Source organism: Chelonia mydas, chromosome 6 (genome assembly GCF_015237465.2).
Source record: "Chelonia mydas isolate rCheMyd1 chromosome 6, rCheMyd1.pri.v2, whole genome shotgun sequence".
Classification (NCBI taxonomy): Eukaryota; Metazoa; Chordata; order Testudines; family Cheloniidae; genus Chelonia; species Chelonia mydas.
Window position 1 is genome coordinate 1,202,705 of NC_051246.2, and position 59,241 is coordinate 1,261,945.

A 59,241-nucleotide genomic window follows, 5' to 3' on the forward strand; every position below is an offset into this window, starting at 1 on the left:
CAGCCTGGCTGTGTCACCGTATGGAGCCTCGGGGTGTGTAACGCGGCTTCCAGCCAAAAAAAGCTAACCCTGCCCCAAAAGTGTGTGTGTGTTGGGGGAGGGAGATTAGGGGTGCAGGACGCCTGGGTCCCACCTCACCTTGGCTCTCTGGGGAGGGAGATTGGGGTGCAGGACACCTGGGTCCCACCTCATTTTGGCACCCGGGGGGTGTGACAAAGTGGGACTGTTCTTAATGTTTCCTCTGAATAGTGTGGGAGTGCCTCAGTTTCCCCTAGGCAGTTCTTAAGTCTCTAGGTGGTGGGATAAGGGTGTATGATCCTTGCAGAGCCCTAGAGGGCAGGTGTGTGCAGGGGTCTGGACACAGAGAATGGCCGACACCCTGTTTCCTGGCACTTGATGGCCTGGGCCCTTCCCCCCTGCAAGGTGAGAGCTAAAGGGTTGGAGAACAAAGGGATCAGGTGACCTGCTGGCCCGGGAAAGGGACAAAGCCCAGAGGAGGAAGTTTCAGTTTGGGGCTGGCTGGGACATGGAGTGAAGGGCAGACGTGGTTGTCTGGTTCACTGCCCCCCTAAAATGGACCCAGCTGAGGGGTCCTGTTCCCTGCACCTACAAGCTCTGTGTTAGACCATGTTCCTGTCGTCTAATAAAGCTTCTGTTTTACTGGCTGGCTGAGAGTCCCATCTGACTGCGGAGTTGGGGGGCAGGACCCTCTGGCTTCCCCAGGAGCCTGCCTGGGCGGACTCGCTGTGGGAAGTGCACGGAGGGGCAGAGGATGCTGAATGCTCCGAGGTCAGAGCCAGGAAGGTGGAGCCGGGGGAGCTGTGTGTCCTGCAGACAGGCTGCTCCCAGAGAGGAGACTTCACCAGAGTCCTGCCTGGCTTCGTAGGGAGCAGTTCCAGAGCATCGCCTGGGGACTCCATGACAACCGGTGGGAGCGGTGGGATCTATTGCACCCCGTGGACGGTGCTTCCTGCAGTAAGTGACTGGGGAGCAGTAAAACCAAGGGGGATTGACGGGGCCAGGGGTGCTGAAGATTCAGAGAGAGACGGTTTCGGGGGGTGCTAACCCCTGGGAGTGTGCGACCAGAGAGAAGGACTTTTGCAGTAACAGGGTTCCCCTGGGGATTGCAGTGAGCGGTCCCAGGGGCGGAGGAGTCTGCAGCTCGACCCTGGCAAAGAGGTGGTGACCTCGAGAAGGGCTGGCACACTAGGGGTTCTCCCTGGAGACCGTGGGGAGCTGAGAGCACACAGGCCTGTGAGTCCACAACAACTTGGGAAGAGCGGAGTGACGGCCTGTCACCGTCTCCTGAAGAAGGACATTGTAACCCTGTGCAGGAAGAGGGGGTTGAGCGTTGGAAAGTTCACCAAAGCACAGTTCATCGTGCAGCTGGAGGAGGATGGCTGCTCGAAGGAACAGATTCCTGACCCCAAATGGGGCTATAGCAGGATCTGGGAGCAGCTGGAGTAGTAGCCAGGCATCGCCAAGACTCCTGTCCCCGACCAGACGAGGGTCTTCACGATCGGGTTCCCCATCCGGGGATCGGAGACGGACGGGATTGGAGCTGAGTCCCAGAGAGCCAGAGGACTGTGAGAGACAGCGAGAGCCCGAGAAAGAGCTGCAGAAGCAGCAGCAGCATGAACTGTGGGTGGTGGAGCGGAGAGGCCTAGGGGACCCCCCAGGGGTGAGTGGGGATAGACCCCGGGGGGCCAGTTCCGCAGGGAACCTCGAGACTAAATTGCTGCCCCTGGTTAAGGAGGGGGGGGATGTGGATGCCCACCTCACTGCCTTTGAGCAGGCTGGAGATTTGAAGCAGGGGGACCCTGCGGAAAAGCCCCGGTGTCTAGCTCCCTTGCTGGGTCCCAAGGCCATAGACTCCTTCAGCCAGATGGGTGGGGAGGTGGACAGGCTCCCACTCCTGACCCCAACCTATATGTCTGTGTGGAGTTTCCTGGGGCCAGGCCCCTCGGACCCCCAGTGGGAGCGGGAGGTGATGGTCAATGGGGAGACATTCCCGGGGTGGCGAGATCCGGGGACAGAGAGAACTGGTGTCAGGCCCTGGGTGGTGCAGCCTCAGATGCTGAGGGGCTGGGTGAGGGTCCCAGGGACGAAGCCCCTCGCCCTGCCTATGGCCCAGATCCCTGTGCAGACCCAGGAGGGGTGGGGCTGGCTGGTCGTTGGGGTTCTCCAGGATACCAGCTGTGAGACCCTGTTGTGGGGGGACTGTGTCTCTTTGGGACAGGATCCAGGCCCTGCTCCGGTAACTGCCAAGGGTTTGAATTTGAATCCAGGGAACCAATCGGCAGAGAGGGAAATGGTCAGTGAAAATGCAAAAAGAAAAGGAGGACTTGTGGCTCCTTAGAGACTAACCAATTTATTTGAGCATGAGCTTTCGTGAGCTACAGCTCACTTCATCGGATGCATACTGTGGAAACTGCAGAAGACATTATATACACAGAGACCATGAAACAATACCTCCTCCCACCCCACTCTCCTGCTGGTAATAGCTTATCTAAAGTGATCATCAAGATGGGCCATTTCCAGCACAAATCCAGGTTTTCTCACCCTCCGCAGATGCAGATGACCTGGCTGGCAGCAGGGAGAGCGGCTAGGCTCAGGCTACCTGCCTGCCTGTAACCAGACCCCTGGGGCTGGGTGGGACAGAGAGATGCTCCCCGCCCCCTTGCACACCGGAGAGGGGGCTCAGGCTGGCTCTGATGCAGTGAGGAAAGCAGCGAGCTCGCTGCCTACCCCACTGGGACAGCAAGGGCAGCGCTGAGCACAGTGGGAGCTGAGACCCCAGCTGAGTGGGGGGAGACACAGGCAGGGCAGGGGATCTGTTGGGAGTGGCAAGGTGGTTGGTAAGGAAAGTTTGGATGAGCCTAGGCAGCGTTGTGAGCTGATGGCTTTGTCTAGTCAGCAGTGTGGGAAGGCGAGGAGAGTGGAAGATGAGTGTCCCTGGACCTTACCTGTTAGCTGGGTGGAGAATTGTGACAGGGAAGGAAATGTGCCTGTGTCTGTCAGGGGTATTGACTTGCCTATGGTGGGAGCTACCCTGATCTCCAAGCAGTTGTCTGTGACCAGCCTTGTGTGCTGGGACCAGGGGAATGAGATCCCAAGCTGGGTGTCTGGGAAAGGAGAAAGTGTGTCCGGCTCTTCTTTGTCTGTGGAGCAGACAGAAGGGGCCTTTCAGCCTGTGACGGTTGAGGGTCGTGCAGTTGTCTCAGAGTTGGTTCTGGATTCAGCTAAAGCCCAGGAGGGAAGGGTCCTAAGTTTGTGTCTGCTCGGGAGAATGGCCCTGTAACTCGGTCGCATCCAGTTAGTGTCTATGTAAAATCCCAGAGCCCAGACAATTCTGGTGCTTGTATTTTGCCCGTTGCTAGTGTCATAAATATAAAGGGAAGGGTAAACCCCTTTAAAATCCCTCCTGGCCAGAGGAAAAATCCTCTCACCTGTAAAGGGTTAAGAAGCTAAAGGTAACCTCGCTGGCACCTGACCAAAATGACCAATGAGGAGACAAGATACTTTCAAAAGCTGGGAGGAGGGAGAGAAACAAAAGTGTATGTGTGTCTGTCTATATTCTGTCTTTGCAGGTGATAGACCAGGAATGAAGCCTTAGAACTTTTAGTAAGTAATCTAGCTAGGTACGTGTTAGATTATGATTTCTTTAAATGGCTGAGAAAAGAATTGTGCTGAATAGAATAACTATTTCTGTCTGTGTATCTTTTTTGTAACTTAAGGTTTTTGCCTAGAGGGGTTCTCTATATTTTGAATCTAATTACCCTGTAAGGTATCTACCATCCTGATTTTACAGGGGGGATTTTTTTTTTTATTTCTATTTACTTCTATTTCTATTAAAAGTCTTTTTGTAAGAAAACTGAATGCTTTTTCATTGTTCTCAGATCCAAGGGTTTGGGTCTGTGGTCACCTATGCAAATTGGTGAGGCTTTTTATCCAACATTTCCCTGGAAAGGGGGGGTGCAAGTGTTGGGAGGATTGTTCATTGTTCTTAAGATCCAAGGGTCTGGGTCTGTAGTCACCTAGGCAAATTGGTGAGGCTTTTTACCAAACCTTGTGGTTTTGGGAAGTATTTTGGGGGGAAAGATGTGTCCAAACAGCTCTTCCCCAGTAACCAGTATTTGTTTGGTGGTGGTAGCGGCCAATCCAAGGACAAAGGGTGGAATATTTTGTACCTTGGGGAAGTTTTGACCTAAGCTGGTAAAGATAAGCTTAGGAGGTTTTTCATGCAGGTCCCCACATCTGTACCCTAGCGTTCAGAGTGGGGGAGGAACCTTGACAGCTAGTGTGTGGCTGGGAAAGGGTGCAGCAACTCTGTCTGATCAGGGTGAGATCCTAGCCAGGGCACAAGGAGAGCATGAAGATGATGGGATTCTGTTACCTACTGAGGGTGTGGAAACCTGTAGCAAGAAGGAAAAGATTCCTGAACTTGTGTGTGGCAAAGGGAAGGAGAATGCTTCTGACCTTTTCTCTAGGAAGTCTGTCAGTTTGCCTGAAAGGGGATTGTGTAGGAATCCACCGGACGGGCCAGAGGTAATTCTGGATGTAAGGGAGACCCAGAAAGAGTCTGTTGTTGCTCAGGAACGTGTTCCTCTAGAGCAAGCCCTAGGTGAAGAGGGTAAGAGCAGAATTTCTGTGAGGGGTGAATTGTTGCATAGAAGAGCCCCAGGGAAAGGAATCCTCATGGAGTCTTTGCAAGCAGTTTCCTGCAACTGAAGGGTGTGAAAGTGATTTAATCAAGAAAGTTTCAGTTCCTAACAGGCAGAAATTTTCGGTTGTGAATGGATCCACTGTCTTTCCTGTTGAAAGATCCAGTGTGGATAGCTTTGAGAAGGTCTCAGATGGAGTGAAAGCTGTTAAGAAAGTGAAACAGTCCTATAACCAAGTTGCTGTGTTTGGCCAGCTTGTTGGGGAGACAAGGTTGTTGAGAAAGGGATGTCTCCATGCTGGTTCTGTAAGTGAACAGTATATGACCCAGGTCAAGATGGGAGCTCTTAACCAAGAGAGTCCGAATTGCAGCCCTCTAGACTGGAGTGCTGGGAGAAGACCCGATCCCAGTTTGACCCTCTGGGGTTTTGGGGTGGCCAAAGGGCACTGGCCGCAGAAACCTTCCCACATGTGGCCTGCGAGTGCTATCGACCACCCCTGACCTAAGGGAGGGCGTAAAACTGGAAGGGCCTGGTGTAACCTCTACCAAGGAATGGGAGAGATGCTGGGGCATCCATGGGAACGTTGGTGGCTTTGAGGGGCCGCGGGCCAGCGCCGAGCGAGGGGTCCCTGGATAAACCATTGTTATCAGACTAACAAGAGGAATATTTGCAAGGGTCCTTAGGGGGAATTAGAGGGAGAGGTTCTGGGAATTGTAGCAAAGGATTGTGGGTAAGTAGGTCAAATCTGCTTTTTCATGACCAAGGATCGGGGACATCACAGCCTCACTTCTGACCTAGGCATTTGACTTCTCGTCCACCCAGCAGACAGGCAAGACCCTTCCTTTGGGTCAGCTGCCTCAGTTTCCCAGTCACGTTTCACACCTGATTCCACACACGCCCTCGTGGGGTGGCCCAAACACCCCTGGGTGCCGCTTGCACGCACAATACAAACGCCAGTGTAGACGTGCCCAGCTGTATCCTGTGTCCTAACAACAACACAGGTCTGAGGACCGGCTGGACGCTCTCACCAGGGCCCCGGCCCCGGAGGTGCCTCCCATAATGGCTGGACGGTAGACGGGGGGGGGAGGAAAAAGCTCCCACGAACAAACCTCTAAACCCCCTGTCTCTTGAGACGCGGTAACAGACGTCACTGCTAGTCACCGGCCCTTCGCGAAGGCTGGAGGGGCAGCTAGGCCTGGACCCTGGTTTCTTGCTCAGTTGGGACAAGATTCATGGTTGCGCCTTTTTCTCCCGGTCGATTTCTTATCCTGCTTTGCCGTGTTTCTTCCCAACGCCTGGACTCAGTGCCTCAGACCCAGACTTTACTGCCCCGGGGCCCGATTATCCAGATTGCCATCACCGCAACCCCACCCCCAAAGCAGGTGAACGCTGGCACTCCAAGCGTCGCTGCAAACGTCACCGAAATGACGCTGGGGGTGGGGGGGTGGGGTGGGGGTCACGCGGTCAGGCCCCATTGCTGGTGCACCTCGCCAGGTTCAGTTTAAACCCACGGTTCACTTTCCTTTAGGCCCGGCGCCGGCCGCTAGGCCCACAGCTCCTAAGTGCCTAACTCCAGTTAGAAAATAGTATTTAAACTTCGTAAATCCGGGCGTCTAGGCGGGGCTGGGAGCCAGGAGTCCTGGGTTCTCTCCCCAGCTCTGGGAGAGGAGTGGGGTCTGGTGGGTTAGAGCCGGGGAGGGGGCTGCGAGCCAGGACTCCTGGGTTCTCTCCCAGCTCTGAGAGGGGAGTGGGGGCTAGTGGATCAGAGTTAACTCTGTGACCCAAAGAAAATAGATTTCCTCAGCGCTCTTGGCAGCCCAAACACAAGGAGGTTTTCCCTGTGGGATTTTTGCCACCCACAGAAGCCATCTGGAGACCCCCCTCAATGTCCTTAACCTGCCTGTGGGTCGGAGATGGGAGTCTGGCAGCTGGGAGCAGTTACAGAGGAAAAGGAGGTGAGAAAGTTGGATTAAGAGACAGCCAAAGACAAATACAGTCTATGTATCTGCTGGCAGATCACCTGGGAACTGCCCATGATACACAAGGAACCATGAACCTGCCCCAGCCTGGGATCCTTAAATGTTGAGAAATCACTAGGCCGGGCCCCGAAAAGCCCTGAGAGTTGGCTGAAAAGCCTGAGATTTTCTTTACTAAGCAGGAGATTTTAAAAAATGTTTTTTATTTGCCTTCGGTGTTGTGTGAGGGCAGGAGTCACCTGTGAGCATACAGGGTTTACTCCGGGGAATCTGAGATCGAAATCCGGCCCCAGTGTAGATGGGTTCAGGGCTCAATTCTGATCTTAGGTCCCCTGGGGTCAATCCGGAGTCACCCCGGCCCTGACTGCTGTTGGGTGAGAGACGGATTCTGATCTCCGCTCCCCCTTTTCCATTCTTCGCGTTTGGCACAATCGGCCTTTGCACCCAGACAGAGCCAGAGTTGCCCTTTGTGTTGTCTGCGACTCAGGCGGACCAGACGTTGCTATGTTGTGGCTGCGAGATGGAGAAATCAGACGCCCCTGTGCAGGGCCAAAGACCCAGACACCACAACCGTCGCTTTGTTGTGTCTGCGACCCCGACAACATGGTGTTTCCCCTTGGGCTCTCTGAGACCCAAACAAAACCAGTCCTTCCTCGATCCTTGGCAAACCCAAAGCAACGTGGATTTCCCCATGGCAAGTGGCTTCGAACCTCTCGCCTGGCCACTGGCCTCTTTAAGCTCAGGTTCACCTGGGACGGGTTAGCTGCCGGATGGGGGCCTTTGGAAAAGACAGCAGACAGGTGCTGGAGGAAGCTGCGTGAGAGCGGAGAGAGATTTTATGGGAGCTGCTGGAGGAAACTGGCCGGAGCTGGGAAACCCAGCAGGGAGTAGAAAGACTTGGAGTGGGACAATTTCCCTTTCCCAGGCAGGTGAGGCGAGCGTGGGTCTGAGCCGGGGTGGAGGAGAGGGGCAATGCAGAGTCTGAATGGTAAACTGAGGCAGGACATGCCTGTTTCACTGTGGGAGGGCGCCCCCTGCAGGGGTCAGCCGGAAACAAAGCCACCTTTCCCCTGTGTTCTCTGTACCCCAAAGGAAGTGGGGGCACTGAGGGGGGCCAGGCCAACCCAGACAAGCTGAGTAACAGCTGGGAGCAGTTTCTCAAAAAAAGGAGGTGAAGAAGTTGGATTAATAGATAACAAAAAACAAACACAATCCCCCTCTGCTGGCAGATAACCTAGGAACTGCCCAGGGCACACACAGAACCAGGAACCGCCCCAGCCTGTGATTCCTAAGTGCCGAATAATCACTGGCCCGGGCCCCGAAAAGGCCGGAGATTTGGTTGACAATCCTGAGATTTCGGTTACGAACCAGGAGATTTTTTAAAAAACGGTCTTTTTATTTGTCTGCTGGGTTGTGTGAGGGCCAGGGTCACCTGAGAGAATTCAGGATTTACTCCCGGGGAGCTGAGATCAGAATCCGGCCCTAGTGTAGACGGGGTCAGGGCTGAATTCTGATCTCAGCTCCCCTGGGTTCAATCCGGAGTCACCCCCTGACTGCCGTGGGGTGAGAGACGGATTCTGAGCTCAGTTCCCCTTTCTCCGTTCGTTGCGTTCGGCTCAATCGCCTAGGATGAGTTCCAATAATATAATCCATAACAAGAACTTCCGCTGGCAGTCTGGCAGGGTGCGGGGTTGGGGTTTTTGGCTGGAGGATTTCCTGGGAAACCCTCCAGCTCCCGGGAAGATGCGTTAGGCCACGTGATGCGCGTATCACTACCTATAGACACAGGCCATGCAGATTAATTCTTCAGCCAGCTAGTCCCACTCACGTCTGTGCTGGTGTGTGTGAAAAACTAATTTATAATCCATTAATGACTGGGCTGGTGAGGCCCCACGCTCCTCTTCATGGTGTTTCACTCCTTGTCTCTGTGGGGCGATAACTGGTGAACGCCACTCTTACACCCCCCTTTGATTTTAATACGCCGTTAATATTAATTATCGCATTGCTAGTGTATTGTCATAATGCACTGGTCATTAATAGTTTTCGCAAAAAGAAAAGGAGGACTTGTGGCACCTTAGAGACTAACCAATTTATTTGAGCATGAGCTTTCGTGAGCTACAGCTCACTTCATCGGATGCATGCTGTGGAAATTGCACAAGACATTTTATACACAGACACCATGAAACAATGCCTCCTCCCACCCCACTCTCCTGCTGGTAATAGTCTCTAAGGTGCCACAAGTCCTCCTTTTCTTTTTGCGAATACAGACTAACACGGCTGTTACTCTGAAACCTGTCATTAATAGTTTTATTATTAAATTTCTCTCATTACTTGATCAAGCACTATTTTTATTACTTATTAATACTGTTCCTAAGCATTTGTGATCTAGTATTTTACTGCTGCATAATATATTTATTTCTTATTACATAGTTTTCGTTATTAAGATATTTTTATATATAAAAAGAACAGGAGGACTTGTGGCACCTTAGAGACTAACCCATTTATTTGAGCATAAGCTTTCGTGAGCTACAGCTCACTTCATCGATGAGACTCTTCCCCAGTCTCACCCGGGGGCGGGGGCCGGGGGCATTGCTGTGGCGGGACCAACAATCTTGACTGAAGCTGTCCCCCATGAGCCCTGAGATGGAGGCTGTAATGGGGTGGGCCTGACTTATAGGAACATAAACCAGACATGAGATGTGGCTGTTTCCGGAGTGAAGCAGCTGTTTCGACAGGTGCTAAGTCTCACCCTAAATTTCAATGGCAGGAGCTGAGACTGGAGCAAGGGAACCGCTTTATCTCCCAGAGCAAACAATGGGGGGATAGCTCAGTGGTTTGAGCATTGGCCTGCTAAACCCAAGGTTATGAATTCAATCCTTGAGGGGGCCATTTAGGGATCTGGGGCAAAATTTGGGGATTGGTCCTTCTTTGAGCAGGGGGTTGGATTAGATGACCTCCTGAGATCCCTTCCAACCCTGATATTCTATGATTCTATGAATGGGACTGAAGTGCTGAAGATACAGATGTCAAGTAAAATCCTCCTTATATCAGTTTCCACCTGTACATACCCACGCTGGAGGCAGGTGCCACGCATCCCTGATTTACCCTGGCATCTGCACACGCCAGCTCCCGTTGTTCCCAGTCCGGCCTCTGTGCCCCTAGGGAGGGAGCTCGGCCGACAAGGGGCGTTTGTGCCACTCCTGTTTGACTAGCCCGATAGCTCCTGGAGAGCGGTTGCCAAAAGGCTTGCAGGTGGGTGGGAAGCATTGGCTGCAGGTGCCTGGAGCCAAACAACCACATTTGCTGCCACAAACATCCCTGGCCTGTCTTTGAAACCCAGAACCTGGAGTTTTTACGGCTGCATCCCAAAGCAAATAGATTCTGCCCCACATTCGGTCCGATTCCCCTTCCGTTCTTACTCTGGCCCTCAGCCCCGGGGTGTCTGGTGGGGTCCACACGCGGTGGGGTCTCATGTCCTCTCCCCAGTGCGAGGCGCGTGTGCATTGCAGGGCCTTGTTTTGGTAGGGTTTATTTGATGTGAAGACATGTCAAAGGAAGGCGTCTGGTGCTGGAAGTGGACAGTCCTGAGTTCCAGGGGGAGTTTATTCAACAGTCGCAGACCAGATGCGGAGAACGTGTTTTGGGTATGACCTGGACACAACAGACAATGCCGTGTTGTGTCCACGGCCCAGATAAAACAAACTTTCCTGGGTGGTTTTTTTCAATCCCCAAACCCCCAAACAAAGACACTTTCCCCACACCCAAAACAAAACAGAATTTCTTTGGGGGTCTTTGCAACCCTTTGTGTTGTCTGGAACCCAGAAGAATCAGAGGTTGTGTTGTTGCGGGTGTGACACAAACAAAACAGTTGGGAGAGAGATCTGATGCAAGCTGTTGGGAGAAAACTGGCTGGAGCTGGGGAATCCAGCATTCAAATTAAAGGGCAATTACATTACCCTGAATAAAAGGATGGTAATTCATGGCAATCAACATGGGTTTGTGGGAAATAGATCCTGTCAAACGAACTCGATATCTTTTTGCGATGAGCTTACAAGTCTGGTTGATAAAGGTAATAGGGTGGATGTACTATACTTAGACGTCTGTAAGGTGTTTGGGACCACACAACATTTTGACTAAAAAACTTAGACAATATAAAATTAACACAGCACACACTAAATGGATTAAAAACTGGCTAACTGATAGATCTCGAAATGTAACTGTAAGTGGAGAATCGTCAGCAAGCGGTTGTGTCCCACAGGGATTGGTTCTTGGCCCTATGCTATTTAACATTTTTATCAGTGACCTGGGAGAAAACACGAAATCATCCCCGATAGAGTTTGCAGATGGCACAAAAATCAGGGGAGGGGTCAATAATGAAGAGGACACATCATTGATTCAGAGCGATCTAGATCACTGTGTAAACTGGGCGAGAGCAAACACTGTGTGTTTTAATGTCAATGTGTCCATCTAGGAACCAAGAATGTCGGCCAAACTTACAGGCTGGGGGACTCTAACCTGAGAAACGGGGACTCGGAAAACCATCTGGGGACCATGGTGGATAATCAGCTGAACAGGAGTTCCCAGTGCGACACTGTGGCCAAAAAGCTAATGCGATCCTAGGATGCAGAAACAGGGGAATCTCACGTAGGAGCAGAGAGGTTACTTTACCTCTGTATTTGGCCCTGGTGCGACCGCTGCTGGAATCCTGTGTCCAGTTCTGGTGCCCACCATTCAAGAAGGATGGTGATAAATTGTAGAGGGTTCAGAGAAGAGCCACGAGAACTATTAAAGGATTAGAAAACCTGCCTGATAGTGAGAGACTCAAGGAGCTTGATCTAGTTAGCTTCACAAAAGGAAGGTGAAGCGGTGACTTGCTCCCGCTCTGTACGTACCTACGTGGGGAACAGATATTTGACGCTGGGTGCTCCAGTATCTGGCAGAAAAAGGTCTACCATGCTCTGATGGCCAGAACTCGAACCTCGATCGATTTGGACTAGAAATAAAGGATACATTTCTCATGGGGAGAGTTATTAACCAGCGGAGCAATGCACAGGGTCACAGCGGGTTCTCCGTCGCTGGCAATTTGTGAATCAGGATGAGACATTTCGTGGGAAGCTCTGCTCCAGGAATTCTTCTGGGGACGTGGTGTGGCCCATGTCACACCGGAGGTCAGATGAGATGATCACGATGTTCTCTTCGGGCCTTGGAGCCCAGCTGGGGGGTAGAAAGCTCCTGCAGAGGCCCTTAGGTGAAGGGGAAGAAGCAGCCGAGCCCGGGCTGGCAGAGACCAGGAAAATGAGAGTTGTTTCTGCAGGGGTCTGACCACAGGCGAAGGGGTCTAGGGGCAATGCATTGGAAACAGCCCTCGGGCAGGAGCCCCGAGTTAAGGGCGGCAGACAAGGAGTTGCAAGAAGCCCGGAGTGTTGCTGACACTCAGGCCTGGAGATGTGCCACGTTTGAACCTGTCTTGCTTTGGGGTGTCTGAGACGCCTGGGCGGGACTCAGGGTCTCTGCATCGGGGCCAGGAACGGCTGCGTTCGAACCCATCGCTGGGTGTTTCCTGAGACTTAACTCACTCCGCAGGATTTGCAGAAGGTTGGCATGCGAACGAATCAGCGATGCTCGGCAGCCGGGCGGGAACGGGGCTCGGAGAGGGACACTCTCCCTTTGCCACCCAGTGAAGCGACTGCGCTGTGGCGGAGAAGAGGAGAAAGGGGGGGGGTGTCTGAATGGTAAACTGAGGCAGGTTCTGCCTACTGCACTGTGGGAGGGCACCCCTGTCACGGAGTCCCCAGGCGATGCTCTGGAACTGCTCCCTATGAAGCCAGGCAGGACTCTGGGGAAGTCTCCTCTCTGGGAGCAGCCTGTCTGCAGGACACACAGCTCACACAGCTTCCACCTTCCTGGATCTGACCTCGGAGCATTCAGCCTCCTCTGCCCCTCCGGGCGCTTCCCACAGCGAGTCCGCCCAGGTGGGGTCCTGGGGAAGCCAGAGGGTCCTGCCCCCCGACTCCACAGTCAGACGTGACTCTCAGCCAGCCAGGAAAACAGAAGGTTTATTAGATGACAGGAACATGGTCTAACACAGAGCTTGTAGGTGCAGAGAACAGGACCCCTCAGCCGGGTCCATTTTGGGGGGCAGTGAGCCAGACAACCACGTCTGCACTTCACTCTATGTCCCCAGGCAGCCCCAAACTGACTCCCCCTCCAGCCCCTCCTCCTCTGGGCTTTGTCCCTTTCCCGGGCCAGGAGGGCACCTGATTCCTTTGTTCTCCAACCCTTTAGCTCTCACCTTGCAGGGGGGAAGGGCCAGGCCATCAGGTGCCAGGAAACAGGGTGTCGGCCATTCTCTGTGTCCAGACCCCTGCACATACCTGTCCTCTAGGGCTCTGTAACGATCATACACCCTTATCCCACCCCCTAGATACTTAAGATCTGCATAGGGGAAACTGAGGCACTCCCACAATATTCAGAGGAAACATTAAGAACAGTCCTGCTTCGTCACAGCCCCCTGCTGAGATCAGCCCTGCGACATCACCAAACCAAACAAACTTTCCCCTGGGTTCTCTGCGACCCAAGGAAAACAGATTTTCCTCCGTGCCTCTGGGAAACCAAACCCTGGGAGATTTTCCCAATGGGGCATTTGCAAGCCAAAGAAGCCAGTCTGGACCAAACATCGCAGCTCTGGGCTAATGCAGGAGATCCCGTGATGAGAGATGCATCATGTGATGCAGGAGATCCCCTTAGCTGGCACGTGGAGGTTTGAGTCTATGCCCATGCCTGCTGGGGCCATGTCCCGCTCTGGCTGATTGCAGGTGGCAGCTGGGAGCAGTTTCTTAGAACAAGAAGGTGAGAAAGTTGGATTACGATATAGCCAAAGTCAAACACAATCCATGTATCTGCTGGCAAATCACCCAGGAACTGCCCGGGACACATGAGGAATATTAATCGCCTTGCCAGGAGATCCTTGAGAAATCACAAGTCTGGGCACTGAAGAAGCCTGCAATTTGCTTGATTGATCATGAGGTTTTTAAAAGTAAACATTTGTGTTGGTTTGCCTTCTGGGTGGCGTGAGGGCCCAGGTCACCGGGAAGAGTTCAGGCTTTGCCCTGGGGGAATTGGGAGCAGGATCTGGCCCTGCAGTAAACGGAGTCAGGGCTGCCTTGGGATCTCACTCCCCCAGGGTCAATCCGGAATCCCCCCTCCGCCCCCAATGGGGTCAGGCTGGGATTCGGGTCTCAGCTCCCCCCGTCTGCTCTCTGACGCGCTGTGGTGCTATTGCGTCGCATACCTGGGCTTGGCAGATGTGCAGGGTGTGGATTTGTTATCTTTGGCTGGGGATTTCCTATCTTTGGCTGGGGATTTCCTGGGCACGACTCCAGGCCGCCGGGAGATGCGCCCTATGACGTGACACCCAGAGCGCTCCAGGCAGCTATATAGACGATGCCGAAGGATTCACTGGCCACTCCAGTTCCACTCCCAGAGAGATCCAGAACCAGGTAGGGGCGGTTCTGCTTTGTTTGACACACTGGCTGGCTCAGGGGGGGTGGGAAATGGGACGTGGGGCCTGTCCCCTCTAGGGGACACCTGCTCTGATCTGGCCCCAGGGCAGGAGACTGGCTGGCTCAGGGGGTGGGGAGTCGGACGTGAGGTTCCCAGCCTGTCACTTGTGTCCCGTACAGAATGCTGCTGCAAATCCTCATCGGGACTTTTGTCCTTCTCACAAATTCGGTCTCAGAATCTGCAGGTGAGTAGAACAAACACACAGCCCTGCCGGTGCCCCTCACTCCTGACCCGCAGCCCCCTGCCAGCCCAGCCCTGGGCTCCCCGCAGCTCTGCCGGTGCCCCTCACTCCCGATCCGCAGCCCCCACACTCATCTGCTGTATGAGCCGATCTCTGATCCCAGCTGCACCAGTTCCACTCTCTCGTTCCCGCCTTCCAGCTCAGGTCCGATTCTCCTACTCCGGGGAGTACGGCTCAGGTGTGGGGACCTCGTTCTCTTACTCCGGAGACCACCTCTGGGGCCCCATCACGGCCTTCCGGGTCTGGGAATATCCCAGCAAATTCATCAAAGCGTAAGTCCCGGGGCTGGGGGATCAGAGGGCAGCGGAAGGCACAGTGGGGCATCGAGGAGTGGAGGGTAAGTTCAGCGTAGGAGGGGTTGGGAGGTCTGGGATTTGGGGAGCAGAGAGGGGGGACGGGGAGTCAGAGGCAGACACATGGGTTGGAGGAACAGAAGGGAGACTCAGTGGACAGGGAAAGGGATGGGGGTTTTGGGGTTCTACCCAGATCTTGGGGGGGCTGACTGTACCCTCTGATCTCCCCCCAGCCTCCAGTTCCAATTTGCTGGCACATGGAGCAAAACGTATCGCCCTGAGCAAGGCAAACATCACGAGGTGACCCTGTTCCGGGGAGAGGAAATCACGCAGATCTCCGGGAAACACTCCACCTATGTCTACCAGCTCATCTTCTCCACCAGCCACGGGCGCACCTTCTTCTTCAGGCAGTCAGCTGGGGAGAGCTTCAACGCTGTCCCCCGGAGCAGGGCAACGTCCTGGCCTTCATCACCGGCCACCACAATGGGGTGGGCATCACGGGCATCGGGATGCACTGGGACGTCTCCAGCTGGCAGGCGTTAAAACCCCACGCCTAGATCCCAGAGGTGGGGAATTCCTCAGGCTAATGGAGCCCATCGATTCCAGCAAAATCCTGTGGCAGGGTGTTCCCCTTGTTAACGTACCTCAGCATATGGCCTCTCCACGTGGCACTGTGGGGCTGTTTGCTTGCTGTGATTAGTGGCTGATTAATGAGAGCCAGATTGCTTGATTTATTGATGCGCTCATTAAAATGATAAACCATCAATCTCTGCTTTCTCTTTGCATCCAGAACACGAGGTCTCTGTTTACATTTGGGTTCGGCCTGGGGGATGTTTCTACCTGGATCCCTCCCCCAGCGCAGGGATGTGATCAGCTCTGGGGCGGAGTGCAGGGGATGTTTAGCCAGGGACGCCTTGCACGGTGCTCAGATGCGGCCACCTCTGGAATGGAGCCCAGGGGCTGTTTATACCCAGGGGCCGAGATCAAGTCGAGCTTAATCTTTGTAAACAACGCCAGACCTGCGAGTCTGAACATGCTTATTTAGTGCAATGAGAAGGTCATCAGGGAAATGTCTCTAGGGAGCCAGGTGCAAAATCTTCCCCTCAAGGGGTATTAAGGACAATCCCCACCCTGCATCACACGTAGCGATATAGAAATAGGAATATTTCGCTTTGGGCCTGGCTTCTCCCCAGCTTCCAAGCATGCACTGGCCCGCCCAGTCTCCTGTAAACAGGTGTATTGACCAAACGTAAGCAAAACAAACACAAGCAGTTCCCCAGCTCACTCTTCACAGCCAGCTCCGCTCTCTGCTGGCTCTGGCTCCGCAAGTCCAGGGCAACCTTCTGGGCACCCGGCCCCTTGCTCCAGGGCCCCACCACAGACGTCCTCAATCACTGCCCCCCCCATCTCCTCTTCTTCTTGTGTTTCACGGCGTCTCTGGCCACCGTGCACTGCACACCATAGATAATTCAACAATTCAAATCGTTCTCCATTCCTGGTATTGACAAAGAATGACAAGGTTCTTTTTTTTTTCAAGAGGGTCCCGTTTTCCTGACGCTCTTACTAGGTATTGTAGCGAAAAGTCGGACACTTTAAGACCTCTTTGTTTTTCATATAAATACCCCCTTTTGACCATAAGCTTTCTTGAGCTACAGCTCACTTCATTGAGCTGTAGCTCACGAAAGCTTATGCTGAAATAAATGTGTTAGTCTCTAAGGTGCCACAAGTCCTCCTTTTCTTTTTGTGAATACAGACTAACACGGCTGCTACTCTGAAACCCCTTTTGACCGTACTTGGGCATATTTTATGGAGTCTTTCCCCCTTCCTTTCTTTTCCTCTGTTTCCTGCCATTCCTCTCTTAGCTCCTCCTTAATTAGCTTTTTAAACTCCACTTCAAGGAATTTCTGAATCAACTGGCTCGTGTCTGACAGCAGTTTTTGTCTCTTCTGCCGGCTCCTTGTTCACTACCCCACAAGCCCTGGGATGCAGGCTATCCGTCTGACTACCCAGCAGTGTCAATTCAGCGGACAGGAATGTTTAATTATCTCATTCCTGCTTTCAGGAGTGCCTTTGCGCACGCTTTCCTCAACTTACATGAGGCATTTTGAGTTTTTGCCTTACGCGTCAACAACTTAATTCCCCGCATTCGTCATATATTAGTTCAGTGTTTTCATCTTCGCTGTGTCCAATGACTTTAGCCCAAAAGGTTACGTGTAAACGCTTCATTTTGAAAGTAACAGGCCTTTCACCGGCAGCTATCTGCAGTACACACAGTGGTCAAGCTTTCTCAAATTCGTTTTTGATGCGGCTCTGAATGCCTGGCGCCATACTCAGTAGCTGGTTCTGTACAGCATTGCCACTGCTTTCTCATCTGCCCTCCAGCTAGCGCCGGAAAGCCTTGGGAGCAAGTTGATTCTGCCTTTACATGCCTCTCTCATATTTACAATATGATCCTTCAAAGTGAGCCTGCTAGCAAATATCGTACCTAAAAATCTGGGGCTTTTAACTTGACTGATCTGCTGTCCATAGAGATGTAGATAAATCTCTGCATTAAGCATTTTCACATAACTTTCATATGACTTTGTATTATGCCTCTATTTTCATACAACTTTGTATCAGATCCTTATATAGAAAACTTTGTATTGAGCCTTGGTATAATGTTAAAAATGTCTTTTTGCTAGGAGTAGAATAAGATCTCCCCCCCCACTAATCAATTGCCCTGTTGAATGAACAAGGTGTGAATGAGTAAGGCGTGGAAGGCAGCACCTCCTGACAGCTGCAACAATTGGAGAGGAGATGGAAGCCGGACCCAAGAACAATAAAACTTGTCAAGTGGGCTCACTAAAGAAGAGCAGACATACTGACGGCCTTGGGGGGTTAGGAGCGAGCACCTTCTTTTGGGAACACCCTCTTTGAAAATAAAAGTGGCAGCCTTGGGACAACACCCAGAAGGAAGCACCACAAAGGACCAATGGACACAGACACAGATTTTGTATCTGGGATAGATTTGCATGAGAGGGAAGCTGCTATAAATGTGACGTGTTTTGCAGAGGACCCCAGGTCTCATCTTGTCAACATGGGAGCATCGATCCGGATCGGCAGAAGCTCGGCTCCACCCCTCCCCCATCTAACTCACCTGGCCAGTGAAGTTAAGGGGAGCGGCTAGTTGGTAACAACAAGACGGAGTGTGCTTGTGTGTGTGTATGTGTGTGAGTGCATGAGTGTAATATATCTATCATATGCATAGGATACAGTGTTGATCGATACATGTATTACCAATAAATGTGGCGTTTTGCCTTATTCCCCCTGAAAAGATCCTGTGCAGACTTTAAGTACAATATAGATACCATTTGTCACCTTTTTAACTTTTCCTTTTTGTGACTATCACCAAGAATTTAAAGCCTCACATCAGCAAATAAGTGATACCTGTCCCTGCACTCAGGTTGGACTGATTACACTGCCCTGTGGAATGCCATTTGTAAGTGTATATGTCCTGGGGTATGCTTTCCTCACTCTGACACGCATAGTTCTTCTACTTAAGAAATCCCTTATCCACCTATAAATTCTTCCTTTTATACCCAGGGTAGCCCTTTATGAAGTAAACCCTCTCTCCAGATCATATCATAAGCTTTTTCACTATCCAGATAAGTTACTATCAAATTCTTTAGTTCTCATATTTTCTTGTGTTTGTTTCTATTCTTACAGCATGGTTGGTTGCTCTCCTTCCTCTCCTAAGCCCACCCTGCGTCCTGTCTATGAGTCTATTCCTCGCCAATCTCTCAATTACCATTTTTCCATCCTGTTTCCAAGCATTTCCAAGCATGCTGTAAGGGCAATTGGCTTGCACAAATCAGGTCTTGATCGCAGCTTGCTTGGTTTCCTTCCTGGAACAATAACTGCATGCTTCCAGTTCATTGGCAGCTCATCTCCCCATATGCAATTCTATGTTTGCTCCTTATTATAGCTTGGTAAAGTTCCCTCACACCAACGCTTTCATTGAAAGTGGTTTCCTCATCTTCTTCGCCCCCTCGTCCATATCTCATCGTTTTCTCCAGTGAATTTTCTTTTCCTCTCCTGAATCCCTGCACTCAGATTCTCACCATTACTAACTCTTTGGAACATTTCTGCCAGGGATTCTACACCGGAGCATCTTACTCCATGGCTTTCCACAGTGACGCCTGGTATTGTGTTGCTTTTACTTCAGACACTATTCATTTTCCTAATTTGCCGATACACCTCTGAGTTACTGGGATCTTTATTCGTTTTTCCACAGTATTTTCTCCAGCTTTCTCTTTTTGCCTACTTGGAATCATCGTTTTCAATATTACCCTTTCCTTGAGTGGCAGGAAGAGGTCGCTTCTCAATTCCTCCTCTTTAAAGCCACATTTGCTTGCTATGTTCCTTGTTGCAACTCCCAGGTCTAGACAGGAGAAACTTCCATCAATTGCATTAAACCTGGTAGCTGCTCCAGACTCCAGAATTACTAAATCATGTTAATCAATGAATTGCTCTAGACATCTGTTATCATTTTTCCTGCTTCCCTACAAGTGGTTATGGCTGTTTCGATCTCCCCTTATAATACACGGGCTTGTGGCACCTGCAGTTATGTCTTTCAGTTCCTTGGTCACTAGTTTTCTTCATGGGTTGTACACGTTCTATAGTCTTAGTGACAAGGGATGATTGTGCAGCCGCATCTCAGTAGCATCATACTCAATCTTAAGCCTTTCCAACTCTACTTCAAAATAATCCATATTCTCTTTAGTGAAGGTACAGGTGCCCACCCTTTCCTATTTCTCTATCCTGCCTATCCATGCCATATACAGGGATTCTATTATCTAGATTCCCCGTTAGCCAGGTTTCTTGAATACATATCACGTCAGGTTTAGTTTTCCTACTGACACTATTTTTCTTTCATTCCTGCCCATGCGCTATCAGGCTATGTGCATTCCAACCAAAAATTGTCCTCACCACCAACCAGGTTTAACCATTGACACTTAGGAAAGCATCAAATCCTTCTACTAGTAGGTTGCTAACATGTAAATACTTTCCAGCTGCTTTAACTAGAATTCTCCTTTTCCCTGTTTTCTGTCCTGTTTGAGATGTGCAGTGTATTCTTCAGTCATAAACACTATGAACCCTCTTTCTCCATAAACAGTACGTCATCTCACTTATCCCCAATATCAACTCATAACATCCTTCTCATTATTGTGTTGCCTTGTTATTTCTTTCCCCTTACTGGGCTTCCTTTCTTCTTCCCCTTTTTTCTTTGATGTCTCATAATGGCTTCCGCATATGATATGTTTCTAGCAGTCTTAGTTTTTTGTATTTCCCTGGCTTGCTTTGAGACAGGACATCCCCCGCATGGTGACCTCTGTTTTCCTCCATTGTTGCTACACTTTAATTCTGCCCCTTTCCCACAATTGTCATAGGAATGTTCTCCTTCACACTTACTGTGCTCATTTTCCCTTAACAATTATTGGCCATGTATCCATAGCTTTGGCATCCGTAGCATCTCAAAAGGGGAGGGACGTATGGCTTAATCCAGAAAATCTGGTCCCCTATGGTCACTCTTTCTGGCACAGACCCTCCTTTAAATGTGCCTAGGACAGCTATTGAGGGCTTGCTTTCACCTCTTGCTAATTAACTGCTAGGTACAAATCCCCTTTTCATCACCTGTACCTTGCTTTCTTTCATCTTCAGTCATTTCAACAGGAACACCAGAAACTAGCCCTCTTATTTCCATCAGAAATTTAGGCAGCCGACAGTTTACTCTCATTTGTCCTAGAACCTTAGCCGTAAGTAGCATTTTTTGACCCACTCTGCTGCACCCATGGGGTTGATATCCCGTAACATGTTCCCCGCTGCTCACTCCTGTCCCGCTACTTGCTGCTCCTTCTTCTGGATCAGGGCTGATCCACCTTTTCTAACCTGGAACCAGTCTTCCTCCCTGCTGGCCCCTTCTATGTTTTCTCAACTCGCTGCAGTATCGTTCATTAAATCTTCCAGCTCTATTTGTCCCTCCTTCTGGTCCTGATAGGACCCCATTCCCAGCTCCACCCCAGCCCCTCCTTCTACTCTGCACTCCTCTTTTTATACTAGCCATCCAGCCTTGTCCACTGACCCAACCTGCTCCTCTTCCTTTAATGTCGAAACAAACTTGTCTTCCTCCTTCTGACAGACCTTTATAGCGGCTCAGCCCTAGGTGTAAACCCTGCCCTCTTTAATTGCCTCAGTTGGGCCCACCCGAGCCCTACGTGTAGCCCTGCCCGCTTTAATTGGCTCAGTTGCACCCCCTGCTCTAGGCTGGCCGCTCAGGCATTCCCAGAGTACCGCAGAGGGTACTTCCCAGAACGGCGTGGGCCTGCCCCCTGCCGGTGTGACCGGGCATGCCCAGCGTGTGCAAGTTCATGCAAGCGGGAGCAGAGCGGCGCCCTCTTCCAAACGGTGTCCCCCCATCCGATACCCAACAAAGCCACCTCCGGGTTTGTCTCAGTACCAGGCGGGAGACAAACATTAGAAAAGCAGGACTGCCTGGTTTAAAACCAGACCAATGACAGGGGAGCTGGGGCTAGGCTGCTCACAGGCACCAGCTCCCTTGTGACACTGAGTAACCCTAATAATTGAGGCATTTTCCATCGAAAGGTCACAAAGGCCTTTACCAATGTGGGCAATATTCTCCCCAGGCTACAGATGGGGAAACTGAGGCACGGAGACTAGCAGGGGGCTAATGATAATGGCAGAGAACAAAATAGAACCCAGGAGTCCTGGCTCCCAGGTCCCCCTGCTCTAACCCACCAGACCCCACTCCTCACCCAGACCTGGGAGAGAACCCAGGAGTCCTGGCTCCCAGCCCCCCTGCTCTAACCCACCAGACCCCTCTCCCAGTAAAAATGAGGAATAAATACACCCCATTCAAACACTCTTTGTCGTCTCTCTCCTGCCCCCCCCCCCCCACGTTCCCTGCTTCTTTCTCTCGCTCTTGCTTGGGTTTTCGCCCCATTGCTCTTTAGGAAGAGTTAACTCCCACCCCCCCACCGACATTATTAAACCACAGTCACAGCCGCTGCCCTCCTCCCGGGCTCTTTACCTTCCCCCATCTGCACCCCGTTCGCTGGTGACCCCCTTTCCCTGTCCTCGATACTGGTCACCAACTCCACGAGCCCCCCAGAATCTCCCGCAGAGACCCTGTCTTCAAATATCTCCCCCAAATCCCCCCTCAGAGACCCCCAACGTCCCCCTCTGAGATCCCCCGACACCCCCCAATATCCCCCTCTGAGATCCTCTGACATGCCCCCAGAGATCCCCCAATACCCTCCCAGAGACCCCCCAACATTCCCCCTCAGAGACCCCAATATCCCCCTCAGAGATCCCCAACACCCCCCCAGAGATCCCCTGACACCCCCCAAGAGATCCCCAACATCCCCCCCGAGACCCCCCAACATTCCCCCTCAGAGACCCCCGACACCCCCCCAGAGATCCCCAACATTCCCCCTCAGAGACCCCAATATTCCCCTCAGAGACCCCCGACACCCCCCCAGAGATCCCCAACATTCCCCCAGAGACCCCACAACATTCCCCCTCAGAGACCCCAATATTCCCCTCAGAGATCCCCCGACACCCCCTAGAGATCCCCTGACACCTCCCAAGAGATCCCCAACATCCCCCCAGAGACCCCCCAACATTCCCCCTCAGAGACCCCAATATTCCCCTCAGAGATCCCCCGACACCCCCTAGAGATCCCCTGACACCTCCCAAGAGATCCCCAACATCCCCCCAGAGACCCCCCAACATTCCCCCTCAGAGACCCCAATATTCCCCTCAGAGATCCCCCGACACCCCCTAGAGATCCCCTGACACCTCCCAAGAGATCCCCAACATCCCCCCAGAGACCCCCCAACATTCCCCCTCAGAGACCCCTGACACCCCCCCGAGATCCCCAATATCCCCCCAGAGACCCCCCCAACATTCCCCCTCAGAGACCCCAATATTCCCCTCAGAGACCCCCGACACCCCCCCAGAGATCCCCAATATCCCCCCAGAGACCCCACAACATTCCCCCTCAGAGACCCCCGACACCCCCCCAGAGCCCCCCAACATTCCCCCTCAGAGACCCCCGACAGCCCCCCCCAGAGATCCCCAATATCCCCCCAGAGACCCCCCGACACCCCCCTCCCCCCAGTGACCGTTGGAACCGCGCTACTGACCCCAGCGCCTTCCCGCGCTTCCCAGGGGAAGTAACGGCCCCAGCGCTCACTGGGGGGAGGGAGATAGTGGGGGTCTCTGAGGGGGGATGTTGAGGAGATAGTGGGGGTCTCTGAAGGGGATGTTGGGGGTCTCTGAGGGGGATGTTGGGGAGATATTGGAGGGTCTCTGAGGGGGGAGGTTGGGGGTTTCTGAGGGGGGAGGTTGAGGGGTCTCTGAGAGGGATGTTGGGGAGATAGTGGGGGGTCTCTGAGGGGGATGGTGAGATATTGGGGGTCTCTGAAGGTGGAGGTTGGGGGTCTCTGAGGGGGATGTTGGGGAGATAGTGGGGGGTCTCTGAGGGGGATGGTGAGATATTGGGGGGTCTCTGAGGGTGGAGGTTGGGGGTCTCTGAGGGGGATATTGAGATATTGGGGGTCTCTGAAGGGGATGTTGGGGGTCTCTGAGGGGGATATTGGGGGATCTCTGAGGGGGCAGGTTGGGGGTCTCTGAGGGGGATGTTGGGGAGATATTGGGGGGTCTCTGAGGGGGGAGGTTGGGGTCTCTGAGGGGGATGTTGAGATATTGGGGGTCTCTGAGGGAGGAAGTTGGGGGGTCTCTGAGGGGGATGTTGAGATATTGGGGGTCTCTGAGGGAGGATGTTGGGGGGTCTCTGAGGGGGGAGGTTAGGAGATATTGGGGGGTCTCTGAGGGAGATATTGGGGGGGTCTCAGGGGGATGTTGAGATATTGGGGGTCTCTGAAGGGGATGTTGGGGGTCTCTGAGGGGGATGTTGGGGAGATATTGGGGATCTCTGAGGGGGCAGGTTGGGGGTCTCTGAGGGGGATGTTGGGGAGATAGTGGGGGGTCTCTGAGGGGGATGTTGGGGAGATATTGGGGGTCTCTGAGGGAGGATGTTGGGGGGACTCTGAGGGGGATGTTGGGATATTGGGGGTCTCTGAGGGAGGATGTTGGGGGGTCTCTGAGGGGGATGTTGGGGAGACATTGGGGGGGTGACTGGGTGAACCAGGCCCTTTGAGGCCCCCTTGCTGGAGGCCTTGCAGTCCTGCCACCCCAACCCCCCCCGCCCCGAAAAGGAGCAGTGAAGGTGGTTCCTCCAGGCCTGCCTAGAGAGGCTGCAGGGAAGCAGCCAATCAGAGCGCAGCTGGTTCGTTTAAAAGGCACTGGAGGGGCTGAGTGGGTCAGTTGCTGGTTGGGACCAGAGGGGCGAGGAAGACTCGGAGACTCCCCAGGCGAGGAGGCCTGGGAGAGGCCCCGCTTAAGCAGGGACAGACAGAACTTCAGCCCGGAGGTCGGGTTGAAGAGGAAGGGGCTACATGGGAAGTGGCCCAGGGAAAAGCAGTGGCAATGGAGTTAAAGGAAGCAGCTCAGGGCTGCTATTTGTAGACTCCCTGGCTTGGGAATCGGAGTAGTGGGTGGGCCTCGGTTCCCCCATGGGCAGGGTGGCCAAAGCCCTGAAAGGGGACAAGTTTCATTTAGAAGCCCAAGCACAGGGCTGGAGTTTAAAGGTCTTGGGGATTGTGCTGAAGATCTTTGAGAGGGCCAACCATTTGCTGGACTTCCTTACCCCAGGAAGGGGACTGACCTTGAAGAACATAAGAATGGCTATACTGAGTCAAACCAATGGTCCAGCTAGCCCAGTACCCTGTCTGCCAACAGTGGCCAGTGCCAGGTGCCCCAGAGGGAATGAACAGAACAGGGCAATCATCAAGTGATCCATCCCCTGTCACCCATTCCCAGCTCCTGGCAAACAGAGGCTAGGGACACCTGGAGCAAGAGGTTGTATCCCTGCCCATCCTGGCTAATAGCCATTGATGGACCTATCCTCCATGAATTTATCTAGTTCTTTTTTGAACCCTGTTATAGTCTTGGCCTTCACAACATCCTCTGGCAAGGAGTTCTGCGGATTGACTGTGTGTTGTGTGAAGAAATACTTCCTTTTGTTTGTTTTAAACCTGCTGCCTATTAATTTAATTCAATGACCCCTACCTCTTATGTTATGAGAAGTAGTAAACAACACTTCCTTATTTATTTTCTCCATACCAGTTATGATTTCATAGACCTCTATCATATGCCCCGTAGTAGTGTCTTTTCCAAGCTGAAAAGTCCCAGTCTCATTAATCTCTCCTCATACAGCAGCTGTTCCATATCCCTAATAAATTTTCTTGCCTTTTTCTGAATCTTTTCCAATTCCAATATATCTTTTTTGTGATGGGGCGACCACATCTGCACGCAGCATTCAAGGTGTGGGCGTACCATGGATTTATATAGAGGCAACATGATATTTTTTCATATTATCTATCCCTCCCCTAATGATTCCTGACATTCTGTTTGCTTTTTTGACTGCTGCTGCACGTTAAGTGGATGTTTTCAGAGAACTATCCGCAATGACTCCAAGATCTCTTTCTTGAGTGGTGGTAACTCATTTAGACCCCATCATTTTATGTGTAGAGTTGGGATTATGTTTTCCAATGTACATACTTTGCATTGATCAACACTGAATTTTATCTGCCAGTTTGTTGCCCAGTCACACAGTTTTGTGAGATCCTTTTGTAGCTCTTCACTGTCTACTTTGGACGTAACTATGTTGAGTCATTTTGTATCCTCTGCAAATTTTGCCACCTCACTGTTTGCCCCTTTTCCCAGATCATTTATGAATACGTTGAATAGGACTGGGCGCAGTACAGACCCCTGGGGACACCACTATTTACCTCTCCCCATTCTGAAAACTGACCATTTATTGCTACCTTTTGTTTCCTATCTTTTAACCAGTTACTGATTCATGAGATAATCTTCTCTTATCCCATGACAGCTCACTTTGCTTAAGAGCAAAGGAGTCTCCTGGCAATAAGAACTGATAAGGCTAAGTGTCTCCAGGGAGAAAGCACAGGGACAGGTCCTGTTGGACCTTTGTTACCCCGGAAGGTGTTCCTTCATTTGTTGAGACTATGTGTGACTTAGCTAGAGGGCTGAGCCACTGAAAACCTGCCTGCTCAGGCCAACAGGGGGCACTGCAAGCGGAGAGAGTGCAGGTTCCCACCCAGCTGACAGAAGGCGCTCACAAGAGGTGAGCGTGTCCTGTCACTGTGTCTCTGAGAGGGGATATTGGGGGATCTCTGAGTGGGGAGATGGTGGTGGTGGGGGGTGTCTGCAGAGATATTGATGATCTATGAGAAGGGAGGTTGGATGTGTCTTAGCAGGTGATATGGGGGGGGGGGGTGTCCCTGAGGCATAAATTAAAGTGGAGTAGCTTTCCCACGTAGACCGCAGGGAGTTTGCTTGCCCTCATCCACCAGAGTCACAGGTGAGCTGACAAAGAAACCAGTGAGATGGGAGGTGGCAGGATCAGAGACTGATCTGTCAAATCCATTTCACTGCATTGCCAAATCTCATGATTTTATTGCTAGTCTTGGATTTGTTTTTCCCCCAAGTTACATGATTACAGGGAATCTCAGACTGACTATTTTAAAAAGGTTAGTTTGGAGTAGACCTGGCTGAATCAGCAAAAAATGCAGATTTTGTGCCCCTGCAACACTTGGCAAATTCTGGCACCCAGCCCCCCCCTCTAGCCACGAGACCCCACTCCCCTCCCAGAGCTGGCGATAGAACCCAGACATCCTGGCTCCCACCCCCCCCCCCCCCGCCCCCCACCACTAGATCCCACTCCCCTCCCAGAGCTGGGGATAGAGCCCAGGACCCCGGGCTCCCATCCCCCGTGCTCTAACCACTAGATCCCATGTTTTACATTCTTGAGTGGTTTTCCACTGTTTCTCACAAACTGCTGAAGCCTGGAGACTAAATGGACCGAGGCCTAAAGTGGAAGACAGAGGAGATTTGGCAGGTGAAGAGCTCAATTTTCAGCTATCAGGAAAATAGGATTGCTTTATTGATTCCAGCGGAGCTATGGCCCATTGACCCCAGCTGGGGGTCTGGCCCCACTCACTCCAGTGGAGCGACTACCACAATGCCTGCAGCATCCCCACCTGCACGGCCAGCAGGGACCTGGCCTGTGGACTGACATGCCAGAGGGGGGCAACATAACAGCTAGGGCCAGGAAGACTTGGTGAGTTACGTGAAAGGAAAAGAAGATGAGCTTTGTGGCCTCCTCTGTGTATAGGGGCGAGTGAAAAATCTAGCTGCCCTCGTACGTATTAATTTGCTATGTACCTTGTTCTTTGCTTTCTGGTGTCTATAACTAATCTGCAGTTTGGGGGGATTTCCCGGGGGGTACCACTGCTGGCAGAGCTGGTTGAGTAATCCGGATCACCGGCGGGAGGAGTCCTGAGCGCGACAGGGAGCCCTGCCTTGGCAGAATGACCAAGGACCTCAGATGGTTGCTCCTGAGTTTGTACCCTCAGAGGTGCCACGGTTACATTTTTCGGTTTGCCAGCAGAGCAGTGTCGGGCGGGGCTGTGGCTAGTCCGAGACAGCTTTGTTGTCTCCACAGTAAAACTAAGGAGTTTTATTCTGGTAAAAAAGGGCCCCCCCCTTTTTTTTTGCTTTTTTTTTTAACACCACTTTGGTAAACAGAAAAAGGCCAGTTACCCCAGAATAAGCCTGTCCCTGCTGGGGATATAACTCTGCTGGTGTCATTATACCAATATAATTAGAGCAGTAATATTTTTCCATGTAGACAGGTCCTCGGGGAAACTCTGACACATTCCTAGGTCTTGCCTGCACAGGAAGTTTAATCCAGATTAACTAAAGTGTGCAATTAAAGAGGTTTACTGAATCTTGATTCCACCCGTGTGTGGCCACTTTTACTCGGTGTACAAGTGGCCTTTGCTTCCAAAGTGAATGAAATGAAACCGAATTAAGGCCACTTTTGTTCAGAAGGAGGCTGTTGGCAGGAGGAGTGAAACCAGTACAGCCACAGCGGTATGATTGTAACAGCAGAGTGATGCTGGGAATTTTCCCCATGTAGACAAGGCCCTAGTCCGTGCATCTCTCCTCCCTGCTCTGTGTTCTCTCCGGCCCTCTGTCTGCCTCATTCCTGTTGTTTGCTGGGAAGAATTAAAGCCCCCTACTCCAATTTTCTTTAAAAGGTACCCCTGCCTCCTTCCCACTTTCTCCTCCCACCCTGCCATGTCCCCAGCCGTGTTGGGACTGCCCCTCCTTCCCTCCGATGGGTTCTGCGAATGAGACACTCAGACCCCCAGTATCCACCTCAGAGACAACCCCCCCATCGGGACTCTGAGGGGGATATTGTGCTGGGTAGCGGCTCAGGGCTGCGGGGGGGCCAGGGCCAAATTAAGCTTTTGTGGGCTCGGTGACAAACATATTTGTGGGCCCCCATGGGGGGCAATGGAGCACAGTGCAGGGAGGTCGCCCCCTGGAGTGCCACAGAACCCCCCACCCCCTGATTCCCTATGCCCTGCATGCCCCAGGCCCACTATGCCCAGTGCCCCCCCACACTCCCTACCACAGCTGCCCAGCATGCCACAGAACCCCCACTGCCCAGCACCCCAAAACACACAGATCTCCCCCTGCCCACTACCCAGTGCCCTTCCCCACAGCCCCCCAAAACACATAAACCTCCCCCAATGCCCCCTCACAGCCCAGCACCCCCCACTGGCCCCCCAGAGACCCACTCCCGCATGCCTTGCCCCCCCTGGGGACCCTGTTGGCTGATAGCTCCAGCCCTGCTGCCTCAGGGCTGAAGTGAAAATGTCACAGAGGGAGTCATGGATTCTGTGATTTCCATGACCTCTGACAAAATCTTAGCGAGATTTACAACCTACATTGAAATTAATCTTCCTCTCCCTTTCCCTTCTACTGCTAGACATTTGACATGAGCTAGCGAGTTTGTGTGTGTGTGTGTGTGTGTGTAGCCAGGACTCCTGAGTTCTCTCCCCGGCTATGGGAGGGGAGTGGGGCCTGGTGGGTGAGAGCAGGGGGCCTGGGAGCCAGGACTCCTGGGTTCTCCCCATTTCTCCCGATTTGCTGTGTGACATTGCCAATCCTGGTGATTTCATCACAACCCTAATCCCCTCCCTGCTCGGTTTCCCCTGGTAAAGCAGCTCTCAATCTTTTTGGACTCACGTGATTTCCAGCTCTTCTACTTTCATTTTACATTCTGAGAAACCCTGTCTTTGGTCCCCACCCATGTTATAAGGGAGAGGGACTCTCTTTCACTGCTCCCAGCCGAGGTAACAGAGCCGGCGGTGGGCTCCGGGTAAAGCTTTTCTCTGTGTCCGTGTCTCACTACGACCTCCAGGAATTGAAACTAGAGGGTGTTCGAATTTCTGAGCGGGGAAGGGCAGAGGGGAGGTTTGGAAAATGATTAAATTGGCAACACTGCATGATGCAAGTAGTTGACCACTTGCCGGGGGGCAATCGGGGAATTCAGGGGGGATCTACTAGGGGGTGGGGGTAGAGAAATCCCTGTCTGTGTGTTTGGAAAACGAAGGCTGAAAATGGTCCGGGTTGCCTAGGATCAGTAGCTGGGGCCAAACAGTCTGAGCGCACTGACATGAGGGTGGTGCAGGTGCGTTTTCTGGCTGAGTCTGACACCACCCTTTCAACTGGGGAAGTGCAGGCAGCGATAGACCCAGGAGTCCTGGCTCCCAGTCCCTCCCCCACACTAACCCCTAGACCCCACTCCCCTCCCCGAGCATAGAACCTAGGAATCCTGGCACCCAGACCCCCTCCTTTAACCCACTAGACCCCACTCCCCTCCCAGAGCTGGGGATAGAACCCAGGAGTCCTGGCACCCAGCCCCCTTTCCTCTAGAGGTGCAGATTGAACACCAATGAAAATTAAATCCCAAACTGTTTGGTTTTATGATGTCTGGCAGGTCAGGATTTCAGGTTAGGATTATTTTGGAGGTTTCATGGCTCAGGTGCATTTAAATTCTCTTCCTTGGTTGCATTAAAGGGCTGCCATGTTGTTGTTTTTTTTAAAAATCCCCATATCTGAATTTACTTTCCCTGCTTTAATTACAAGCATCCCTTACAATTATCATAGCCAAGAGATCAGCAAGGAAAAAATCCCCCTGTATTCAGTTTTTGCATTTGATAGCACTTTGTACCCTGTCGGCTTGAAGCTGCCCCCCACAAAGCCAGCTTTCCAGTGTGAATGTGAGTTAATGCTGTTGTGCAAAAGGGAAGTGCCATTCTGGGCCGTGTTAGCAGGGGTGTCCTCTGTGAGATGGGAGGTAACTGGCCGGCTGGGGAGCCAGTCTGAGGACCGCCCTTGAATAAAGAAGTGGACAAACTGGAGAGAGTCCAGAGGAGAGCAACAAAACTGTCAGCACATTGGAAAACATCTCTGAGAAACGTAGGGCTGGGAGGGACATTGAGAGGTCATTGAGGAAGTCCAGCCCTCTCGCCCAGGACCATCCTGTGAGCTTAGATCTTCAAGGAGCTGTCCACAGAGCCCAGGACTGTTTTCCTGTGTTTCCTGTTAATCGAGAACGGGAATAGTTCAACGTTGTCCCTCCATGGTGCATGACTTAATATCTGAGGGAAGCCGGTTGAAGTGACAGGTCACCACTGGACAGTAGCAAGCTGTGAAAGAAGAAATAGGCAGCAGATAAAAGCCCGTAGTGGTAAGGAGCCTGGTGGGGCCCGTGAGTTACCATACAAAGGTCTGATCCTTTCTCACAGCCACTGCAGCTGAGCCCTTATGTTTTGGCTTGTTTTAGATGGGAAGCGTGCTTTGAGAGAGACACGCTAGAGGTAACAGACGTTGGTCCAATAGAAGAGATTCCTCACCCACCTTGTCTCTTTCACATCCTGGAACCAACACAGAGCAAAATGTGTTTTGTCAAGCCTTAGTGAAGAGCTTTTATGCTAAACAGAAACTGACGGTTTCTGTGAGATCTGGTGACTACAGGCAGCCGCAAAACCCAATTTACAAGGGAAATAAAGTTGTTTCTCTTTTCGCACAAAGCTTTAAAGCTTTGTATTTCCTTAAAAGATGGGGGAGCCTGGGGAGGGGAGTGTTATTGGTAAATATTGATTTCAACCCCCCGTCCCAAATTGACACATACTTCCATTGATGATGATCCAAATTCATAGCTAGGCAAAGTAAGACAAAGTTTTAACTTTTTGAATCTCAGCGTCTACTGTCATTAGCTAATTATTGTCTGACCTCCCACATTACTTCCCGTAATTGTGAAAATTTAAATAGATTAATGGGGAAAAACATGCTACAAACTAAATCAAGATAATCTGTCACAATTATGCACAAATGAATACTGAATTCTGCCACACCGATCTATAAATTACAGTGTGAGTGCAAGGGTGTATTTAAATTTGTATCCGTCCCTCGCTACACCCCCTCAGCTGGGAAGAACCTGGCATGGTTCTTCTAGAGAAGGGAAGGCTGAGGGAGGCCTTGAGAATAAACTTCAGACTTGTCAAGGGCTGTTATAAAGAGGACAGGGATTGACTGATCTCCATGTCCAGCGAGGGGAGGGAAAGAAGAATGGGCTTAGTTTGCAGTGAGGGAGATTTAGATTGGAAATTAAGGAAAACTTTCTAGCTTTAAGGCTATAGTAGCAACTGTCCAAGGCACAAGGCTGCAGGGCCCATCAGAGCTGAGCCATGGGGGCCGGGGTTCACTGGTTGCAAACGCAGAGGCTTGGAAATCGGCTGCAGGCTGTGCGTGTCAGAGGCTGAGAGACAGGAGAAGCAGTTGTGAGCGCAATCTTGGGAGGAAGCAGAGACAAGGCTTCTTGGGCACAGAGCCTGCTGGAAGGGCAGGCTTGGGGATTTCTGAGTGTGACAAAGTGGGATTGTTCTGTAATATTTGTATGATCCCTGTGTGGGCCTCAGTTTCCCCTATGCGTTGCATTGTTACAGGAATTGGAGGTGGGGGTGGAACAGCCCAAACTTCAGCAATAATCTCAGGCATGTGGAGCAACAAGATTATAAACTGACAAGGGTCTGTTTTAATAGATGTATTTGTTATATCTGCCTTGGATTTCCTTGTTAAAGGCTGGGAAAGTCCCCGTCGGGGTGGCTGTGTTTGGCTTTATTTGTACGCTGCTTGGTCTGGCAGAACTACAGTTTGATTTCTCTCTCCTCCCCCCCCAAGTTCCAAGATGTCGCAGCCCCTCTGGCTGGCCGCCCTAGTCACCATCTCCCAGGCTCTCCAGATGTCTATGGTGCAGCACGTCAGCCAAGCAGTGGTGAGTGCCCATCCCATCCTCCGGCACTAACATCAGGACACTCCGGCTGACTGGGAAGCACTTTTGCGCCTCAGTTACTAACCACCAATTCCTGCAAATTATAAAGTGACAGCAGGGAGCAATTGGGGTATTCAAGTGTTACCGTAGTATAAATGTTTCCTATCGTTGAGGACTCCTTGATTCTATCCCCAGCTCTGGAAGTGGAGAGGGGTCTAGGGGGTGAGAGCAGGGGGGCTGGGAGGAAGGACTCCTGGGTTCTCTCCTGGCTCTGGGAGGGGATGGGTCTGAATTATTAACAAAGACTTTATTTCTCCCAAGAGCTCAGTGGTCATTGGAGTTAAATCAGCGCTAACTGAAAAACCCCGCATTTTAAACAAAAACCAGGAGTCCGGTGGCACCTTAAAGACTAACAGATTTGTTTGGGCATAAGCTTTCGTGGGTAAAAAACCCATCTGAAGTGGTTTTTTTTACCCACAAAAGCTTATGCCCAAATAAATCTGTTAGTCTTTAAGGTGCCACCGGACTCCTTGTTGTTTTTGTGGATACAGACTAACACGGCTCCCCCCTGACACTTGACAGTGTTTTAAACAGTCTGACCACAATGCTTTCCCCACCCAGGCCTTGTCTACACAGGAGAGCGTTCTCAGCATAACTTAAGATGCGACGGGTCCAGTTATCCCAGTTGTGTGTGGGGGGGACACGAAGTTTGTTGTGGATCTGCGGCTGTTTTCAGTGGAGCGTACGTCGCTTGGCAACGGCTTTCGGCTAGATTGAGAAAAGGCCGCTCTTGTGCTGGTGGTTAGACCAGTGTCAGTGTACTGGTTCACTGCAGCTGGGTTATTAGAGCTGTACAATGCTTTTGGTTCCCACAGCGCCCCCTGCTGGGCAAGGCCGGGCTGGAGCAGCCAGGAGCTCCCCCCACAGCGCCCCCTGCTGGGTGAGGCCGGGCTGGAGCAGCCAGGAGCTCCCCCCCACAGCCAGCACCCTGCCCCCTCCTCACAGCTCCCCCTGCTGGGTGAGGCTGGGCTGGAGCAGCCGGGAGCTCCCCCCACAGCCAGCACTCCCTATGGGTAGTGAGGCACATAGATCTGCATTCCCTTGGGCATTAACCCTTTGTGTCTGCTAGGTACCGCTGATCCGGTATGGCGATCTCCTTCCCCTGGACCCAACACAGCCTGGGACACAAATCCAGAATGGATTCAACAGCACGTCGTCTGTGCTGGCGAGGTGTGTGGGGCTGGAAACGTTGGGGGTGTGACCCGGGGCACCGGGGGCAGCCCTCACTGAAAACGCCAAGGTCAGGGCAGGCTGCGAAAAGGAGAGCAGATGATTCTCCCCATACTGGAGGTTCACACTGAAGTTAGACTCACCAGCCAGTCACAAACTGCGCTCCTAACCCCCTCATGCCGGTTATCAAGAAGCAAAAAAGAAATCACACAGCCCCCTTTCATTGGTGGTGGGTATTGAAAGCCAGGGTAGGCTAAGCCTCCCCTAACCCAGGCTGTGGCCCTGTCCATGCTCTGCCCCAAGGCCCCACCCTCGCTCCCCCTCTCCCCTGAAGCAACTGGGGCCTTGGGCAGAAGGGGCAGGGCCAGGGGCTAGCCTCCCCAAAGCGGGGTTCACCTGCCACCCATGCTCCCTTTATTGCTGTCAGGGTTCCCTCCCCACTCTGAACTCTGGGGTACAGATGTGGGGACCCACATGGAAGACCCCCTAAGCTTATTTCTACCAGCTTAGGTTAAAACTTCCCCAAGGCACAAATTCTTTGCCCTTGGAGGGTACGCTGCCACCACCAAGTGATTTAACAAAGAATCAGGAAAAGGACCACTTGGAGTTCCTATTCCCCCAAAATATCCCCCCAAGCCCTTACACCCCCTTTCCTGGGGAGGCTTGAGAATAATATCCTCACCAATTGGTTATAAAGTGATCACAGACCCAAACCCCTGGGTCTTAGGATCATAGAGAAATCAGTCAGGTTCTTAAAAGAAGGATTTTATTTTTTTTTTTAAAAAAGGTAAAAATCACATCTGTAAAATCAGGATGGAAAATAGCTTTACAGGGTAAAAAAGATTCAAAAACACAGAACTTCCTCTAGACTTAGTTTCAAAGTTACAAAAAACAGGAATAAACCTCCCTCCAGCAAAGGAAAAATTCACAAGCAGAACAAAAGAGAATCTAACACGCCTTGCCTGGCTTTTACTTACAATTTTTGTAATATGAGAGACTTTTAGGATGGTTTATAGGAGAAGAAGTTTTCTGACCTGATGCTTCTCTGCTTCCCAAGAGAACACACAAAACAAAGCCTTCCCACCCACCCCCAGATTTGAAAGTATCTTCTTTCCCCATTGGTCCTTTTGGTCAGGTGCCAACCAGGTTATTTGAGCTTCTTAACCCCTTACAGGTAAGGAGGAATTCTAGGCTACTCTTAGCTGTATGGTTATGACAATTGCATTCCAGTTCTCTGGCCCCCAGTCAGCACCGGTAAGGTGAGAAGTTATCTAAAAACTCTGCTCAATATATACAAAATGTTTTTCTGACCCCAAAGGGCCAGCCACACTGCCAGGTCGATATTAGTTTGGATCTTACCCAAGATACCAACCCGCCGGCCAGTCCTTTAGTGTCTAAAACTAAAAGTTTATTATAAAAAGAACAGGAAGAGCAATGTGAAATGGTAAAGCCCCCAGATACATACAGAGATTTCCAAGTCCATAGATCAGATTCTTTGCAGCACTGGGGAGTTTGCTGGCTTGAAAGTCCCTCTGGAATCACCCACCGCTGGGAGAGGCCAGTCAGTCCTTGCTCAGAGCTTCAGTTTGTAGAGAAGTGAGCAGGGCCGGATTAACTTTTTATGGGCCTGGCTCCAAACATATCTGTGGGCCCCATGGGGCAAGGTGCAGGGGGGTGGGATGGCCAGTCTCCAGAGCGAAGGGCGGGCTGGGGCAGTGAGGCACAGCATGGCGGGAGCAGCCCCGCTCCACACAGCCCAGCAGGAGGGCCCTGTTTACAAACCTGCAGCTGCCGGACACACACTGGCCTGCCCTGCCCTGCCCTGTGCTGCCAGCATGCCCCTTCCCCTTGAGACCCCTGCTAGGAGTCGGGGACACGGGAATGAGGCTTTGCCTGTGTTCGCCGTTCACACAGCGCCATGAGGCTGGTGCACTCCCTGTCCTTGCTTTCCTGACCGTCACAATTTCATCCCGAAGCAATTCCGGACTGAGCTGGTGAGCTTCCGAGAGCGGATAGACCAAATCTGAGGCCCGGTCAGCTGCAGCTTCGTGGTCATCATGGTGCATGGGGACAGTGGAGTTGTCATGGCAGCTGATGGACGGCATGTGAACCTGGACGAGCTGTTCGCAGAGATGACCAACGCGACCTGCCAAGCGCTGCAGGGCAAACCCAAGGTCTTCGTCATCCAGGCCTGCCGGGGGGGTGAGTCCGCGGCTCAGATTCCCCCTCCTTTGAGTGGGGAACCCAGCACCAGATTGAATTCTTTCATTCCGACCCCTCCTCCCTGGCCGGGCAGGTGAGCCTCCTGGCAGAATGGACAAGCGGAGCGTGGGAGACTGAGCGAGGGCCTGGGTGGGGATCTCCCTAGAAGGGAGCATCAGCCCATGACTCTGTTTAAAGCTGAGGTGTTTCCTCCTCCCTCCCCACCCCAATTTTTGGACTCCCCACCCCACAAGGGCCTGGCCTGACATTTGACACAGCTGGAGGTTTACTTCAGACCCTGCAAGAGACAGTGACCAAACTGCAGAGACCCCGTGACTGGGTGAGTTGTGCACTTCTGAGCCTCAAAGGGGAGCTGCAGAGGCAAACCTGGTCACACCCAGGGTAAAATCTTTTCCCTTTTCCCATCCCTCATGTGTTAGCTAAGGGAGGTAACCCCAAGCTCCTAGCTAACGCGGGTTACAGCTACAATTTCCTTTTCTTCACACTCAGATTCTAACACCCGTTTAAGCAAACCCAGTGTAGCCATCCCCTTCTACTTTGTATCTCACACACAAACTGCATTTGAAGAACACTGAAGTTGCGAAGTCGAGCACTGAAAAGTTAGGGAAGGCCAGAATTAAGGATGCCCATGCAACCTTAACTCTGTCCTGTTGTGTCCAACAATCTGAAGTACAGGCAGCAGTCCCAGCTCAGTGTATAACACACCGTCCCACTCATTCCTCACCCTGTACACAGGCCCTTCCCTACCAGCGGAAAGGTGGCATTTGGCTTAACTTGGGTTTTACCTCAACTTAACTGATGACCAATTAACTCAAGGTAGAAAACTGTAGGGTAAGAAACTGACGGGGGGGTCGCTTCCTCATTCTCCTCCTCTAAACGCTGCTGTGCCGGAAGGCTGGCAAAAAACTCACCAGCAGTCACGCAGGCTGGGACCCCTCCGGTTACTGGTCAGTCTGGTCTCATTGCTCCCTTGGGCTCCTCCGTCTGCCTGTCTCCCCCTTGGCTCTCTCTTGGCTTACACCAATACTGTTGGCTCTTTGGGGCAGGGATCATGGTTTGTTCTGGGTCTGTGCAGCTCCTGGCGCAACGGGGTCATGGGCCATGGCTAGGTTCCTAGGATATCCCGTAACACACGGAATAGAAAATTCACAGCATTATCATAGGGGAGTCCAAGACACACAATTAATCATGACTTTATGGTGATTTCTTTCCTGAGCAACTCAGAAATGCACAGAAGGCATCACAGCACCCCAGTGACAGAGACACAGGCCCTGCCCCGCAGATCTTACAGCTAAGAGCCCGTCAGAAAGTAGCAGTGGACACACCTTTAGAGAGTGACAGGTTTCAGAGTAGCAGCCATGGTAGTCTGTATTCGCAAAAAGAAAAGGAGGACTTGTGGCACCTTAGAGACTAACACATTTATTGGAGCGTAAGCTTTCGTGAGCTACAGCTCACTTCATCGGATGCATTCAGTGGAAAACACAGTGAGGACATATATATACACACAGAACATGAGAAAAAAACAAAACCAAAAAACCAAACCTGTAAGGAGAGTGATCAGTTAAGATGAGCTATTACCAACAGGAGAGCGGGGTGGGGGTGGGGGGCGAAACTGGACAGTCTCTACGTAAAAGAATAAATGGACACAAATCAGATGTCAAGAATTATAACATTCATAAACCAGTCGGAGAACACTTCAATCTCTCTGGTCACTCGATTTCTGACCTCAAAGTGACTATCCTTCAACAAAAAAACTTCGAAAACAGACTCCAACGAGAGACTGCTGAATTGGAATTAATTTGCAAACTGGATACAATTAACTTAGGCTTGAATAGAGACTTGGAGTGGATGGGTCATTACACAAAGTAAAACTATTTACCCTTGTTTATCTCCCCCCACCCCACTGTTCCTCAGTCGTTCTTGTTAACTGCTGGAAATGGCCCACCTTGATTATCACAACAAAAAGTCCCCCCCACCCCGCTCTCCTGCTGGTAATAGCTCATCTTAACTGATCACTCTCCCTACAGGTTTGGTTTTTTGGTTTTGGGTTTTTCTCATGTTCTGTGTGTATATATATGTCCTCACTGTGTTTTCCACTGAATGCATCCGATGAAGTGAGCTGTAGCTCACGAAAGCTTACGCTCCAATAAATGTGTTAGTCTCTAAGGTGCCACAAGTCCTCCTGTTCTTTTTTTAAAGAGTGGTTTCTTTTCATTCCCCGAGCGGCTCACAGCTGCAAGTGCCTGCCTCAGGGCAGATTGAGAAAGCAGGGCACACGTTAGCTGAATTAGAGCCTGTAGCCCAATGGCACCAGGTTCTCCCGGGCAGAACCCAAGCAGTCCAGAGACCGAGAATCGCTCCCAGGATCCAGTATTTTATAGATCTTGCTCACAGGCGCCTTCATCCCAGCATAGGCTTTGAGGGATCGCCAGTGCAGACGGTCTGTGGGCTTTTGCTGTTGCTTTGAAGTTAATGTTCTACTTCCTATCATACACAAGTGACCCAGCACCAGTGATCTACATAATGTAATTGCCGGCCGTTTGTTCCAGTAGGGCCGGAGACGTGGAAACGTTTCAGCATTAGTATTCGTGCATGAAGTAAATCTTCATCTAAATGCTAATACATCATCAGAACATAAGAACAGCTACACTGGGTCAGACCAAAGGTCCATCTAGCCCAGTGTCCTGTCTGCCGACAGTGGCCAATGCCAGGTGCCCCAGAGGGAATGAACAGAACAGGGAATCATCAAGTGATCCTTCCCCTGTCTCCTATTCCCAGCTTCTGGCAAACAGAGGCTAGGGACGCCATCCCTGCCCATCCTGGCTAATAGCTATTGACGGATCTATCCTCCATGAATTTATCTAGTTCGTTTTTGAACCCTGTTATGGTCTTCACCTTCACAACATCCTCTGGCAAGGAGTTCCCCAGGTTAACAGTGGAGGTTTTTAAGGTCAGGCTTAACAAAGCCCTGGCTGGGATGATTTAGTTGCGGATTGGTCCTGCTTTGAGCAGGGGGTTGGACTAGATGACCTCCTGAGGTCCCGTCCAACCCTGTTGTTCTATGATTGTGTGAAGAAATATTTCCTTTTGTTTGTTTTAAACCTGCTGTCTAGTCATTTCATTGGGTGACCCCCTAGTTCTTATGTTACAAGAAGAAGTAAATAGCACTTCCTTATTTACTTTCTCCCCACCAGTTATGATTTAATAGACCTCTATCATATCCCCCCTTAGTCGTCTCTTTGATTTAAGGCTAATTAAGCACAGGATACAGACGTGAAAAAGGACATTGCAACAACAGGTTGATTTACTTACACTAGTACAGGGTATATGCACAATGCAAAAGGCATTCAGCCCGTCACAGACAAATAAGGACGATAACCTCAACGTTTAGCAGAGGAGTGAATGGAACACTTTAACGCAGGGCGGGCAAACTTTTTGGCCTGAGGGCCGCATCAGGTTTTGTAAATTATATGGAGGGCTGGTTAGGGGAGGGGGTGGTGGCCTGGGCCCCACCTCCTATCTGCCCCCCCCCTCTGGGACTCCTGCCCCATCCAACCCCCCCTGTTCCCTGACGGCTCCTCAGGGACCCCTGTCCCATGCACACTCCCCCGCTCCCTGTCTCCTGTCTGCCCCCGGACACCCGCTGAACCATCCAACCCCTCTTCTCATTCCTGACGGCCCCCCTGGGATCCCTTCCCCATCCAACCCCCCCTGTTCCCTGACGGCTCCTCAGGGATCCCTGTCCCATGCACACACCCCCGCTCCCTGTCCCCTGTCTGACCCCGGACCCCCGCTGCCCCATCCAACCCCTCCTCTCATTTCTGACGGCCCCTCCGGGACCCCTGCCCCGTCCAACCACCCCTTCTCCCTGACTGCCCCTGGAAACCCTGCCCCCATTCAACCCCCTGTTCCTTCCCTGACCCCTATCCAAACCCCTGACCACCACCCTGAACTCCCCTGCCCTCTATCCAACCCTCCCTGCCCCCTTACCGCGCTGCCTGGAGCACCGGTGGCTGGCGATGCTACAGCCGTGCCACCCTGCTTGAGCCAGGCCACGCCGCCACCGCGCAGCCCAGAGACCGGGTCAGGCCGCTGCCCCAGGAGCTCACCCCCTACCCGAGCCTTGTGCCGGCGGTTGAGCGAGCTGGGGCTGCGGGAGAGGGGGGACAGCGGGGGTGGGGCCGGGGGCTAGCCTCCCAGGCCAGGAGCTCAGGGGCTGGGCAGGACGGTCCCGCGGGCCATAGTTTGCCCTCCCCTGCTTTAAGGCCTTAACCTACTAGCCAGCTGACAGCGCCGCATCCCCGCTTTGAATTTGTTGCTGAATTTTTGTCTTAAATTGACCCTGCTCTCTGGAATCCCCACCCCCCACGAGCACATCAAAACGGGCAGTTAGGCTGGGAGCGGAATCCACTCCGAAATGAAACCAGACGCAGGAAACCATAAAAATCCCCCCTCTTCCTAAAACGGCCAAATGATGGCTTTAAACTGCAACTTGTAACTTGCTGAAAACCAAAAATTCTCTGTTTTTTACAATGAAAAGGAGAGCATTTTCATCAAAAATGAATTTTTTCCCATACTTTCTAATACCCCATTTCATCGTGGGAGGATCAGGAACAGACAAATCAGAGGGAGGAGAGGAGTTACAATAAAACATTACATGTGGGCCTCAGGGGCATCTTGTGGCAGGGAGTTCCACAGGCTAATTATGCTTTGTATGGAAACCATGTTTCCTTGCATTGGTTTTAAATGATGTCCTTCTAGTGCTTGTTTTGAGACGTTGTGTGTGCTGGATCTAGCAACCACTAGCTGAGTGTGTGTGACTCTGCTACGTTTTAATTTCTGTTTCTGAAAGGAAGCTATTTTATGCTTTAGGAAGAGGAGACCCAGGTGTGCTTCAATGTGATAATCTCGTAGCTGACTCAGACAACCAGGTCCCTCAGTGGCGGATTCCTACGCACACTGACTGCCTCTTCGTCTTTTCATCCCCAGACGGTACCAGTGTGAATCTGTTTCCACCCTGCTCGTATCAAAGTAGCGGAAGCTACAGCCTTGTGCTGTGCTTGGCTCATTACACTTTTGTTATAAGGGGAGACCAGGACTCCTGGGTTCTGACCCAGCTCTGGGAAGGGAGTGGGGGCTAGTGGGTTAGAGCAGGGGGGCTGGGAGCCTGGACTCCTGGGTTCTATCCACTACTTGCGGTGGGGGTTGGTGGGTTAAAGCAGGCAGGACTGGGAGCCAGGACTCCTGGGTTCCATCCCAGCTCTGGGGGAATAATGGGGTCTATTAGTATTGTTCTGCAAAACTTGCCCCCGACAGTGTGGTCTTGCTATTCGAAGCCCTAGCCCTCTGGCACATCCTGAGGTATCTTTGTTCAATGAATCCAAGTATCTGGTCTCACCCTGACTCCAGCAGCTTCAGACTGGGAGGCAGTGAAGTCCCACGTGGGTCTGTGGTTTTAATGAATCTCCCTCCTTCGTCCCCAGGTTATTACTCAATTAGAAATGAAGCCACAGGCTCTTGGTTGATTCAGATCATGGTGTATGTCTTCACTACAAACCCCTACTGGGACATCATGGAGCTATTCACCAAGGTAAACGCATGGCATCTGGAGAGGTTATGTTGCTATTGAGTGGGAAGATAAGTGACCTTATACTGTGCCCGGCAAAGGGAGATCTCCCTAGCCTTTTTGTTTCTAGAGATGCAGCAGAGTTCAAATCCCAGCTGCCCAAGGCTGTGTGTGATCGAATGAATGAATGGGTGTCTGTCATCAGCGTTGCTGGTGCTTTTACAGCATGTGGCTGGCCCACAGGAAGACTGTTTCCAAGGGGCATTGAGGGCTTAGCAGCACCGGTATAACCTAAGGTGGGAATTTAAACTGACCTATCAAAGTGGTGCAAACCCAACAAGCTTCATTCAATTTAAACATGGCTTATTCCAGGCTATTCTAAGTTGAGTGGGAACAGTTGTTAGGGTGCTACAGAGTGAAACGGGTGCAACGATGTTTAACTGTTATACATGTGCATTTATATAACACACTCATACAAATATACTGTAGATACAATACAGCTACATCTGTATTTGTGTATATGCACATATGCATTATACAGACAACTGTGTCTAGAAATATACAATAGATTATTTATATCCACCTTTTCTATATTTTATAAAATTATAATGAATATATTATTTATACACACAAAATATATATTTTATAGTACATAAGATGTACGTGGGTATAAATATAAAACAAAGATACATTCTAATTCCCTAGCGCTTATCTAGCACTTCTCTCAGCAGTAGATGACAAAGCACTTTTCAAAGCAAGGATGTATCATTATCTCCATTTTACAGATGAGGAAAAGTGTGTGTGTGTGTGGGGCACCCCCCTTCTGGGATGCCACCTGATGTACTGCAGTTTCACAGAGCCTCCCCTGCTCCACCAGCCTGGGTTCCCTCTCCCTGTTTTGCTGAATGTCCGGCCTCTTGCAGCACACACCCCCACACACAGGTAGGGCCACACCCCGCTGCAGACACTGAGTGAAGTCAGCTCTGTGTGAGAGGACTCCCCCAGCAATCACGTGCACGCCCCTTTTGGGAGATAAACCCAAAATAATACTGTCTTGCACTGTGCAGAAAAATCTGCACAGTGCAAGCTCATAAAAATCCGCCGTCTTCCTCAATGTGAAGAGAGATGAACACAATTTCTTTCCCCCCCACCCCAGTTAGAAACTACATAAACTGGGTTTTATTATAAAGAAGAAATAAGTTTATTAACGACAAAAAGTGAATTTTAAGTGGTTAAAGGGATAGCAAACCGAACAAAGCAGATTACCTTAGTAAATAAACAAAAGTCGCAGACTGAGCTTAACGCACTAGATCGGTAGGATATCAATTAGCAAATTCTCACCCTGAGTGATAAACAGGCTGGCAGATTCTTAAGGCACAAGTTGCCTTGGCTTTCCCAGGTTTTCATACACAGGCTAAAGATCTTAGCCTGGGACCATCACTTCTCACAGTTCAGTCTTTGTTCCTCAGGTGATTTCAGGTGTGTTGTAGGGAGAGTGAGGACCCCTCATGTTGTCATTGTCCCTCTTTTATATCTTCCCCGCTCTTGCTGGAAAGCTTTTTTGCTGTGACCTGGGTCAAACAGTTCCCATTGTGTAGAGCTATCTCTGAGAGGTCTCTATTGCACACAGTTCCTTGGGTGACCCTTATGCTTGTGTGCATTTCTTCAATCAGCCACTAACATTGTGTGGCCTCAGCAAACACAGCACATTTGAAATACAGAGACATGGTCAATATTCCCAGCTTCAAATACAGCAATGATACGTGCATACAAATTGGATAAACACATTCAGTAAATCAGAACCTTTCCAATGAGACCATGAACCATCTTGCATAAAGTACATCTTAGTCATACCATATTCATATCATAACCATATTTTCATGAAGAATATGGGGTGTAACATCACAGTGTGTTCAGAGGTCAGGCATCAGGCCTCCAAACTCCTGAGCCTGGATTAAAAATCATGAACTTCCCCCCAAAAAGATGCCGTCCCCAGTTGTTTGCCAGGTTGTTGCCGTGTGAGTCCCAGGATATTAATGCAACAAGGTGGGGGGAGGTCATATCTTCTATTGGACCAAGGGACAAGCTTTCAAATGACAACGGTCAGTCCACCCCCTCCAAGGAAACCCGCCCAGCCCTTCCAAAGGCCAGCCTGGGAACTACGTCATAACGCTGCTAGACAGTACAACCCGTGGGCTTAACAGGGACACTGGCTCCTTGCAACAATCTGTAACCCCCACCTGTCTGCTAGCCCTTAATGTCACACTTCAAACCCCTTCTGCAGAACAATCAAACCCCCTCTCATGTGACCACCTACAAGGCATGACCCCCATAAACTTTCCTGTCAGTCCCAACTGGGATTTAGCTCAGAGGTGCCGATTTCTCTCTCCAGCCCTGCAGCAGGGCTCCAAAGCTTGTCTGTCTCCCCAGCAGAAGTTGGTCCAATAAAAGCCGTGACCTCACCCGCACCAGAAAACAGATACAAAGCTCCCTTGTTTTAAAGAGACAAGGTGGGCGAGGTCTTAGCACCTAGGAGCTTAGTCATGGCCCAGAACCCCATTGTGCCAGGCACTGTACGTGAGGTGTATTACGGTCGTGCCTAGGCACTCAATCCTGGCCCAGACCCCACTGTGTCAGGTGCTGTGCAGACACAGAATGAAAGATGCCCCAAGGAGCTGACAATCTGAGTACAAGAGGCCAGGAGGACACAGACAGACTGGGCAGAGGAGAAGTGGGGCGCAAGGAAACAATGAACTGACATTATTTCGATTTAGACAATAATATCTTAATAAAAGGTGTCACTTCCCCCACCTTGTCTCTCTATTATCCTGGAGCCAATGCTGCATTATTTCAAATCAGCATTCCAGAGCCAAAGATTGTGGTAGGTTTAACCACTGCCCTGAGCTAGCTGTGAGTGATAGATAAGCACACGTCACTGCCCAGAACAAAGGGCTTTGTGAGTCCATGCAGGAATCTGGACCATCTGGGCAGAAGGTTTCTCTGGATATTGTTTTAGCTAAGAGGTGCTGATGCAGGTACAAGGGGAGAGACCAAGCAGAAAGAGAGACAGCCTGGAAAAAGCAGCTGACAAAAGCCTAGAGAGAGAGCTTTTGGGCACTGTGCTGGCTGAAAGAGGTTTGGAACTCTGAGCAGGAAAAGTGTCTCTCGGTTGATTGCTTCTGTGTGCTTCCCTGGATTCTGTATGTTCTGCGTAAATAAATAAAATTGCCTCAAAGGTACCAGACTCCAATCTCCATTTCTCTTCCCAGCTGGAATAACCTACCGATCCCTGAATTTTAGCTAGCTACTTGGGTTAGAGAGGGGAAAAGTTTTGTTCCAATTCGAAGTTGCCAGTTCTTGCATTTTGGTGTTTCCATGTCTTGGCTTTTCAGAACTCTTTGGTCTCCAAAAATAATGTTTGGTTGGTTGGTTTGGGGTTTTTTGGTCCCAATTGGCGGAACGGCAATTCCATTTTCCAGCAGTTACACACCGTAGACAAAGGGAAGACGCGTAATTCACTGGGTTTGTTTTGTCTTCACCATGCCTGCTTCTCTTCACGTTACACCTCCCAACTGTGGGGGGTTTAAGTTATTGCCACAGGAACAACTTTCCCCGATAGATTTGTATTTTCAAATGACTCGATCCTCTTCTAGGTAACGAACATGATTGCTCAGAAAGAGTTCATGATAAAGGAGAAAATCAGAATGACTCACCCAGAAATAAAGTCCACTCTGACAAAAAAGCTCCGTTTGAAGGTAAGTCGGAGTCTTAACTGTTTTCCCGCTGGTTTGCGAAACATACATTTCACACAGCTAACTCCACCATCAATCTCAGAGCGCCAAAGGTAAAAGAAAGCAGCACCCATTATGCCTGTCCTTCTGATCAACCAGTCGAGCACTGGTCTGAGAACTCAGGACTCCTGGGTTCTATCCCCGGCTCTGGAAGAGGAGTGGAGTCCGGGGAGGGCTGACAGTCAGGACACCTGGGTTCTCTCCCTAGCCCGGATGTATTCCCTATACCTTTCCAGGGTCAACATACGCTTTGTTGTTTTCCCCCAGGAGTAAGACTCACAGATCAGACCCTGGGCCTGTCTAACACAGCTTCTCCTGTCCCGTTGTGCCCATGAGACTTTCCGCCTATCCAACCCAGTCTTTACACGATTACCCCTGCGCATCAGACTCTTAGTGCATTCAGACACACACTCTAAGCATCCAGACCCACAGCCTTCACTCGAGACAACGAGGTCTCCAGCTCTCACATCTGCAGAGAAAATGGGGTCAGAGGCGCCGCTGGCCTAAGTGTGACTGGCACCTGAATCTGCAGAGAGCCTGAACCGATTGCTCGGACAGGTGTGAACTGCCCCAAGTGTGACCAGTGCCTGGGGTGTAACTGACGCTGCCTGAGTCTGCAGAGAGCCTGAGCCGATCGCAGGGAGTGGTGTGAACTGCCCCGAGTCTAACTGAGGCAGGAAAGTCTGCCGGGGACAGAGATTTTAAGGCCAGAAGGGGACGTCTGATCATCTAGTCTGACCTCCTGTATAACCCAGGACCAAAAATGTCACCCCGTTACCGGTGCATTGTGCCCTACAGCTTGTTTGGCTAAAGCATCTTCCAGAAAGGCAGCCATTTGCCCAGGGCTAATCCGCCCTGCAGGTAGGCAAGGTAAGAAAAACACTGCTTGAGAATGTCTGAGCGTTTGTTTGAGGGATAGTGACTCGGAAGGTTTTGATGTGGGACGTTGACAACGGGTGTGTTAACTTTGAATTTCAGTGGCTGCAGGCGTTAAATAATATTGTTTGTCTCCCCTTGCTTGCACCCCCAGCATTGTGCACAAGTGTGAAAATTTAAATCAATGATAAAAAAAAATGCTTTAAAAATCACCATTGCTGTTCTCCATCGAAATGACGGAAACATAAACACTGAATTCTGCGAGGGGTACTCCTTTCTAATTTGAATGTGTCGGGCTTTCATTTCCAGCCGTTGGTTCGTGTTCTGCCTTTCTCCGCTCATGAAAAAGCTCTTCAGTACCTGGGATTTTCTCCCTGGGAAGGTGTTTATACACACGATCAAGTCACTTCTCAATTTTCTTTTTGGGAAGTTCAACAGATTTAAGTCTGTCACCGAAAGCGTTTTCTCAAGCCAGCAAATCTTTTTTTGGTTCTCTTCTATGCACCCCTTCCAATTTGCTTGAAACAATCGCTCAGGGACGGGGGGAGGGTCGCTCAATGTGGTGTTAACTCTGAAACCTACTGATATATAGTTAAGTGTCATCATTATTGAGTCTTAATGATTCATAGATTCCAAGGACCATTGTGGTCATCTGGTCTGACACCTCCTGGATGACACAGGCCAGAGAATGCCCCCAAATAATTCCCAGCCTGTTAAATATTCCCCATGTAGCTATGGATTGGGAGCAAGTCACCCCTTAACCCTCTTTGTTAAGTTAACTAGACAGACTCCAGGAGCTCAGTCACTCTAACGCTGGTGGGTTTTATCAGCAACACGATTTTAAATGGGCCTCCCACCACAGCTGCTCCGGGGCAGCGAAGTTTTGTCAGAAAAAATATCTGGGCCGCCCTAATGGCAAATGAGCTAATTAATAAACAGCAGGCGAGTTGGAATAAACTGCAAGTGTAACCAGGAGTTGCGGGTGCAGAAAATGAGTGAGAGACCAGCAATCGAGGCCTGGGGGGCCCCAGCTGTGCCCCACTTTGACCAGAGATTCAGTGGGGCTCAAAGCAGTGGAATGAGCTTTTTCTGGGGAGCCTGGGACATGCAGCGAGCATGCCCAGCCTCAGCTCCTCACCCCAGTGAGTTCTTGGGGCCTGTTTCAGCTCCACCCAGCCCCATAGCTTGGCTCACGGGGGGCAGGGAGGGGGCTCAGCCCCCCCAATCCTGGCATGCCCATGTTTTCCTCAGTCCCTGTTCTCTGCCTCTTCTTACTGTCCTGTCCTTCTCCTCCATCTCCCTATCCCCCTGCAGCCCTGTACCCATCCCCCTGCCACTTACTGTGCCTGAACCCCCTTTCCCCAGTGCCCCTCCCAGCAAGTGTTTTCCCCCCAGAATAAACAAAACAAAAAGACCCCCCTGACAGAGACAGATTTTAGCACCGCAAGCCAGATCCATGGGGTATCTGGCTGGCTGGGGGCAGGGGTGTGTGTGGGGCAAGATGGATGGAGGGGTGCGTGGGAGTGTATGGGGGGTGGGTGGATGGATGAGGGCTGGAGGGATGTGTGTGGCTGCAGGCGTGTGGGGGGAGGGATGGATGGAAGGGTGCAGGGGGATGCAGGCATGTGAGGGGCACATACATGGAGAGGGTGTGGGAGGGAGGGGGGATGGGCAGCTCAGGGGGCGCACACACACTCACACCCACCAGCTGGCCCAGCTATGCCATTTGCCCCCTCCCGCCTCCCCACTTGCCCCCGATCCAACCCTCTCCCCTGCCCCAATCCAGACACCAGACGGTTTCCATTGGCTTTTATTAGAAAACTCTGGGTTGGACAATTTCACGGACTCCCCTCAATCCCCCTCCCATCGCTGCCCCCCGGCCCGGCCTCCCCATTAACCCGCGGCACCCCCACTCCCCCCGGCACAGTCACCCAGCAAACGGGGCAAGCAAGAAATAACGACGACAGATATCCCCAGTGCCCCCCCGACCCACTCTCCTGTTCACCTGGGCATGCTGCACCCTCTGGTGGCAACCGTGGGATACTGCACACAGACAACCGTCTCCGTGCACACAGCTGCCCTCTGGTGCCAGCAGTGGGATACGGTAGGGCGTAAAGTGCATCGGCGCAGCATGGCAGGTGTCACCGCAGGGCCCATACCAGAGCCAGGGTCCAAGTCAGGAAGGCCGGCAGGGGGTCTGGCAGGGCCCCACTGCAGAGACACTGGCCACCTCCAGGCTTCCCGCTCCCGCCCCGGGGCCCCGGGGCCGGAGATGCGGTGGGGGAGCCCTGGCAGTACATCCAGTCCTGTGGGGCTGACCTGGGGTACCCGCTCTCAGCCTCCACGCTGCCCCCCAGAAAGCGCCAGTACTCGGTGCCCTTGAAAAAGTACGTGCTTCCTGCAGAGGAGAGAGAGAGAGAGATGAGAACCAGGGCACTCGCTGCAGGGGTGACTTTAGATGGGTGGCCCCGCAATACCGCTCTGTGCCACAAGAGGGAGCTAGACACCAGGCTGCACAGCTCTGTGTTAGCAAAGGAGGCCCGCCTGAGAAGCAGCGTTAGCCTGGGGAACTGCCTGCCACTGGGAAAACTGCCGGCGATGCATTGTTAGCCTAGTGGACTCCAACCCACACTGGGAATGCTTCTGGAGAAACTCTGCTAGCCGGGGGAACTCCTTCCCACTTGAAACGCTGCTGGAGGAGCACCATTAACCTGGGGAACTTCCCACCACTGGGAATGCCACCTACCATCATTCCAGCTGATGATGTCATCCAGCCCAGGGGGCACCCCCTTCCAGAGGGTCAGCAATCTGGGGTACCCAGGGTCCACGTTTCCAGCTCGGTCATCGAAGCGCCAGTAGTGGGAATTCTCGAAGAAGTAGGTCTTGCCATTGTGGCCCCAGACGAAGGCTGCCTCCACCGTGACCCCCGAGGGCAGCCCCAGGTCGGTGATGGGGTGGGGAGACCCTGGATCCACCCGGGTGTCAGTGAAGACCCAGAAATGCTTCCCTGTAGAGAGGGTGGAGAGTCAGTATGGAGGGTGGCAGAGTGGGGGGCAGGCTGGGGAGTCAAGTTGGGGGGTTATTGGGTGCAGAGGGGCATGCTGGGGGTGGTTATGGGGTCCAGTGTTCTGTGGGGCAAGCTGGGGGGTTTGTGGGAGGTCAGGCTGTGGGGGGGTCTGACACTCTGTCTCAAAACAGCACCCTGGGAACCCCCCTCTTCATCACTGTGATGTGAGGATGCCAGGGGTGGTACAAAGCCTGCCTTTGAAGGATGGTTTGAAAAGTCTTGATCTGTGGCACATTAGCACCCGGTTGGGTTGTGTGAGCTGTCCCTGGGTGGGGAGTTAGGAAGTTTTTCTCCGTGTGTGTGTGTGTGTGACTGAAATATGTTGTGAGGTTGGGAACCCCCACAACCAGCCTTTCAGTACCGACAAAAGAGCCCCTGTCTCTGGCCAGACGGGTGTTGACGGCCCCTCAACAGGAATCTGCTCTTGCAGGGACTCCCTGGAGAGGTCATGGACCCAACGGGGGCTGCTCAAGCCCGAGTCCCAGCCAGGATCTTTCTAGCAGCTGGAAGAAAGTATAAAGGAGGGATGGAGACATCAGCACTTGGCCTCTCTCCTTCCCCATCTCAACCCCTGGAAGATGGGCTGGAAGACACGGACTTTGAACTGGGGAGACTGGTCCCAGGCGGGAAGGGAATCCAGCCGGCATATTGACAACTGTGAGCTGCCTGGACCATCCTCTAGGGTGGGAGACGACTTGAGTGAAATCTTGCTTAGTCTGTGGCATTTAGACGTCGAGTTTATTCTTACGTAACCAAGTCTGAGCTCTGCGCCTGCGCCGTCCCATCACTTAAAAACCTGTCTTCCTGTCGTGACTAAACCTGTTTGATGTTTTACCTAGAACAGTGGTTTGGGGTTGAAATGCTCAGGAGAATCTCAGCTCCGGTTACAAAGGCTGGTGCGCGTCCCCTTTCCTCTGATGAACTAATTAACGAGCTTGCAGTGGCTGAAGAGTTTGGAGCAACGTCAGACGGTATATTTCTGGGGTGCAAGGCTGGGGGTTTGGCTGGTGCTGCTCTCGGGAGCATTCAAGCAGTTTAGCTGGGTGTGGGGCTCCACATGCAGACGGCTGAGTGATCGCAGCGCCTGGAGGGGTTTGCTGCGTGTCACTGGCATGGCATTGTGAGAGACAGCCCAGGCTGGAGAGTTCGGGGCCCCGGCTGTCCCACAGCCCCAGGCTGCACCCCGGGGGTCCTGGCCCAGTGGGGTGAAACACACAGCTTGTACTCAGCCAGATTTGCACTTCATACACTGGTGTGGAGATTTTAGGTGAGGCTTTGAGTGCGGTGGCTGAGACCAGCCAAGAGCCGGTTGCCAGTTGGTTATTCTCAGTTTGCTGCTTTCGGGACCAGGAAGGAGGAACAGAAAAAGCAGAAAAAGACGCGCGAGGGGGAGGCCGTTTCCAGTTCAGCGCTGCACAAACCGCACGGAGGAGAAAGAACCTGAGCAAACCTGGGAGCTGCAGCAGCTGGAGGTCGGGGTTTTCCAGCGAGCCTCGGAGAAGGAAGCAGAAAAGGCCAAAGGGGAAGCTGCACACAGCACTGGGACGAGGGGCCTGGGAACAAGCCGAGGTGTTGGCCGGTCAGAGGCCCTGCAGCAGACAGGGGGAGTGGCACTTCACCAGGCAACAGAGCCAGGGCAGCAGGTTTGTATCAATTGTGATGGTGTCCGGAACGGGTCCAAGTCCCGCCACCCCCCCACCTGCCTAAGGCTCTGGGAGGGAGTTTGGGGTGCTGGCTGCAGGCTCTGGGAAGGGGTTTGGGTGCTGGCTGCAGGCTCTGGGAAGGGGGTTTGGGGTGCTGGGTGCGGGCTATGGGCTGGGGCAGGGGGTTGGGGTGCAGGAGGGGGTGCGGGAGGGGGTTTGCGGTGCTGGGTGCAGGCTCTGGGAAGGGGTTTGGGTGCTGGCTGCAGGCTCTGGGAAGGGGGTTTGGGGTGCTGGGTGCGGGCTATGGGCTGGGGCAGGGGGTTGGGGTGCAGGAGGGGGTGCGGGAGGGGGTTTGCGGTGCTGGGTGCAGGCTCTGGGGAGGGGTTTGGGGTGCTGGCTGCAGGCTCTGGGCTGGGGGTTTGGGGTGCTGGGTGCGGGCTATGGGCTGGGGCAGGGGGTTGGGGTGCAGGAGGGGGTGCGGGAGGGGGTTTGCGGTGCTGGGTGCAGGCTCTGGGGAGGGGTTTGGGTGCTAGCTGCAGGCTCTGGGCAGGGGCAGGGGGTTTGGGGCGCAGAGGTATAAAAGAAAATCTGTGCAAGGGCCTTCTCTGATGAGGATAGTCTGAGGCCCTGTTTTAGGGTGACCAGATGTCCCGATTTTATAGGGACAGTCCCAATTTTTGGGTCTTTGTCTTATATAGATTCCTATTACCCCCCACCCCCTGTCCCGATTTTTCACATTTGCCATCTGGTCACCCTACCCTGTTCTTAGGCTAAGGCCTCTGGCTAAGCAGCAGGGGCAACCATAAGCTGGGACGTGAACGGTCACCTCCTCACATCCCAAACTGGTCATGCTGAAATAAGGGCCTACTGGGCTGTTAGGAATACGGTCCTGTCCCGAGATTGCCCATCACCACCAGACAAAGATAGTTAAAGAAAACTTAGGTTGACAGCATCCGGTCTGGCAAGAACTCACTTCTCAATTGTTGTGGGCGCGAAAGCCTCATTCCTGTCTGGTTTATCTTTCTGGCCCCCACTTGTCTATTGCTAATCTGTCTGGTTCCCTAATTGTTTCGGTCTGCTATAGAAGTAATTTTGCTAGGGGTAAGTTAATTAGGGTAGTGGGATATAATTGGTTAGAGAATTATGTTACAATATGTTAGGATGGGTTAGGTAAATTTCAGTAGAATGATTGGTTAAGGTACAGCTGAGAATATTACTATATAAATTAGAGGCAAACAGGAAGTAAATTGGGATTTGAAAATAAGGACAAAGGAACTTGGATTTAAGCTTGCTGGAAGTTCACCCCAACAAACATTGAATTGTTTGCACCTTCGGACTTCGGGTAGAGTTGCTCTCTGTTCACACGAGAAGGACCAGGGAAGCGGGAGAGAGAAGGAATAAGCTGTCTAAGTACGGAAATGTCTCCTCACTGGTCGCTTGGGAGAGGATGCCCAGGATAGAGTGGCTGGTTCAGCATCTGTGCACACAGCCTGGGACCCAGGAACGGTGTAACCGACCTCCTGGAGGGGAGCAGTCACGTGACTGACCTCTCTGGGACAGAGAAAGGGGGTGACAGAGGATACCCCGATCCAGGTCTTCAGGCTGCTGCTCCTGATAGGCTTTTGGAGAGTAACTGTGTCTCTGTAAACCACGGTGCAGCTCCCATGCCTGTGACAGCCAAGGAGTCGGGTGCAGGAAGTTTCGAGGCGGTGGTTGTCTGTGGGAATGCAAGTGACCCAGCTGGCAGAGGGGAGAAGGGCTTCCCCCGGGCTGGTAAGACACAGGAAGCAGCTGAGGGAGAGATGCCAGGAGAAGGCACCTCTGACCAAAGAGATCACAGCCCTCTAGGGAGAGGAGCCAGCACTGGGTCCTTCCCCGCCCGTCCCCAAGAGGGGAGCTGGAATATGTGCCTATGCATCACCCTGCGGTTGAGAGACAGCTCCGCAGAGGGTTGGCCAACATGCAGAGTCCCCTGACCTCCTTCCCACACTACACCCTGGAGCACCACAGCCCCATGGAGAGGATCGGCTGGAGAACCCACACTGAAGGGAACGGAACACACGCTGAGGTCCATGGAGGCGTTCAAAGGCACGATGGGTATTGAGCAAACCACACCGTCCAAACAGAAGGCACGATCTGACCAAGATTCTAGCGAAGACTGACCTGTGATCAAGAGTTTAGTTAACGCGGCTACACAGATGTTCTCTAGCCGCCCAGGGAAGACACACTTACTAACTGGTGAGATCACTGGAGAGGAGCCACAACGTGTTCACAGACTTTGCAAGGGCGTCTGTGGGTAACACCACAATGTTTAGCGATGCTTGGGAGTTGTACGGTCAGACCCTAAAGTGGACCTTGGGCCCACAGCTGCTGCATTAGTCAGTGATTCACACTCCTGCAGAGGGCGGAGGTGTGACACTCTGTACCTTAAAACACCAGGCTGGGAACCCACTCTGGGTTCATCACTGTGATGTGAGGATGCCAGGGGTGGTACAAAGCCTGTCTTGTGAAGGATGGTTTGAAAAGTCTTGATCTGTGGCACATTAGCACCCGGTTGGGTTGTGTGAGCTGTCCCTGGGTGGGGAGTTAGGAAGTTTTTCTCCGTGTGTGTGTGTGTGTGTGTGACTGAAATATGTTGTGAGGTTGGGAACCCCCACAACCAGCCTTTCAGTACCGACAAAAGAGCCCCTGTCTCTGGCCAGACGGGTGTTGACGGCCCCTCAACAGGAATCTGCTCTTGCAGGGACTCCCTGGAGAGGTCATGGACCCAACGGGGGCTGCTCAAGCCCAAGTCCCAGCCAGGATCTTTCTAGCAGCTGGAAGAAAGTATAAAGGAGGGATGGAGACATCACCACTTGGCCTCTCTCCTTCCCCATCTCAACCCCTGGAAGATGGGCTGGAAGACATGGACTTTGAACTGGGGAGACTGGTCCCAGGCAGGAAGGGAATCCAGCCGGCATATTGACAACTGTGAGCTGCCCGGACCATCCTCTAGGGTGGGAGACGACTTGAGTGAAATCTTGCTTAGTCTGTGGCATTTAGACGTCGAGTTTATTCTTACGTAACCGAGTCTGAGCTCTGCGCCTGCGCCGTCCCATCACTTAAAAACCTGTCTTCCTGTCGTGACTAAACCTGTTTGATGTTTTACCTAGAACAGTGGTTTGGGGTTGAAACACTCAGGAGAATCTCAGCTCCGGTTACAAAGGCTGGTGCACGTCCCCTTTCCTCTGAGGAAGTGGCGAACTCAGGGAGCTGAGCTCAGTGTCAGGTGGAATATTTCTGGGGGGCAAGGCTGGGGGGATTTGGCTGGTGCCTTTGTGTGTGATCCGTGAGTGGCTCTGGGAGCGTTCATGCAATCGAGCTGGGTGTGGGGCTCCACATGCAGCCGGCTGAGTGATCGCAGCGCCCGGAGGGGTTTGCTGCGTGTCACTGGCATGGCATTGTGAGAGACCGCCCAGGCTGGAGAGTTAGCGGTACCCCAGTTCCAGGCTGCACCCTGGGGATCCCATCATGGGCGGGGCGCTATGGGTGCTCATATGCAGGGCAGGTTGGGAGCTATGGGGTGCAGTGGAGGAGGCTGGGGGGGCTATAGGGGTCAGGCTATGAGGGTTATGGGGTGCAGCGTTACAGTGTGGGGCAGGCTGTGTGGTCATATGGGTCAGGTTGGAGATACAGGGGGGTTGAGGTATAATGTGGGGGTCACCCCCCCTCACCAATGAAGAAGACGATCTTGCTGTCGTTACTCCGCTCATAGACGGCATCGATTCTCTCAAAATCCAGGGGGAGCCCCATCCAGAAGCGTTGGGTCTGCGCTGGCTCCAGGGAAACCAGGTTACGGGCTGGCTGCATCCTCCAGAAATGCTTCTCTGTCAGGGAGGGAGGACCCAGACATTGGGGGGGCAGAAATGAGCCCCCCCAACCCTCCCATTGCCCAAAGGGCTCAGAAAGCAGTGTTAGCATATGGAACTCCACGCTACATGAATTTGGACATTAAAGTGAACTTAGCCTGCGGGACACCCCTCCAGAGCAACCTCCCATTGAGGGGCTGTTATCTTGGCAAACTCTCCCCTCCCCAAGCCTCCTCCAAGAAACAGCACCCCGCCCCCCCCCAAGGGCTGTGGAGAAATTTCCTTAATCTGCAGAACTTCCCCGCACAGGAAATGTACAGTGAGCTGCAAAAATATTAACCACAAATTCGCAGCAACGTTTTTCACTTGCTGCCATGGGAAGGTGGACTGCGACCAACAAAAAACACACACACCTGTAATTAGCCCAACTCCCCATGACGACAAGAAATGTGTCCTAATAATCTGTGCAAAACCTGTGCTGTTAACCAAGAGATCAGCTTGACAGATGCCCAGAAAACAGTGTGAGCCAGTGGGAACCCGAGCCACATCAAATTATTCCCAGATTGCCAAACTATGCACTGCTACCCTGTGGGACTCCCCGCCTCATGAAATTATAGTGAGATTGCTACAAAAATGTGTTGTTACCCCATGGGACTCCATGCTGCATGGGATTATAGTGAGATTGAACTGATTCCCATGCTGCCCCCCGGGGGGTGTGTGTGTGTGGTGGCGTTAACCCACGGGACTCCCCGCCACATGAAATCGGACCACGGCGCAGGGGGGGAAGCAACTCACTCTTGAAGAAGAAAACCTCCCCGCGGATGTTGGCGATGGCGTCAAAATGGGCCTGACAGCGATCGGGGGCCGGTGGGCGGGGCCTGCGGGGACAGACAAACACAAGTGGAGTGTGCTGCATGGCCCCGGCAGGCACCGGCGAAGGAGGGAATGAGTGGGGAGCGATGGGGTGAAGGAGGAGAAGGGATGTGGGGCCAGGGAGCCGATACTCACTGCCAGGTGGGTCTGTGGGGTGGCAGATCGGGGATGCGGGGCTGGGTGGGGATGGGCTGCGCCGGCGGCTCCTCTCCGGGGCGAAGTTGTCTCCTCCCTGGAGCGGGGAGAGAAGGAAGGAGTGAGCGAACGAAGGGGAAAGAACCAGCCAACCAATAAATGGCGGAAGAACAAAGGAAGGAACGAGGCCTGGGAAGAAGGAACGAGAGAAGGAGAAAGGATCAAGAGAGGAGGACGGGGAGGAGGGGATGGAGCAGGGCCTGGGGGGCTGCTCACCATACAGGGTCTGGATGCCCAGGGCATCGTCGGGGGGCAGCTGGTAGAGGTGGGCCGGCCCCACGGGGCCCTGGTAATAGGGCATCATGATGGACTCCTTGGTGGAGGAGTGAGCCAGCCCCAGGGCGTGACCGAACTCGTGAACCGCCACGGCAAAGAGATCTGTGCCGGCACCTGGGGGGCACAGTGAAAGAGAGATACTACCCCCCCCCGGCCGCTGCCTGGCCCACGGTGCCCCCTGCTGCCCCCCCCAGCCGCTGCCTGGCCCACGGTGCCCCCTGCCGCCCCCCACTCACTCCGTGCTGCTACCCACCCAATGGCACCCCCTGCTACCCCCCATACCATTACCTCCCCCCACCACTACCCACCCCATGGTGCCCCCGGCATCCCCTGTCCTGCAGCAGCCCCTGCTGCCCCCCCATCCCCTACACTGCTAAGCCCCCCTTAGCACCCCCTGCCAAGCCCTCTGCTGCTCCCTTCACCACAGCACCCCCTGCTGCCTCCCCATGCCACTCTCTGCCCCACGGGGCCCCCTGCTTCCCCCCACTGCTTCCCCCGCCACTACCTGCCCTGTGGCACCCCCTGCTTCCCCCCCATGCCACTCCCTGCCCCACGGGGCCCCCTGAGCTGCTACCTGCCCCTTGTCCCCCCCCCCCCCGCCAATCCCCCCCACTCCCTGCTGACCCTGCTGCGTGGCCTGGGGGTCGTAGATCCAGGTCTCCTCGTCGTCGAAGTGGGTGTCTCCGGAGATGGGGTACTCCCCGGGGAAGAAGGCGTGGGCCAGGGTGCTGCCCGGCCCGTCGAAGGGGTACCCGTCCTCGTGGAAGGAGCGGCTGAATTCCACCAGGATGTCGGCGTCGGCGCCGGGCGCCTCGCGGAAGGTCAGGGCCGACGCGTTGCCCCAGGCCTGCAGGGCATAGAAGAGCAGGGTGCGGACTTGGTCCCGGGGCAGGCCGGAGGCCTGGGGGTAGGAGCGGACCCTGCCGGGGAAGGGGAAGGAAACGGAGGGAATGAGAAACCGGGGGCAGAAGGCGAGACAGAGGGCGAGAGGCGAACAAGGGAGTGAAGGAGAAAACGGGACGGGAGAGGAGAAAACCGAGAAAAGAACCCAGGCGTCCGGCGCTCACGTCCAGGTCAGCTCCTTCACGGGCCAGACGCTGCCGCTGTGGGCATAACGCTTCCGCCGGCGCATCAGCTCCGAGGTGCCGATGATGTCGGGGAGGGAGCAGCGCGGCTGGTCCATCATCGCCAGGGTCCTGTCGTCTGCAGAGACAGCAGGGATAGAACCCAGGTGTCCGGGCTCCCAGCCCCCCCTGCTCTAACCACCAGACCCCACTCCCCTCCCAGAGCTGGGGAGAGAACCCAGGAGTCCTGGCTCACAGGCCCCGCCCTGCTCTAACCCACCAGCCCCCACTCCCCTCTCAGAGCCAGGGAGAGAACCCAGGCGTCCTGCCACACCTACCCAGAATCCCCGTCTCCTGCAGTCCTGCAAATTTCTGCATCATTCTGACAGCATCTTGCAGCCCCTCCTCGGTCTGGAGTCGGGCCTGCATGGGGTCTGGGGGGGGCAGGTACCCATAGCGGGTCAGCCAGTCCTGGTGGGGGGGAGGGGACGAATAGCAAGGAAAGGGTTAAAAGCTGGAGAGAAGCGGGGAGCTCCCAGCTACTCCAGCCCGGCCTCTCCCAGCAGGGGGCACTGTGGGGAGGGGCACTGTGGGGGCTCTGGCTCCCTGCACCCCCATTTCCTCTGCCTCCCCCCCGCCAGCTTGCTGCTGGGTGGGGGGCGGCGAAGGAAATGGGGCGAGCTACCAGGCCCAGTTGCAATGCACAGGGGGACGGGACCTAGTAGATCCCTTCCCGGGGAGAAGGAGAACTCGGGAACCCAGGAGGTGAGTGGTGCTGGGATCCAATCAATCCCCCCCCCCAAAAAAACCCTGCCCCAAGCGGGGTCCCTTGCACCTGGAGCTGGGATCTCCTAGATCCGTCCCCGGAAGCGGGGTACAGCTGAGAGTCGATGGATCCTCCCACCAGAGACCGTTAGATCCACCCACCGGCACCCGCTGGAGCTCGAATCCACCAGATCCCTCCCAAGGCACACACGAGATGGGAACCCAGTAGATCCTTCCCAAGGCGGGACCGATGGGTCCACACTCTGCCCCGTGCCCGAGGCAGACCCAGGATCGGGGGGCTGTTGGATCCAGTGGATCCCAGCCACGGGAATGAGGGGGCAACGTGACCCCATGGAGATGAGCAAAAGCGGGATTGTGTCAATTCTCCTCACTGGGTCTGGGATCCGTTGGGGGCTTTCCGGGGGGGGCATGCAGGGTACAGGATCAAGTGGATCTTCCCCACAGAGCCAGGCAATAAGCGCTGGGATCCAGTTGATCCTGCCCATGATACAGATTGGATGGAGTCGATCCCCTTGACTATTTGGACACAGAGGGGATCCCACACATGGTGGGTGGAATCAAGTAGATCCCACAAGCAGCCGCCCAGCGGATCACCTAGGGCAGCAAATAAACATGGGACCAGGCAGCTCCTTCTGCGGAGGCAGGTGGAAGCAGGATCGACTGGGATCTACCCCCCGGGGTGCCCCGCAGCTGTGGGATCCAGTCGGTCCTTTCCCGGGTGACTGGCGGAGGCAGACTGGATCCCGAGGGGGATGTGGCTGCTGGGAGCGAGTCACTCCCTGCCCAGGGTCGTGGATTGGATCCTGGGGATCTGGGATCCAGTGGGTCTCTCCCAGGGCGCGGGCGGGGGGAGGAAGCAGCCAGGAGTTAATGGGTTTCTCGCCTCCATTCTCCCGCGCCTGCGGTGAGGAGTAACTCGAAACCCCGGTCGATTCCCAACCCGGAGCATCAGGCAGAGAGACAGGGGCTCCCCTCCTCCACCCTACTTCCCTCCCAGAGAACCCAGGCGTCCTGGCTCCCCTCTGCCACCCTACTGCCCTTCCAGGGGACCCAGGCGTCCTGGCTCCCAGCCCCCCCTGCTCTGACCCATCAGACCCCACTCCCCGCCCAGAGCCAGGGAGAGAACCCAGGAGTCCGGGCACTCACCACTCCCTTGCTGAGGCGCTGGGTGCTGGGCCGGCCGGCCGGGCCGTGGGGCAGGCAGAGCAGGGTCCCCAGCCCGAGCCATAGGGCCGGTAGCCGCAGCATCGTACTGGCCGGGGTGTGTGTGGGGGGGTGTCTCTCTCCACCCCACGGGGCGCTGAGGACCTGATGGTGCCCAGAGAGATTCTCTGCCCTATATACCAGCCCCCCCTCCTGGCTCCTCCCAGCCGCGCCCAGCCTCCATCAATCCACACACAGGAGCCCGGACTCCTGGGTTCCCTCCAAACTCCCCCCAGGCTCGGGAGTTGGGGAATTATCTCAGCAAGTCGCAGAGCCGGCGGGGGGGGGGGGGAATTGGGGGGGCGGGTCTGTTTCTTTCTCTCAGATCCCGACCCCAATTAGCCGCTCTGCCCCCCTGGAGGAAACCCCTCCCCGACCTGCTGCTTTGATCCCACCCCCTTCCTTCCCCACTAATCTCCCTCTATTTCCTCCCGTCACACCCGGCTGCCCCCCACCAGCACCCGGCATGTGGGGTTCACATGGAGGGACCCACAGACCATGACCCTTGAAAGGAAAAGGGGCCCCCTC

General features: G+C 53.0%; 3 protein-coding genes across 8 annotated transcripts; 2 read left to right on the forward strand and 1 right to left on the reverse strand.

Annotated features, from left to right (window-relative positions):
• Nucleotides 1-14,323: 14,323 nt before the first annotated feature.
• Nucleotides 14,324-15,437, forward strand: LOC119566237 (zymogen granule membrane protein 16). The gene is given in 4 exon segments (XM_043548225.1): nt 14,324-14,387; nt 14,506-14,716; nt 14,971-15,176; nt 15,179-15,437. Coding segments are annotated over 4 exon segments (627 nt in total). The 3' UTR covers nt 15,325-15,437.
• A 13,526-nt stretch (nt 15,438-28,963) lies between these two features.
• On the forward strand, nt 28,964-50,468 carry LOC114022347 (caspase-14). 5 transcript variants are annotated; one of them, XR_006291607.1, is made up of 10 exons: nt 28,964-29,114; nt 31,982-32,075; nt 33,202-33,302; nt 35,279-35,504; nt 40,398-40,517; nt 41,009-41,115; nt 44,745-44,846; nt 45,150-45,752; nt 49,665-49,796; nt 50,176-50,468. XR_006291607.1 is itself a non-coding variant. In XM_037898770.2 (8 exons), the coding sequence occupies exons 4-8, from the start codon at nt 35,360-35,362 to the stop codon at nt 45,153-45,155; spliced, it is 480 nt and encodes a 159-aa protein (XP_037754698.1). In that variant the 5' UTR covers nt 28,964-29,114; nt 31,982-32,075; nt 33,202-33,302; nt 35,279-35,359; the 3' UTR covers nt 45,156-46,039. The 5 variants fall into 5 exon arrangements, 3 of the variants coding, with proteins under 3 accessions (XP_037754698.1, XP_037754699.1, XP_043404804.1); XR_005225321.2 differs by lacking the exons at nt 49,665-49,796; nt 50,176-50,468 and adding an exon at nt 49,256-49,652; XM_037898770.2 differs by lacking the exons at nt 49,665-49,796; nt 50,176-50,468 and having other exon boundaries at nt 45,150-46,039.
• MMP25 (matrix metallopeptidase 25) lies at nt 47,551-59,006 on the reverse strand. 2 transcript variants are annotated; one of them, XM_037898768.2, is made up of 10 exons: nt 58,657-59,005; nt 57,063-57,195; nt 56,728-56,863; nt 56,285-56,580; nt 55,601-55,774; nt 55,325-55,421; nt 55,112-55,194; nt 54,182-54,334; nt 48,505-48,765; nt 47,551-48,156 (listed from the first exon to the last, which is right to left on the reverse strand). In XM_037898768.2, the coding sequence occupies exons 1-10, from the start codon at nt 58,756-58,758 to the stop codon at nt 47,900-47,902; spliced, it is 1,692 nt and encodes a 563-aa protein (XP_037754696.1). In that variant the 5' UTR covers nt 58,759-59,005; the 3' UTR covers nt 47,551-47,899. The 2 variants fall into 2 exon arrangements, with proteins under 2 accessions (XP_037754696.1, XP_037754697.1); XM_037898769.2 differs by having other exon boundaries at nt 47,656-48,156; nt 56,285-56,507; nt 58,657-59,006.
• Nucleotides 59,007-59,241: the final 235 nt, after the last annotated feature.

Coding starts and splice junctions, on each gene's coding strand:
- LOC114022347 (XM_037898770.2), top strand. CDS start 35,360: ATGGTGCATGGGGACAGTGGAGTTGTCATGGCAGCTGATGGACGGCAT. Junction 35,505..40,397: donor CATCCAGGCCTGCCGGGGGG/GTGAGTCCGCGG, acceptor TTTATGCTTTAG/GAAGAGGAGACCCAGGTGTG. Junction 40,518..41,008: donor CGTCTTTTCATCCCCAGACG/GTACCAGTGTGA, acceptor CTTCGTCCCCAG/GTTATTACTCAATTAGAAAT.
- MMP25 (XM_037898768.2), bottom strand. CDS start 58,758: ATGCTGCGGCTACCGGCCCTATGGCTCGGGCTGGGGACCCTGCTCTGC. Junction 57,196..58,656: donor AGCGCCTCAGCAAGGGAGTG/GTGAGTGCCCGG, acceptor CCCCCCCACCAG/GACTGGCTGACCCGCTATGG. Junction 55,195..55,324: donor CCCCACAGACCCACCTGGCA/GTGAGTATCGGC, acceptor CTGTCCCCGCAG/GCCCCGCCCACCGGCCCCCG.